Below are 60,948 nucleotides of genomic sequence, written 5' to 3' on the forward strand. Positions count from 1 at the left end.
TGCTGTAAGCAAATTGGATCCCGCTTTTCCATACATGACAACAATGTCTACACTTCAAAAAAAGTATTTCATTGGCTGTAAAGCGCTTTGGGATGTCCTGCAGTCGTGAAAGGTGCCATATAAATGCAAGATATTTCTTCCTTTACTTGGATGGGGTGTCTAAGACTCATCATTATTTTTTTTTTATTTGTTCATGGGATGTGGGCGTCGCTGGCGAGGCCGGCATTTATTGCCCATCCCTAATTGCCCTTGAGAAGGTGGTGGTGAGCCGCCTTCTTGAACCGCTGCAGTCCGTGTGGTGAAGGTTCTCCCACAGTGCTGTTAGGAAGGGAGTTCCAGGATTTTGACCCAGCGACAATGAAGGAACGGCGATATATTTCCAAGTCGGGATGGTGTGTGACTTGGAGGGGAACATGCAGGTGGTGTTGTTCCCATGTGCCTGCTGCTCTTGTCCTTCTAGGTGGTAGAGGTTGCGGGTTTGGGAGGTGCTGTCGAAGAAGTCTTGGCGAGTTGCTGCAGTGCATCCTGTGGATGGTACACACTGCAGCCACTGTGCGCCGGTGGTGAAGGGAGTGAATGTTTAGGGTGGTGGATGGGGTGCCAATCAAGCGGCTGCTTTGTCCTGGATGGTGTCGAGCTTCTTGAGTGTTGTTGGAGCTGCACTCATCCAGGCAAGTGGAGAGTATTCCATCACACTCCTGACTTGTGCCTTGTAGATCGTGGAAAGGCTTTGGGGAGTCAGGAGGTGAGTCACTCGCCGCAGAATACCCAGCCTCTGACCTGCTCTTGTAGCCACAGTATTTATATGGCTGGTCCAGTTAAGTTTCTGGTCAATGGTGACTCCCAGGATGTTGATGCTGGGGCATTCGGCGATGGTAATGCCGTTGAATGTCAAGGGGAGGTGGTTAGACTCTCTCTTGTTGGAGATGGTCATTGCCTGGCACTTGTCTGGCACGAATGTTACTTGCCACTTATCAGCCCAAGCCTGGATGTTGTCCAGGTCTTGCTGCATGCGGGCTCGGACTGCTTCATTATTTGAGGGGTTGCGAATGGAACTGAACACTGTGCAATCATCAGTGAACTTCCTCATTTCTGACCTTATGATGGAGGGAAGGTCATTGATGAAGCAGCTGAAGATGGTTGGGCCTCGGACACTGCCCTGAGGAACTCCTGCAGCAGTGTCCTGGGGCTGAGATGATTGGCCTCCAACAACCACCACCATCTTCCTTTGTGCTAGGTATGACTCCAGCCACTGGAGAGTTTTCCCCCTAATTCCCATTGACTTCAATTTTACTAGGGCTCCTTGGTGCCACACTCGGTCAAGTGCTGCCTTGATGTCAAGGGCAGTCACTCTCACCTCACCTCTGAAATTCAGCTCTTTTGTCCATGTTTGGACCAAGGCTGTAATGAGGTCTGGAGCCGAGTGGTCCTGGCGGAACCCAAACTGAGCATCGGTGAGCAGGTTATTGGTGAGTAAGTGCCGCTTGATAGCACTGTCGATGACACCTTCCATCACTTTGCTGATGATTGAGAGTAGACTGACGGGGCGGTAATTGGCCGGATTGGATTTGTCCTGCTTTTTGTGGACAGGACATACCTGGGCAATTTTCCACATTGTCGGGCAGATGCCAGTGTTGTAGCTGTACTGGAACAGCTTGGCTAGAGGCGCAGCTAGTTCTGGAGCACAAGTCTTCAGCACTGCAGCCGGGATGTTGTCGGGGTCCATAGCCTTTGCTGTATCCAGTGCACTCAGCCGTTTCTTGATGTCACGTGGAGTGAATCGAATTGGCTGAAGACTGGCTTCTGTGATGTTGGCGATATTGGGAGGAGGCCGAGATGGATCATCCACTCGGCACTTCTGGCTGAAGATGGTTGCAAACGCTTCAGCCTTGTCTTCTGCACTCACGTGCTGGACTCCGCCATCATTGAGGATGGGGATGTTTGCAGAGCCTCCTCCTCCCGTTAGTTGTTTAATTGTCCACCACCATTCACGTGGTGGACAACACCAGTCAATGCCAATTATCCAATGCCTTCAGGAGGGGAGAAAAATTAGGGGAAAATAATGCACTTATATGAATCCAAAACATACTGGAATGAAGCAGGGAGAGGAGAGAGTTAAGTGGAGAGAGCAGCTAAGGACCACAGTCGTCACTCATCCTTCTCCTAAATAACATTTATTGCTCAACATTTTTACGTGTTTAATATCATACTTTCCATTGGCTTCAGCAACAGCAGAAACTCGTTGCCCTCTCCAACTTTCCATAATTAGTGTTCCTTCTCCCCAACACAGAGCAGCGAGGGACTGGTTGTAAATTTCTCCAGAGTATTTTGATAGTTTAAACATGCGAACCATCTGGAGTGCTCAGGAATCTTGACACACAACAGAGGGCAGCGTGGGACACACCCAGGTGGAGAAGCGAAAGCTTTCAAGGGTGGGCCGGGGGACGGGGGTCGGGGCGGTGGGGGAGGTTAATAAAAACAATCGCACAGGGGGTCCTCCCAGTGTTCGCAGCAAGTTTATCCAGCAGCGAAGCTGAGCCGCACAGAACAGGGACGGTCCCGGGTTTGATCTCTTCCCCCTAGGCAGGGCTGAGTGAGCTGATACTGAAGCAACTAGGGCTGCTACAATTGCTCCTGGACACAGGCAGTGTTCTGATTTCTACGCAGTCCCCTGCTGGAAGTATCCGTGGTGTGATGATCCATGTGGTTGAATAGCTCGTTGAAGCTCGGTGTCAAGGCCGCACGTGAACAATGGCCATTTATAGGAGGGCATCTGTCGAACTGTGTCCCAGTAAGGAGTGAATGCCTTGAGGGGGGGGGGCGGTAGGGAGGGAGGGAGGGAGGGACAAAAGAAAAATTGAAACATAAATTATGGATTGAACGTAAGTTTTAGGATGAAAAAAAATACTCTTGGCTGGATTGTTTTAAGATTCTGTGGCTTTGTTTAATGGGGCCCTGTCTTCATTTGAAAACAAAGCTGATTATCATCGCTTTGTGTTTCCAGAGAGAGAGAGAGAGAGGATCATTTTCATCAACTGATGCTGTCATGCACTTCGAACGGATCCATGCCATCACCCAGCTTGCTTGCAAACAAAACAAAAAAGGTTTGCTGAAGTATTTTGCCCCCCCTAACAATGATACCCCTTTAACTGTTAAAGGAGCACTGCGGTGCTTCTGCATTTCATTGAAAATTGTAATGCTCTCGAGTTTCTGAAAGATTGTCCAAAGGAAATACACACTCCCTCCTACAGTACTAGATTTGTAGAATATTGTTCTAGACGAGAGCTTTAAATATAAATTAGCTGCTTTGTGTGATGAATGGAGAGAGCTTTTGCTTTGATATAGCACTATGTTATGTCTCTCAGAAACATCGCCAAACAATTCACATATAATGAATTATTTTAAAGTGCGGTGACTGTGTTGACATGTCAGCTTGGCTCAGTGGGTAGCACTCTCACCTCTGATGTCAGAAAGTTGTGGGTTCACGTCACCCACTCCAGAGACTCGAGCATATAATCTAGTCTGACACTCCCAGTACAGTACTGAGGGAGCGCTGCACATTCGGTAAGATGCAGTCTCTCAGATGCGATATTAAACCAAGGGCCTGTCTGCCCTCTCAGGTGGATGTATCTTGAAGAAGAGCAGGGGAGTTCTCCCTAGTATCCTAGGCCAATGTTTATCCCTCAACCAACATCATTAAAAAACAGATTATCTGGTCTGGTATCCCTTTGCTGTTTGTGGGATCTTGCTGTGCGTAAATTGGCTGCCGTATTTCATACATTACAACAGTGACTACACTTCAAAAAAGTACTTCATTGGCTGTAAAGCGTGTTGGGATGTCCTTTTTTATTATTCGTTCATGGGATGTGGGCGTCGCTGGCGAGGCCGGCATTTATTGCCCATCCCTAATTGCCCTCGAGAAGGTGGTGGTGAGCCGCCTTCTTGAATCGCTGCAGTCCGTGTGGTGAAGATTCTCCCACAGTGCTGTTAGGAAGGGAGTTCCAGGATTTTGACCCAGCGACGATGAAGGAACGGCGATATATTTCCAAGTCGGGATGGTGTGTGACTTGGAGGGGAACGTGCAGGTGGTGTTGTTCCCATGTGCCTGCTGCCCTTGTCCTTCTAGGTGGTAGAGGTCGTGGGTTTGGGAGGTGCTGTCGAAGAAGCCTTGGCGAGTTGCTGCAGTGCATCCTGTGGATGGTACACACTGCAGCCACAGTGCGCCGGTGGTGAAGGGAGTGAATGTTTAGGGTGGTGGATGGGGTGCCAATCAAGCGGTTGTGAAAGGCTCTATATAAATGCAGGTTCTTTCTTTTTTAAATGCGGCAGTCATTATGGATAGACACATGTTGCATATTTTCAAGTTGTAGAGGTCCTGTACTCCCCTGAACGCCCGAGCAATACAGCAGGAAAGCAATTACTTTTTATTGGGTGGACCTGCAATAATTTGGAAGCAAATACCTGGAACTGGTTTTTCCAATTAGTCACGGTTTACGTGGGTCTGCCTGAAACCTTCTTTCTGATTCACATCATTACTCACAACACAAACACGATGACTGATCACTTACTGAGCGAAATCACAGAGTGAACGCCTCGCCTTCACGTACATACCAACCATTCAGGCATCACCTGGGCAGCCAGCATTTTGGAGTCTGTGGGGTAGAAATTACTCTTGGACTGTAGAGCAATACGGGCGCTCGCGGATCGAATCGGCAGCTCCCGGTCACGTCCCGCCCGATTTCCTTTCCAATGGCGCGTTTTGGACCACTGCCCGAGATAAATTTCTACCCCAGTGTCCGCTCGTCCTCGCTTGGGGGTGAAAGTCAGTGCAGCTCCTGGCCCCACCCCCTCATGCCAGTCCTGGCCACACCCCCCCCCCCCCCCCCATCACCCCTGGCTCCCCCCTCGCCGGGAGTCCTGGCCCCGTTTCCCCTCGCCGCCAGTCCTGGCTCATCCCCCCACCTTCGCCGAGAGTCCTTCCCCCACCCGCCCTCTCGCCGCCAGTCCTGGCCCCGCCCTCTCGCCGCCAGTCCTGGCCCCGCCCTCTCGCCGCCAGTCCTGGCCCCGCCCTCTCGCCACCAGTCCTGGCCCCGCCCTCTCGCCGCCAGTCCTGGCCCCGCCCTCTCGCCGCCAGTCCTGGCCCCGCCCTCTCGCCGCCAGTCCTGGCTCCTGCATGTCATGGGCGCGTATTGTCCAATATAAATCGCTGACTAGCCACTCGTGCGGCTACGGAGAGACCATTTGAGCTACTTGGACGTTTCCTACATTACAACAATGGCTACACTTCAAAAGTACTCCATTGGCTGTAAAGTACTTTTGACATCCTGAAAGATGCTGTAAAAATGCTCGTCATTCTTTCTAAAGCCGATTCCAGAATATCAATCCGGCCTAACACCGATACAGGAAGGCTTCCTGTGGATTTAGACATTGAGACAGGAGGGGACATTAAAACCCCGGAGTCTATATTGAGAAGGGTCTCAGGATTGGTCCTTTGTCTCAGAGGATCTAATGAGGAAGATTAGACTAATTTGGGACATTCACCCATGAAAGGAGATGGCAGAGGGGACTCCCCAAAGGTAGCAAATGGTGCAGAGAACATAAAGCTGCAGCGCTGCGTCCAGATGAACAGTAATATTAGGCCAACAAAATTAAACTGGGGAAAGGCAAATTTAAGATTAGGAAGTTCTTCACACAAAGAATGATTTGCGTTTGGGATGGACTTCTGGGTAGGGCAGTGGAGGCAAAATCCTTGGAGTCATTTAAAAGAAAGTTGGATATTATGCTGGGAGAAGGGATAGGGGGAAGCATGGGATTTTCCAGATGAATGAGTTAAGATGGGTTGAATAGCCTTCCTCATTCTGTTCGAAGCATGTGCTATCTGCTTGCTATTCGTAGCAAAATTGGAAACTTGATCCCACTATTCACATTCATGATTTCACTACAAATAGCAAAGTGGGGGAATCTCCCTCACCCACAAGTTATTCAGCCCTCGCACATCGTACTCAACACCGCTGTTTGGCAACACAGAGTACAGTTTTTGTTATCGCTGAACGATTATTTAAGTCCTTATTTGAATCCGCTTCTGATGTCCCATCAGGGAGGGAATGGGCCTCAGTGAGGTCGAGGAGGTTGCTCATGTCTGAGGGGTGAACGGCCATCAGGTTAACAAAAAAAATAAATAAAATTTTATAGTTTTTGTAATGAATACAAAATCGGTACCTGTGTGCAATAGTGGAAGACGACAACAACAACAACTTGCATTTATATAGCCACTTTAACATAGTAAAATGTCCCAAAGTGCTTTGCAGGTGTGTTAACAAACTAGATTTGACATTGAGCCACATAAGGAGATATTAGGACACGTGACCAAAAGCTTGGTCAAAGAAGTAGGTTTTAAGGAGCGTCTTAAAGGAGGAGAGAGAGGTGGAGAGGCGGAGAGGTTTAGGGAGGGAATTCCTGAGCTTAGGGCCGAGGCAGCTGAAGGCACGGCCGCCAATGGTGAAGTGATTAAAATCGGGGATGCACGAGAGGCCAGAATTGGAGGGGTGCAGAGATCTCGGAGGGTTGTGGGGCTGAAGGAGGTTACAGAAATGGGGAGGGGCGAGGCCACGGAGGGATTTGAACACAAGGATGAGAATTTTAAAATCGAGGCATTGCCGGACCGGGAGCCAATGTAGGTCAGCGAGCACAGGGGTGATGGACGAATGGGAGTTGGTGCGAGTTAGGATACAGGGCAGCAGAGTTTTGGATGAGCTGAAGTTTATGGAGGGTGGAAGATGGGAGGCCGGTCAGGAGAACATTGGAATAGTCAAGTCTGGAGGTAACAAAGGCATGGATGAGACGTTGAAACAAACGAATGGGACAAGGAAGAAGGGTGAAATATGCCATTAATCTCCATATATATATATATATTTTAAAAATTGTCCCCAGCAATTAATCTTGTTGCTTCTGAAGGTTTAAAAATAATAAAACCAAACAAATAAAGTTTATGTGGATGGTGTAACAGCATCAAACTTTAGCTGAAACAGTGCATGGATATACATTGTGTAGCTTTAAGTTCATCAACACACGTTAGTCCTGAACTACAGGAGGCCCAGCATAGTACAAAGGTTTAATTGTCATTATCCGCTATCTCACACAATCAGGTCACAACACTTGAGGCACAGAATAATTTTTCCAAATGGTCTGCCAACTGTGTGAGGCCATTCCCATGGCGCTCTGCAGTCAGGATACGGAAAGCCCTTTGGGCAATGGGAGTCATTTGTGTGGTTGTTGGCAAAGTTAACAGAAAACTGTCAAAAAAACAGTCCGCGTCCCCGTACAGCCCTTGGGCTGCTGGTTATAACAAACCAGCAGATCTAAACACAGATTGCTGGGTGTGGTTTTTGCTTTCAGTGCCGATCTTTCTTTCTGGAGTTAAGAAAAAAAAAACACACCATTTCTGCGGAGGCTGCAAATCTAAAATAAAAACAGAAGATGCGAGGAGTACGAAGCCGAATGGGGGAGGGGCAGGAATATCAGCCATCGCCCGCACTGAGCCGCGGTGGGGGGGGGGTAGGGGGCTTTGCACGGGTCACAAAGGGTCAGAATTTTTATCGTGGGCCCAGGAGGAGCAGCCCTGCTTCTCCTGGAACCACATATAGAAAACATTTTTTAAATAGGCCTTGGAGAGGGTGCAGAGGAGATTTACCAGAATGGCGGCCCGGGATGAGGGACTTCAGTTACGTGGAGACACTGGAGAAGCTGGGATTGTTCTCCTTACAGCAGAGAAGGTTAAGGGGAGATTTAATGGCGGTTTTCAAAATCATGAGGGTTTTTTTGATAGACTGGAAATGGAGGAGGGTCGGTAACCAGAAGACACAGATTCAAGGTAATTGGCAAAAAAGCCAGAGGGGAGAAATTCTGTTCCGCAGTGAGATGTGATGATCTGGAACGCGCTGCCTGAAAGGGCGGTGGAAGCAGATGCAATAGTAACTTTCAAAAAGGAATTGGATAAATACTTGCAAAGGAAAATTTTGCAGGACTGTGGGGAAAGAACAGGAGACTAATTGGATAGCTCTTTCAAAGAGGCATGATGGGCTGAATGGCCTCCTTTTGTATTGCAAGATTCGATGATTCCATGTCCTCGGCTGTTTTTTTGGTGGCTTCCAGCGGTCCCTTTAAGGACTCCTGGTTAAGCCGCTCAATGCCTGGTTCATATTGCAATCGGGGTTCTACAACTGGCATCGGACCCCGATTTGAATATTGAAGCAGCCCCTCCCCCCACCGGTTTCAGATAACCGGGCATTGGGTGTCAATGGGATGGCAGAGGTCCCTCCCATCACCCGATTTCAACGGTCGGTCGACCATTTTATCAGGCGAGAAACAGGTGGGCGGCAGTTGAAAAATCGCTCCGTCCCACACGTCCCTTACGATCAGGAGTACGCCGTCATTGCCCAATGTCTAGTCTGATGACAGAGTGACCCGAGGCTGTCACAACAATGATACTCCTTGTAATGTGAACTGGACCCTGTTATCTCGCACGTGCCCCCATGTGCGTTTCCCCTGCCACCCAGACGGCAGATTGAGGCAAAGCCAATTGGAAAGTGACAAGCCGATTTATTTTACATATGGGTGAATGAACGGGGTAATTCTCCGGAATGCGCTGCCTGAAAGGGCGGTGGAAGCAGATTCAATAATAACTTTCAAAAGGGAATTGGATAAATACTTGAAGGGGAAAAATTTGCAGGGCTATGGGGAAAGAGGAGGGGAGTGAGTCTAATTAGATAGCTCTTTCAAAGAGCCAGCACAGGCTCTCTTCTCTTCTCTTCTCTTCTCTTCTCTTCTCTTCTCTTCTCTCATAGCCCTGCAAACTTTTCCCTTTCCAAGTATTTATCCAATTCCCTTTTGAAAGTTATTATTGAATCTGCTTCCACCGCCCTTTCAGGCAGTGCGTTCCAGATCATCACAACTCGCTGCTATTATGTCTACTAGTGGGCTAAGTATACTTTTCAAACCACGAGTTCCTCTAAAACTGGTCTACACTAAGCTTAAGTAACGAGTTCTCATTCTGTGCGTCTAACTTCCATTCTAGATCTCTGCAGACCAAGACTTTCTTAGATGGATAGGAAGTCGAAGACTTGGAATTTGACCTCCCTGTTCCCACCCCCCCACCCCGCTCTCTGTGTCCAGGGATTGACTCCCTCAATCCCTTCAGGTGGAACATACAACTAATAATCACGTGCTATTTATTATGCATCAAACTGCTACCAGCGGCTCAAGAAGGCCCACCACCATCACTGTTTCAGGGCAACAAGGGATGGACAATAAATACCGGCCTTGCCAGCGACGCCCACACCCCGAGAATGCATTAATAAAAATATCTAGGGCAGTTTCCTCAGTGTGTAGAAACACAGTAGAGCAGGAGATCTGAGCCCCTGAGAATCTAAGATGCCAGGCATCAGTTACCAATTCAGGTTCACTCCCTCCTACTGCCAACATTGGAACAGGAGGAGGCCATTCAGCCCCTCGAGCCTGTGCTGCCATTCAATTAGATCATGGCTGATCTCTATCTTAACTCCATCTTGGTTCCATAACCCTTAATACCCTCACCCAACAAAAATCTATCAATCTCAATTTTGAAATTTTCAATTGACTCATGACTAAGGTGGAGTCAGGGGACTGGTAGCAGAATGGATAGTAAGCTGGCTATAAAAACAGAAGACAGAGAGTAGGGGCTAAGGATGGCTACTCAGACTGGCAAAAGTTGGGAAGTGGTGTTCCACAGGGATCGGTGCTGGGACCACTGTTGTTCACAACTTACATTAATGATTTGGACTCGGGAATCGGAAGTACAATTTCAAAATTTGCAGACGACACCAAATGGGGATTATAGTTAATACTGAGGATGACTGCAGCAAAATACAAGAAAACATTAATAAACTTGCAGAATGGACGTGTAAAATGGCAAATTAATTCTAATATAAATAAGTGTGAGGTGGTACATTTTGGTAGGGGGAATATGGAAGCCACATACTCCTCGGAAAATAAGAATCCAAACGGGATAGAGGAGCAAAAGGAATCTAGGGATACAGGTACACAAATCATTAAAAGTAGTAACACAAGTTAACAAAGTGCAAACAAAGCACTGGGGTTAATTTCTATAGGAATAGAATTGAAAATCAGGGAAGTTATGTTACACCTGGATAGAACCAAGGTTAGACCACATTTAGAGTTCAGTGTACAGATCTGGTCTCCATTTTATTAAAAGGATATGGAGGCACTGGAGAAGGTGCAAACAAGATTTACTAGGATGATACCAGAACTGAGAGGTTATACCTATCAGGAAAGATTGAACAGGCTGGGGCTCTTTTCTCCAGAAAAGAGAAGGCTGAGGGGTGACCTGATAGAGGCCTTTAAAATTATGAAGGGGTTTGATAGGGTAGACGGAGAGAAGATGGGCGCTAAATTGGGACATGTATAAAACACTGGTTAGGCCACAGCTGGAGTACTGTGTGCAGTTCTGGTCGCCACACTACAGGAAGGATGTGATCGCTTTGGAGAGGGTGCAGAGGAGATTCACCAGGATGTTACCAGGGCTGGAGCGCTTCAGCTATGAAGAGAGACTGGGAAGATTGGGTTTGTTTTCCTTGGAGCAGAGGAGGCTGAGGGGGGACATGATTGAGGTGTACAAAATTATGAGGGGCACAGATAGGATGGATACTAAGGAGCTTTTTTCCTTCGTTGAGGGTTCTATAACAAGGGGACATAGATTCAAGGTAAAAGGCGGGAGGTTTAGAGGGGATTTGAGAAAGAACTTTTTCACCCAGAGGGTGGTTGGAGTCTGGAACTCACTGCCTGAAAGGGTTGTGGAGGCAGGAACCCTCACAACATTCAAGAAGCATTTAGATGAGCACTTGAAATGCCATAGCATACAAGGCTACGGACCAAATGCTGGAATATGGGATTAGAGTAGACAGGGCTGATGGCCGGCGCGGACACGATGGGCCGAAGGGCCTCTATCCGTGCTGTATGACTCTATGACTCTATGTAGCGCCCGTTGTTTGGGCGCAACACGGCCTCTGACATCCAAGATGGCGTCTTGGATGCACACGCACGTTTCCAGCGTGACGTGTGCATCCAAGACGCCATCTGTTGTTTGTGCAGTTGTTTGTGCTGTAATGGAAGCTGTGACATCAGTCATCAGACGCTGCATCCTGGTGGGTTCCACAGGTGCGCTGATGGAGGTGACCACCCGTTCCATGTTGGAAAGGATGGGCTCCAAGCTCTGTACCACGCTAACCGTTTGCCCCCGCCGCTAACCGTTTGCCCCCGCCGCTGCAGCGAAGGCCCGCCCAACGATCCAAAGCACTGACTCCTCTATCTGGGGGGGGGGTGGGGTGAGGACGTGTCAGCTTCCCCGCCCACCCTCAGGTCCCTCCTGCTGCCGGCTGTTCGGTGCCACCTTCTCCTGCAAGACAGAGGACAGCGTGTCAGTGAGTATCCTGCAAGGTGTGTGGGTGATGTGCCTGTCATGGTCGAATAGCTGCCAGTTTGTGTGACGCGTGAATGGTGGTTGTGTGGCCTGCTAGTGTGGTACTATGTGCGGGTGAGATGCAGCATGCTGAGTGGAGCGTTGTGTGTGGATGGGCAGTGTTTGTTGGTGGGTGGGTGACGGAGTGTGATGCGTGGAGCAGTTGATTGGATGTGCCACTTGACACTTGCATTCACTCACCTTGTCCACTTGTCAAATCATTGAACTTCTTTTGGCACTGCACCCACATACGTGGTGCCATGCTCCTGGCGTTCACTTCCTGCGCCACAGCCTGCCAATGTCTGCGGCTCTGCAGTCTGGAGGGCCTCCAGCCACCCTGCAGGTACATGTTGGCCCTCCTTTCATTCACCTCTTCCACCAGGGCCTCCAGTGCATCATCGGAGAAGCGTGGAGCCCTCTCTCGTGTCGGTCCTGCCGTCCGCGTGGCCATCTTTCCCTTCTCCTAGTAAGCCGTGTGCCTGCACCTTTAAGGAGGTGCAGGCTGTTGATGACGTGCGCTGTGCACGCCCCATTTCCAACTTACTCATTCTTCGTGCAGCCTCTCAGCAGCGCGGGTAGCGCTGGCTGCACGGAGATATCATTGTTAATAGCAGGCAGCACGAAGTTCACATGCTGCCTGTGTAGGGGCCATCGGACGCGGGGTACTAGCGCATCATGCTACCCCCGCCCAAAAATGGGCCTTATGGAATTTTTCCCCTGATATTTCCACTTGTTGGGGAGACCAGAACTCGGGGGCCATAAATAGAAGATAGACAGACAGTCACCAATAAATCCAATAGGGAATTCAGGAGAAACTTCTTTACCCAGAGAGTGGTGAGAACGTGGAACTTGCTACCACACGGAGTAGTTGAGGCGAATAGCATAGATTCATTTAAGGGGAAGCCAGATAAACACATGAGGGAGAAAGGAATAGAAGGATATGCTGATAGGGGTTAGATGAAATAGGGAGGGAGGAGGCTCGTGTGGAGCATAAACACCAGCACGGACCAGTTGGGCCGAATGGCCTGTTTCTGTGCTGTAAATTCTATGTAAACAAAATAGGGGCTCGATGTTCAGATTCCGCTGTGTGTACTGCTGAAGTCACAGTGATAAACGTGCTGATGTAGACAGCTTGTCTCATCCGACTATATTAGTGGGGCCCCTAACCTGGAGAGTGACTGGAAAATATCTGATCTGGAAAATATCAAAAAATGGTAACACCAACTTCAATCAAGAAGCTGTAACTTGGGGGAAGCTGTAGGAATTACAAAGCAGCGTTAAACACCAAGTCCATTCCCAAAACTAGCACTCTCGGCGTGGTGTAGAAAGATAGCAGTTTTATACAGCACAGTAGGAAGCCACTCGGCCCATCATGGCTGTGCCAGCTTTTTGCTGGAGCAATCCAAAAAACGAATCCTTCTGCCTGCCCTATTGTCTCCCCATCGCCCTGTATCGTCCCCCGCCCCCCTACTTCAAATACGTAACAATTTTTCCCTTGAGTGATGCAATGGTCTCTGCCTCAATTACTCCCGCTGGCAAAGCATTCCACGCTCCCATAACCCAGTAAAGAAATATCTTAGAACCATAGAAAAGAATACAGCACAGAAGGGGGCCATTCGGCCCATTGTTGTCCGCGCCGGCTCGAAGAACAACCAGGTGCCCGTTCTAGTCCCACCTTCCAGCGCCCGGTCCGCAGCCCTGCGGCTTACAGCACTTTAGGTGCAGGTCCAGGTACTTTTTAAAAAAAAGAGTTGAGGGTCCCTGCCCCTACCACTTCCAACCTCTCTCCTCACTCCCGGTGACAATTTGAAATTGATGATTCCTCATCACCGACTCGCAAACCAGAGGAGTCTTTCCCTACTCACTCCATCAAGACCCTTCACAATTAAAAAAAAAACACTTGTTAAATTTCCTCTCAGCGTTCTCAGTTCGAGTAGAACTGGTCCCAGTATCTCAAGTCTGAGCATTAATTGAATGCAAACCGTTCTGTCTACCTGTCGGCTCCGGGATTGATATGAAGATCCCCGATGTCTACATGGGTTCCATGTGTGACTCTTTGTACTCAAGGGAACCCTGCAGGCCACTGAAAGCTTTGCGTTCTGTTCAGCCAATGCCTCCTTTCCACAGGAGAATTGGCGCTGTTGCTCCCTGCATCACTTGTCCGATACAGATGTGCGCTGCAGGCTGTTAGATGTGACAGGTGTTTCCTGGCATGCCTTGGAAGGATAGGCGATCACCTCATGCAAGAGGTAGTTACAATACAACATTAATCAGGGCCAGAGTAGTCTCCGTCTGCCCCCTGAGGTGGACGTAAAAGATCCCATGGTCACTATTTTGAAGAGCAGGGGAGTTCTCCCTGGTGTCCTGGGCCAATATTTATCCCTCAACCAATATCACTAAAACAGATTATCTGATCATTATCACATTACTGTTTGTGGGATCTTGCTGTGCGCAAATTAGCTGCCGCGTTTCCGGCATTACAACAGTGATTACACTTCAAAAAGTACTTCATTGGCTGTAACGCACTTTGGGTCATCCTGAGGTCATGAAAGGCGCTATATAAATGCAAGTTTTTCTTTTTTCCTGGACTAGTTTCGATTGCCTAAGGGGGTCAGAGAGGAATTTTCCAGATTTGTTTTCCTCTAAATTGGCCTGGTTTTTATCTGGTCCTTTGCCTCTCCCAGGAGATCACATGGCTTCCGGGAGGGGTCATGTGCTAATATAATGATGGACAAGGCATCGCGATTGTGTGGGACAGGCTGGATGGGCCAAAGGGTCTTTTCCTGACTGTCATTGTTCGTATGATAACATGGCAGCTTCATGCTGTGGTGACCTTCACTCCTACAGGTAATGGCGTCCCTGATCCAGATGTTGCGTGCAGGTCATCGGGCAGCAAATGGTAGAACTGTGTGGAAACCCATGTTGTGAAGTGGATACAGAGACGTCTCCTCTGACATGTTGAGGTTCGGGTCTCAGGGCAGTGATGAGGTGGAAAAAATAACTTGGTGGGGGGGTAGTTAACCCCGAGAACTCTGCGCTCCTCCAATTCTAGCCTCTTGCTCATCCCCGATTTTCTTCGCTCCACCATTGGCGGCCGTGCCTTAAGCTGCCTAGACCCTAATTGGAACTCCTTCCCTAATCCTCTCTCTCCTCCTTTAAGATGCTCCTTAAAACCTACCTCTTTGACCAAACTTTTGATCACCTGTCCTAATATCTCCTTAAGAGGCTCAGTATCAAATTTTGTTTGATGATGGCTCCTGTGAGGTGCCTTGGGACATTTTTACAATGTTAAAGGCGCTGTAGAACTGCAAGTTGTTGTTAAATATTTTAATAAGGCCTTCCGTGCTTTATTGTGGCACGGTCTCCTTTTTTAAGGTCCAAATTGCGTCTCATTTAATGCTTGAAAATGAAACTTAACTGGACCAGCCACATAAATACGGTGGCGACAAGAGCAGGTCAGAGGCTGGGGTATTCTGCGGCGAGTGACTCACCTCCTGACTCCCCAAAGCCTCTCCGCCATCTACAAGGCACAAGTCAGGAGTGTGATGGAATACTCTCCACTTGCCTGGATGAGTGCAGCTCCAACAACACTCAAGAAGCTCGACGCCATCCAGGACAAAGCAGCCCGCTCGATCGGCACCCCATCCACCACCCTAAACATTCACTCCCTCCATCGCTGGAGTACTGCGGCTGCAGTGTGTACTTAAAAAGTTCAAACGCAGAAAAAAAAATGCAACGTTGAGATGGGCCGCTGCCCTCGGGAGAAAGGAGCATTGAAGTAATCGGAAATGAAAATGAGGAGAGACGTACAACGGGCGGCTGAATCTGTATTGCCCGTTTTACACCGTCACCCAAAGTCAAAATTACCCCCACGAGGTGCTTTTGGGATTTAAAGTTGCCGTTGATACTTTCTTTCATCCGCAGGTCCAGTTGGAGGAATTAATGGAACACTGTACCTCCATCAGCTGCAGAGACCCAGTTGTGTGGGTGGGTGAACTCCCACCAGAGTGGGCGGCTTCACTTTTGGCTGGCTGGCAACCGATGGCGAGCGCAGCCACGAGGCCGCTAGATCGTTACTCTCCTGCAAAATGTCTGGTCTCTCACTGCTGCCCCAGACTGAGATCAATTAACCCAAGGACATATGTTTGCCATAAGTGCAGAACAGCTTAAACAAATAACTCATACTTACTTACCTTGGCAATCACCCAACACTTTTTATTTTAATTGTCCCAATGACACCTATTCTAGGCATTTATACACAATTCCCAGCAGATTGGCCAACCAAAATGACAGGTCAACAAATTGAGATGGCCAACAACAATAAGACCCCCAAATACGTAACAGGACCTTCCTGGGCTGCATGGTTCAGTACCACAACCAGTGGTACAATCTTTATGCCGGGCACACACACCGGGCAACTGGTAGCCCTCCACTACCTGCTGAGACCCCCCTAATGCATCCCTGGCACTCCCGGGTCACGATGAGAGACGCACAAGGAAATTGTTTATGGGGTAAGGTCAGGCTTCTTTAAGTGTAGAAGTGCTTGTAACCCTGTAGAATGCTGGTACCAGTGCTGTGGGCTGCATAATCGGCCCAACGCTGACATTTCTGCTGTGTATGTGTGTGTCTGTGCTTGTGTGTATGTGTTACAACACAGGAACAGGCCATTCGGCCCAACTGGTCTATGCTCCACACGAGCCTCCTCCCTCCCTACTTTACCCAACCCTATCAGTATAACCTTCTATTCCTTTCTCCCTCCTGTGTTTGTGTGTGTGAGTGTGTGTGTGTGAGTGTGAGTGTGTGTTTGTGTGAGTGTGTGTTTGTGTGAGTGTGTGTGTGTGTGTTTGTGTGAGTGTGTGTGTGTGAGTGAGTGTGTGTGTGAACTTGTCCTGCCAGGATCAGTGATTCTTTGGTCAGCTCCCCTGGTGGTACCGGGATAGATTTCCAACTTGCCGGACAGGCGATGAGCCGGTGTTGCCGACCTGTCGACCGCCCACTATAGAAACCGCCCGGTTTTCGTTCCCGTTGATTGCGATGGGGATTGAAAATCCGGCAATTTCTAGAACAAATCGGTTGATCCGGGCGGCAAGTTGAAAATCTACTCCCCGTCGTCACTCTGCACTACCCTCGAGACAATAAATAGACAGGTTAATTATAATTAATTGCAAAGCATGGCAGACCCTTTTTTTCTAAACTTTTGAGAATTTTCTGCCGGTTAAGGCGAGGGATTTCGCTGTCGGTCAATGGAGCGTTTTTTCTATTTCGAGGACACGGTGTGAGCATCAAGCACTCCCCCATCGAGGCGGAGACAGGTTCAGAGTAAGGCGGAGGGTGGGGGGGTAGTTCGAACTCGCCGGATGAGAAACTCGCGGCATCGCGTGGAACACCAGTTTTACACCAACATTGCTCTCCATTGACCTCGATGGAGTACGAACCCAGCATTGCACCCAACCCCATCAGCTTCCCGACAGGCGGGTTAGATTAAAAATGACCCCCTAAACCTCCCTCTACTCTGCCCCGGTAATGTGCTTACACCCAAGCTGAGAAGCAGGCCCAGGTCCCCCTGCCCCACCTTCACAAAGTGACATTTTTCCATTTCCCACACCAGCCAACTCACTCTGAGCGAGATTGCCCCGATTGCAGGGAGGGGCATTTTGTGTTTTGGGACTATACCCACTAAGAACCCAATTCATACTGTCCAATCCTATTGCACATAGGATCCTTGATGTGGAGATGCCGGTGATGGACTGGGGTGGACAAATGTAAGAAATCTCACAACACCAGGTTATAGTCCAACAGTTTTATTTGAAACAATCGCCAGACAGGAGGGTTCCCTCCCAGCCGGGGAACACTTCAGCAGTCAAGGACATTCAGCCACCGATCTTCGGGTAAGCGTACTCCAAGGCGGCCTTCGAGACACACGACAACGCAAAATCGTCGAGCAGAAATTGATAGCCAAGTTCCGCACCCATGAGGACGGCCTCAACCGGGATCTTGGGTTCATGTCACGCTACACGTAACCCCACCAGCAGGGAAAAAAAAGTTATCTGTTTTTAATACAACTGGACATTCTCTCTCTCTCTCTCTCTCTGCCTTTCAGGTCTCTTTCTCTCTTTGTCTGTGTAATCTGACCCATTGTGTATTCAGTATACTGGGACGTACTGTTTTCCGTGGCTAACCTGTCTGAACACCAACGACACCTTTGATTGGTGTGATCGTGTCCCAGCCTAATATAAGATATGCGATTTGAGAACCTTTCACTCACTCACCTGACGAAGGAGATAATTTCCGAAAGCTTGTGATTTTAAAATAAAACTGTTGGACTATAACCTGGTGTTGTAAGATTCCTTACATAGGATCCTGGTAACTAGCAGGCAAAGGAAATGTTTACCTTCTCAGTTTGGGTTAGGTTTGAAAGATGGAAAGACTTACATTTATATAGCGCCTTTCACGACCCTGGGACGTCCCAAAGTGCTTTATAGCCAATGAAGTACTTTTGATATGTAGTCACTGTCGTAATGTAGGAAACGCGGCAGCCAATTTGCGCACAGCAAGATCCCACAAACAGCAATGTGATATGACCAGATAACCTGCTGTTTTTTTTTGTGATGTTGGTTGAGGGATAAATATCGGCCAGGACGCTGGGGAGAACTCCCCCTGCTGTTCTTCAAAATAGTATCACGGGATCTTTTACATCCACCCGAGAGGGCAGACGGGGCCTCGGTTTAACATCTCATCTGAAGGACGGCACCTCTGACAGTGCAGCACTCCCTCAGTACTGCATTGGGAGGGTCACCCTGCATTATGGGCTCAACTCCCTGGAGTGGGACTACCACTGAGCCGTGGCTGGCTTGGTTCCAAAGGTGAAAGGCTGGTGTCTAACACCGAGGACCTCAGGTTTGTGCAGCGGTGAGGGTGGGATGTTGGGAAAAGCACAGCTTGTAACGATTTGGTCAACTGAACAAGTCCACAGGTGACTTTGATCCAGTTGGCCAGGGGTTAATGATACCTTCCTCCTCGGTGGGGGGGGGGGATACGGAAATCTTTCTCCAGTGGCTTTTTAAAATTATCAACTGGCTTGTAAATTTCAGATGGGAAGCAGATGTGGTTTGAAGATATAGATAGTATCCTTAGATCTCATCGACCGAGCAGCCTTTTCCATTTGCTGTGTTTAACCCTTCGAGTGTCCCCTTTTGAAATATGCATTTATTAAAGTTGTGCCTCATTGTCACATATCCTTTCTTCATTTTATTCCCCTTCAGTTTTCCACCTCCCTCTCCTGAGGGCTGAGACTTGGACTGAGATATGGCAAGCCCACTGCCCAACTCTTCCCCGGGTCTTCTCCGTACAGGATACTTTCAGCCATCTGCAAGGACAGCATCTCCTTGCCAGATCCCGGTACCTGCCTCCAGCCCAGAACAGGTTTCCTACCACCTGGCTGTGTATCCAAGGCCTTAAAAAAAGCTAAGAGATTAAAAAAAAAAGATTAATTCACAGGCAAAGGGACACATAATAACAATCTCTAGAAAAAGAGAAGGCCCAGGGGTAACCTGATAGAGGTCGTTAAGATTATGAAAGGGTTTGATCGGGTAGATGTAGAGAAGATGTTTCCATTGGTGTGGGGGGAGACCAAAACTAAGGGTCATAAAATTAAGATAGTCACTAATAAATCCAATAAGGAATTCAGGAGAAACTTCTTTAACCAGAGAGTGTTGAGAATGTGGAACTCGCTACCACAAGGAATAGTTGAGGCGACTAGTGTAGATGCATTTAAGGGGAAGCTAGACAAGCACATGAGGGACAAAGGAATAGAAAGTAATGCTGATAGGGTTAGATGAAGAGGGGTGGGAGGAGGCTTATGTGGAGCATAAACACCAGCATAAACCAGTTGGGCCGAATGGCCTGTTTCTGTGCTGTAAATTCTATGTAATTCTATGTCACAATCGAGGCGATCATTTTCTGATTTTCACAGAAAATGCACAAAAACCTTGGACTACTTTTCAATATAAATGGAGATTGACTTTCTTTCGTCGCCATAAGTCAATGGCTTTTCTTGCGTGTTACATGACATATCATCGTAAAACAGCATATCCTCTGATACCCGTGAGCAATGCCAAGGGAGATCAACAAACCTTTAAAAATCCATCTCACTTTCTATCTCCTCTCTATAATTTTTGGCCTGAAATCACTCAGCACGATTTACAATAAACTGATCAACCCCCTTTGTTAAGACAGCGGACAGAGGAATGCAATAATGGGTTCATTACCAGCGTCACTAAACTCAATTGCAACCCATTTGACTCTCTCTTTTGTCTCTCTCTCTCTCCTCTCTGTTTCTTTTTTCCATCTCATAATCTGCTCCATAATTTACAACGTCCAAAAACAAAAGTAACGGATTGGGTTGCAAAATGTTTGGCGAGCGATATTAAAGTTTAAATTGGAGACTAAGGGGTATCGCAGGTATAATGAGACAGATGGTGTGGCAGAGATAAAACCCAGCCTAGACAAACAGAGGTTGGATCAAATAAAACTGCTTCATTAGGCTGACAGATTCTGTAAATATCTAATGAGTTGATTTGTAGATGATCCCATCTGTATACTTCATCAAGCTGCATGTTACACAAGAGGCTTGATTGGGGAGGCTCTGTTGTGAACAAAGAAACATAGAAACATAGAAAATAGGAGCAAGAGTAGGCCATTCAGCCCTTCGGGCCTGCTCCGCCATTCAAAATGATCATGGCTGATCGTCTAACTCAGTACCCTGTTCCCGCTTTTTCCCCATTTTCCTTGATCCCTTTAGCATTAAGAAATATATCTATCTCCTTCTTGAATACATCTAATTTTTTTGTTTATTCGTTCATGGGATGTGGGCGTCGCTGGCGAGGCCGGCATTTATTGCCCATCCCTAATTGCCCCCTTGAGAAGGTGGTGGTGAGCCGCCTTCTTGAACCGCTGCAGTCCGTGTGGTGACGGTTCTCCCACAGTGCTGTTAGGACTTGGTCTCCACAGCCTTCTGTGGTAGAGAATTCCACAGGTTCACCACCCTCCGAGTGAAGAAATTTCTCCTCATCTCGGTTCTAAATGGCATGCCCCGTATCCTGAGACTGTGAATAGATTTTGTTAATGCGTTTGATTCGAGATAAACTCTCCATAATATATCATCCAGGCCATGTCTAGGGCTGTGACTATGAGGGTGGCAATGTAAGCATAGCCAGTTTTATTTCATAAAAGTACAACTGATCTCAACATGGTGTCCATCACAGTTTCTACCTGAGGTTAAAACTTTTTTATGCAGTGAGTTGTTAAGATCTGGAATGCGCTGCCTGAAAGGGCGGTGGAAGCAGATTCAATCATGGCTTTCAAAAAGGAATTGGATAAGTACTTGAAGGGAAAAAATTTGCAGGGCCACGGGGAAGGAGTGGGGGAATGGGACTAACTGGATTGCTCTTACAAAGAGCCGGCACGGGCTCGATGGGCCAAATGGCCTCCTCCTGTGCTGTAACCATTCTATGATTCTATGAGATGAATGTCTACTGAAGATTGAAAACCTTAGCGACTTCAATAATTAATCCCTAACAGTTATGACACAGATACTAAAACGGACTTCTAATTTTATAAAATTAGAGTTTTGTCCTCCAGTTTTCACTTTGAAAACTCTAGAAATTGGACAGTCTGGTCCAAAGTTAGGCAATGATTCTCCGAGGAATCAAAGACCAACTCATCAGCAATTATACAGGGCTCTGGTGAGACCACACCTGGAGTACTGTGTACAGTTTTGGTCTCCTTACCTAAGGAAGGATACACTTGCCTTAGAGAGGGTGCAACAAAGATTCACTAGATTGATTCCTGGGATGAGGAGAGTTTGAGTAAAATGGGCCTAAATTCTCTGGAGTTTAGATGAATGAGAGATGATTTCATTGAAACGTATAAAATTCTTAGAGGGCTCGACAGGGTAGATGCTGAGAGGCTGTTTCCCCTGGCTGGAGAGTCTAGAACTAGGGGTCATAGTCTCAAGATAAGGGGTCGGCCATTTAGGACCGAGATGAGAAAAACTTTCTTCACTCGGAGAGTTGTGAATCTTTGCAATTCTCTACCCCAGAGGGCTGTGGATGCTCAGTCATTAAGTATATTCAAGACTGAGATCAATAGATTTTTGGACATCAGGGGAGTCAAGGGATATGGGGATAGGGCAAGAAAGTGGAGCTGAGGTAGAAGATCAGCCCATAATCTTATTGAACGGAGGAGCAGGCTTGAGGGGTTATATGGCCTACTCCTGCTCTTGTCCTTATGTTTTTTTTATTCGTTCATGGGATGTGGGTGTCGCTGGCAAGGCCAGCATTTATTGCCCATCCCTAATTGCCGTTGAGAAGGTGGTGGTGCAGTCCGTGTGGTGAAGGTTCTCCTCAGTGCTGTTAGGAAGGGAGTTCCAGGATTTTGACCCAGAGACGATGAAGGAACGGCGATATATTTCCAAGTCGGGATGGTGTGTGACTTGGAGGGGAACGTGCAGGTGGTGTTGTTCCCATGTGCCTGCTGCCCTTGTCCTTCTAGGTGATAGAGGTCGTGGGTTTGGGAGGTGCTGTCGAAGAAGCTTTGGTGAGTTGCTGCAGTGCATCCTGTAGATGGTACACACTGCAGCCACGGTGCGCCGGTGGTGAAGGGAGTGAATGTTTAGGGTGGTGGATGGGGTGTCATTCAAGCGGGCTGCTTTGTCCTGGATGGTGTCGAGCTTTTTGAGTGTTGTTGGAGCTGCACTCATCCAGGCAAGTGGAGAGTATTCCATCACACTCCTAACTTGTGCCTTGTAGATGGTAGAAAGGCTTTGGGGAGTCAGGAGGTGAGTCACTCGCTGCAGAACACCCAGCCTCTGATCTGCTCTCGTAGCCACAATATTTATGTTCTTATGTAATGAGCCTGTCATCTTGTTATCCTGCCAAATCATAAAATTTTGCAACATGAGAGCAGAGATAGGATTATTTACTCACTAATTAAGCCGCCCCAGTAACTACAGCAACAGCAACTTGTACTTACACAGCACATTTAAAGTAATAAAGCATCCCAAGGCACCTCACAGAGGTAAAAATAAACGAGAAATGGAGGGAAAAGGGATATGGGTGGTGACCAAAGTCCATGGGGATTCTCCAGCGGGAGATTGGTGGAACCCTTGGAGAGAGGCACAGTTCCAAAGTTCCTATCGATTTTCAACCAGTCACAGCAGAAGATCGAGAGAACCCAATGGAAATTCAGTGATCTTTGTCTGTAAATTGCACCTCAACGCCATCCTGGAGAGCAATTACTGTTATGTAGGCAAACACAGCAGCAAGTTTGTACAAACTACAATGAGATGAATGACCACGGGTTTTAGGTTGAGAGCTGAATGTTGGCCAGGACACTGGGAGGTCTCCTTTGTATTTATGTAGCTCCCTTTCACAACCCAACGATGCCCCAAAGCACTTTACAAACCAATTCAGTACTTTAGAAGTGTAGTCACTGTGGGAAACGCAGCAGCTAATTTGCACACAGCAGGGTCCCACAAACGGAAATGAGATAAATGACCTGGTCATCTTTATTAGGTTTTGGATGAGGTTTAAATGTTGGCCAGGATACCTGTTCTTCTTCGGATAGTGCTGTCGGATCTTTTATGTCCACCTGAGAGGACAGACCTGAGGGTGAGAGTGGTGTTCCATTTTATTTGCACAGCGTGGGACTTGGCTAGACAGATGCTTGGGACCCTCCTGACCACTTCAAAGGGTAAACGTTCACCTCAGGTAGAAAGAACTTGCATTTATATAGTGTCTTTCACAACCTCAGGATGTCCCAAAACGCTTTACAACCAATGACGTAATTTAGAAGTGCAGTCACTGTTGTAATGTAGAAAATGCGGCAGCCAATGTGCGCACAGCAAGATCCCACAGACAGCAATGAAATAAATGACCAGATAATCTGTTTTTAGTGATGTTGGTTGAGAGAAAAATATTGGCCAGGACACCGTGGGGGACAGCCCTGCTCTTCTTCGTGGGATCCTTTACGTTCACCTGAGAGGGCAGACGGGGCCTTGGTTTAACTTCTCATCCGAGAGACGGCGCCTCCAACAGTGCAGCACTCCCTCAGTATTACATGTGTTAGTGGCTTTGTAAGAGGAGGGGGAAAGTTGAAAATAAATGTCATTCACATCTCTCCTACCTGGGAAAGACCTAAAATGTGACATACTCCTGGAGAGTGGCCATTTTGGATCTGAACTTTAGAAAAGAGGCACTAAACAGATGTCAACTGCAGGCCAAACAGCGACTGGTTTGTTGGTGGTAGTATGGACTGAGGCCTTTCGAAGTTCCGAACAGTCGGCTGCTGTGAATTCAGTACCAGCCGGGACAAAAGGAGCCTCCACTGGACATTCTGAGCTGAAACTAAATCTTCAAATCTTCTGTTAGGCGTCTAGGATTGAAAGGGACACTCTCAACGACATTTCTAATAAGAAAAACAATTATCTCGGGGGCAAAAAATATTTGACATGTGCAATTATAGGATTACCATGTCTTCTAAATTTTTTGAAAATGTATAATTATAAATCACTTGGAAAAAAGAACCCTATACAGCCCTAATGGACCCATGAAATCAATGGTTTTTAATTGAAGACAGGTCTATCGTTACCTTTCTGGTCTGGTAGCAGCTGGGAGGCCTAGCAATTGTCTCTGTAACTGGCCGATTCTGCGTGCAGCTTTGCAAAAATGCTGGCCCGTGGTATCCCAGCATTAAATCATTACGTTTTCCCCTTCACGGGGGACGGGGAACAAATTCTAGAGGGGTAGAAGGGTAATGTTTGAGTTGTAATGTGATACAAGCATGTGACTGAAATGAGAGGGTTCAGATCATAAGGTACAGAGGAGGAAGGCCATTCTGCCCATCTTAACTTATCCATCCACACTGACCCTAACAGTCCCCACATTGCTGCATCTAATTGTTTCTTAAATGATTCCAGGGTTTCGCCTCCTTCAGTCTAACTGGAGATCCTTCCCACATGTTGATCACTCTTTGCATGAAGAAGAACTTTCTGGTATCAGTCAACTTGCGTTTATATAGCGCCTTTAACAGAGTGAAACGTCCCAAGGCGCTTCACAGGAGCGATTATCAAACAAAATTTGACACCGAGCCACTTAAGGAGATATTAGGACTGGTGACCAAAAGTTTGGTCAAAGAGGTAGGTTTTAAGGAACGTCTTAAAGGAGGAGAGAGAGGCGGAGAGGTTTAGGGAGGGAATTCCAGAGCTCAGAGCCTAGGCAGCTGAAGCCACGGCTGCCAATGGTGGAGCGATTAAAATCGGGGCTGCGCAAGAGGCCAGTCCTAAAATTACCCCATGCTAATATGAACCTGTCCACTGGTGTGGCATCAAACCTGGAACCTTCATACGGCTGGTTTGGCTCAATACTACGCTGGGCAGTGCACCTACCCCCTGGAGATATGTTAACCTTATAATCGGCAAGGTTAATGATGGTAGGATCTCAAAGTTGTATTGTCAAGGCACCAATTAAGGTGCGCCAGGCCTTTAAGATTAAAGTCCGATGCTGTCTTTCTAGGGGAAAGTAGTGACAGTGTGTGGTGTCACTAGAACCTGGTCACGTTAATCACAGCCGGATATTTTTAGTAACATGGCCCTCATGATCCCTTCAGACTCTCCTCATGTATTCAGTGTTCTTGTACCTTAAAATAAACGCAGATAACATTTATAACACCTTTAAGACAACCACATTGGCATTGACAATGCTTGGCTTTATTTGGTCAGTCTTTTTGAAACAGAGTTTACTTAACGACCGTCCATTTGAAGCCCTGTTGTCCAACAGCAACATTCCATTAAATGATGTGTTTTTTTTAAAAGTGAGAGTTATTTTTCCACTTGCCGCTCTGTTTCAGGATCAGAAGGCATCGGTTACTGAGCTTATTAATGTCTTCAATGAATTTGAATCTGCATCAAAACAAACCTCATAATTCTTCCTCATGCCCCGGCTCGGTCCAGTATTGGACTTGGCGAATAGTTGCAGCCCTCGAGAATCCTGTTGCTGGGTAGACTTCAATGGGTGCCGGTGGGGGGGTCATGTGTAGGCCCTCCCAACCCCCATTCCATCAATTCCAGTTTTGGGTATCCTGTTATGGTCAACGAACCCCACCTTACCCACTTTGGCCTTTGACTTTTCAGTTCACTTAGCTGAAGATCATAGAATCATAGAAAGGTTACAGCAAGGAAGGAGGCCATTCGGCCTGTCGAGTCCGTGCCGGCTCTATGCAAGAGCAATCCAGCTGGTCCCACTACCCCCGCCCAATGCCCGTAGCCCTGCAAATTTTTTTCCCTTCAAGTGCTTATCCAGTTTCCCTTTTGAAGGCCATGATTGAATCTGCCTTCACCACCCCCTCGGGCAGTGCATTCCAGATCCTAACCACTCGCTGTGTAAAAAAGTTTTCCCTCATGTCACCTTTGGTTCTTTTGCCAATCACCTTAAATCTATGTCCTCTGGTTCTTGACCTTTCTGCCAATGGGAACAGTTTCTCTCTATCTACTCTGTCTAGACCCATCATGATTTTGAATACCTCTATCAAATCTCCTCGCAACCATCTCTGTTCCAAGGAGAACAACCCCAGCTTCTCCAGTCTATCCACGTAACTAAAGCCCCTCATCCCTGGAATCATTTTACATTTTATAAAAAGAAAAGACTTGCATTTATATAGCGCCTTTCACGATCTCGGGACATCCCAAAGCGCTTTACAGCCAATGAAGTACTTTTGAAGTGTAGTCACTGTTGTAAAGTAGGGAAACGCGGCAGCCAATTTGTGCACAGCAAGATCCCACAAACAGCAATGAGATAATGACCAGATAATTTGTTTTGGTGATGTTGGTTGAGGGATAAATATCGGCCAGGACACCAGGGAGGACTCACCTGTTCTTCTTCGAAATAGTGGCCATGGGATCTTTTACATCCACCCGAGAAGGCAGACGGGGCCTCGGTTTAACGTCTCATCTGAAAGACGGCACCTCCGACAGTGCAGCAATGGCCATTTCCTTGGAGGAGATAGGATCCATAACATAACGTAGTTCAAGGCAAATCAAACACACACACACATTTGTTTTGTATGAAAACTGCTATAACTTGCTGTTGCTGACAATAGATCCTTGTTAGCAGTATAATCAAGGTTTCATGCCAGCATGTTTTATGTTTTTGTACATGTAACAAAAAACATCCCTTGTCATAGTGGGGAGCGAGTTGCTCGGCAGGCATGGTGAGCCTCTTATTGGAGATTGCTTAACTTGGATTTCAGTGGGTGGGCAAGTGAATTGTCATGGTGAGACATCCCAGGACAAATACTCAGATTTATACACTTATCATGGCTAGCACTATTTGCCATGCAAGTACAGTGCTACATTTTCCATGGTTTTTCTGAGCAAAATCAAAGCATTGGTCCCACCAAATCACTTGCTCTAACAATGAGATGCCAGGATGAACACCCCTAGCTTGCCAGTATAATGGGGCAGCTTTTGGAACCCGGTGTGTGTACTCAGCTCTTATCCAGTGTGTGTACTCAGCACTTATCCAATGTGTGTACTCAGCTCTTATCCAGTGTGTATACTCAGCTCTTACCTAGTGTGTGTACTCAGCTCTTACCCAGTGTGTTCTCAGCTCTTACCTAGTGTGTGTACTCAGCTCTTACCCAGTGTGTATACTCAGCTCTTACCTAGTGTGTGTACTCAGCTCTTACCCAGTGTGTTCTCAGCTCTTACCTAGTGTGTGTACTCAGCTCTTACCTAGTGTGTGTACTCAGCTCTTACCCAGTGTGTTCTCAGCTCTTACCTAGTGTGTGTACTCAGCTTTTTGCTTCTGTATATAAATTAATCAATAGGTAAATCTGACAAAGTACTTTTAGCCTGTATGCACTGGTCAGGTGGCGTTATGTTCAACCCATGGTTGGGAGGGGGGGAGGTGGTGGTGGGGGTGGGGTGGGGGGTGTAATGGGAGGACATGGTGGGCATCTCACATTCTCCAGTAAGTGATGTACCACAATTAGGGATCAGTCTAAACCCGGGCACATCAGCCCAAACATGGCAGTGAATAAAGATGCATGTTTTGGTTCATGAGGGACTCAGTCTGCTTATGGAAACTGGAGTTTAAGGTGAACATGAAAGCAAGTGTTGTGATAAAGCGTGGACTGTAACCACATGGTGCGACTGAAAAACAAACCAAGTTACAATATATTTAATTTAAAAAAAAAACGTTTTTATTGAAAAAGTTAAATCTACCATATACGAAATGCTATATTACAGAAGTAGGTTCAAAATTCAGGGATTTCGACCTGCAAAAGTCATCGTATAAAGCAGATAGAAAATGCTGTACATCATACTGTCATACTGTGACCAGAGGATGTCTCTACACAATCAAGGTCAGTGTAAACCCATCAGTTAGCATCAGAATACATACAGTATATTCTATAGTCATGCTTCCATTACAAGAAAAAAAACCCATCAAGTACCAGGGGATCTAGATTAAAAATTAGAAATTCGCGCATAAGAAGGGAAATCAGTTTTCACCAAAGAGTAATATAGTGATCTCTGCATATAGTGACACCACAAGTTCCGGGCAGAATGGAGATGATTGGGTAATTTTTTTTTATTCGTTCATGGGATGTGGGCGTCGCTGACAAGGCCAGCATTTAATTCCACGGTCAATCACGCCTGGAGACCGCACTGCTGTAAGAGTGACTGGGCTTGATTTTACGCACAATATTTTGTATTATGTAACTATCCACCACTCACTGCATTTTGCTGGAGTGATAATCCTGCTTTTCTCGGGAGACGTTGCTGTAGTTTCGGTCATGAGTTCTGTTTGCCGTAGTTCATAGAAACTCTGCTAAAATAGATTCTGTTTTCTGAGTAAATAGACAGTTTGCTCTGGTGCGCTGTTAAATAGACTCTGTTTGCTGAGTAAATAGACTTTGTTTGCTTTAAAATAGACTGTTTGCTGTGAGTCCTGCTGTAAGTCCTGCCCCACCTCCAACTCATTGGCTGACACAGTGGTGTCAATAGACACTATGTATAGTTATGGAATAAGGTACCAGGGATTGCCATTGAAATAGCCATTATAAATGGATTTAAAAGATAATTAAATGTGTTACAGGAGAATAAAGAGATGGAAGGATATGAAGACAAGGTGAGTAAGTGGGGCTGTTCCATTAAAAGCCTAGTTAAGCCTAGTGGGCATGTTCCGAGAATTTTTAAATATTCTTTTCTGATGAATTGCTCTGTCATTCACCAGGAATCCAGAAAAATCTGGCAATGCCCGACATCCCCGCTCGATATCCTGCCGGATCCCAGGTCATTCAGCGCTAAACCGTAATATCAAAAGAAGTGGCTGCCAATAAAAGATGTGTAATTTTTAAAAGGTTCTCATTTTATAAACAACAGTAAGTGTCCAATCATTGGGGAATTACTCTAGTCTTTCAGTTCAGCTGCAGTTTATGTAATCACCTAAAACACCATAATTGGATTACAGCCACATAATTTGCTCCTTTAAGACGCTCCTTAAAACCTAACTCTTTGACCAAGCTTTTGGTCACCTGTCCTAATATCTCCTTTTGTGGCTTATCATCAAATTTTGTTTGATTACACTCCTGTGAAGCGCCTTGGGATGTTTTTCTACATTAAAGGCGCTATATAAATGCAAGTTGTTGTTGTCTGTTGTTGTAATGATGGAAGGACTTCTGGGTCATGCTCAAAGCCCAGGACTGAACTGCGAGATTGATTTGTGCTGAAAAGAGGTAATAGTTGGAGGGATGGAGATCCTGTACCAGCTTGTCATCCAGTTTCCAGGAAGATTGGGGAAGTGTCTCTGTCAACATCTCTGTTTAAAAACCCTCAATGAAGCCTTGGATTAAGGAGTTGATGTTGAGTGAGTCTGGTAATGCAGTACTGGACTCAGACATCTACAGCAGGTCGATACATCACAAGCTGTCTTAAGGGAAAGAGCTTGCAATTAAATAGTGCCTTTCACGACCTCAGGACGTCCCAAAGCGCTTTACAACCAGTGAAAGTACTTTTGAAGTGCAGTCACTGTTGCAATATAGGAAACGCGGCAACCAATTTGCGCACAGCAAGATCCCACAAGCCGCAATGAGATAACGACCAGATAATCTGTTTTCAGTCCGACTTGGGGGTGAGAGTGGGCTCTCCCACAAAAAGCAGTAGATGCTAGCTCAATTCATAATTTTAAATCTGAGATCTACAGATTTTTGCTAGCCAAGGGATATGGAGCCAAAGCAGGTAGATGAAGTTAGGATACAGATGGATACCTTGAACGGCGGAACAGGCTCGAGGGGCTGAATGGCCAATTCCTGTTCCTACCTTCCCACTACTGAGCCAAGACTGACACCAATCCCAGGAAGATTTTTCTGTAATCTCTGTAATTGCTCAGGTATTACTGCGAACAATGTAGATTGAGGACGAGAAACTGAGCCAAATACAAGGAGTAAAAACTCATAAAATGGTGACGGCTTGGCATTGTTTTCAGGTAAGTCTGAGGCGAGGCCACGGAGAGATTTGAAAACAAGGATGAGAATTTTTAAATCGAGGCGTTGCTGGACCGGGAGCCAATGTAGGTCAGCGAGCACAGGGGGTGATGGGTGAACGGGACTTGGTGCGAGTTAGGATACGGGGCAGCAGAGTCTAGTGCAAGCAGCTGATGGATGAATTACAACTGCAACTCACTCATCGGTTACCTGAAAGAATTGTGCTGGAACATCTGAGCTACTGTGAAATTAAGTCCATGCATTTTAACGTCGCTCACAGATAAAGCGCTCAAACAATGAAAGGTTGATCTGATCACTGCCACTCAACGAAGCCCGGGATGAGGTGTGAACTTTTCTAGTTCAAAGTTTGAAAAAAGTTGAAAAACAGGTTAAGCGGCTGCTGAAAATTTTGGGAGCCCAGCAGAAAATCGAATGGATGCTTATTGTCACTTCCTGCGTTTAAAATGTTGAGATTTGCGAAAGAAAAATTGTGAATTTGCGATAGGATTTCCATCACAGTGACAATCAGAGCAATGGGAAGTGTCAGGCAAACCAGCTGATGGGACATTTTGAAGGAAATGATTGAAACCAAATCAATAGAATCATACAGCACAGAAGGAGGCCGTTCGGCCCATCGTGCCTGTGCCGGCTCTTTGAAAGAGCTATCCAATTAGTCCCACTTCCCCTGCTCTTTCCCCGTAGCCCTGCAATTTTTTTCCCCCTTCAAGTATTTATTCAATTCCCTTTTGGAAGTTATTACTGAATCTGTTTTCACCGCCCTTTCAGACAGTGCGTTCCAGATCATAACAATTCGCTGCGTGATATTGGGAAACCTTGCTGTGGAGCTGAGGCCTGTACTGCAGGCCGCTACCCAAATTTGCAAACGGTGCGAGAGAAGCCAAGGTGGGGTCAAGCGGTCATAGTTACATGACGCCAAGTTAAGGTTTTAAAAACCAGTAGCTGGGAGGAAGTAGGGAAGACTGAAGAAGTACACGTGTATAACATTCTGGGAGACTCCTAGTTTTCAACAGTACTCAGCCCTGTTTACATTTGAAAAAGGATCCTGATTGTCTCTTTTAATGACTTTACTGTCAGTTATATTGTCCATATGGCATCAGTGCACAGAATTTTTCTGAACACAGTACTGTGATATTTACATAGGTTTTGCCAATAAATATTTAAAAGAGCAAGATCTTTGTCAAAAATGTGAATTCTACCTTTATTTGGGAAGGGAGAAGAGCCAGACACTATTTTTGTCCCACTGACCATCCCTGCAAGCAGCACAAAGACTTGGTCCAATGCAGCGTAGATCATTGTCAGCCGTGGCTCAGTAGTAAGACTCTCATCGCTGAGTCAAAGGTTCTAGTCCCACTCCAGTGCAGAATCAAGGCTGACACTTCAGTGCAGTACTGAGGGAGCGCTGCACTGTCGGAGGTGCCGTCTTTCGGATGAGACGTTAAACTGAGGTCGTGTTTGCCCTCTCAGGTGGACGTAAAAGATCCCATGGCACTATTTCGAAGAAGAGCAGGGGAGTTCTCCCCAGTATCTTGGCTAATATTTATCCCGCAACCAACATCACTAGAGACAGATTATCTGGTCATTATCGCATTGCTGTTTGTGGGATCTTGCTGTGCGGAAATTGACTGCTGTGTCTCCTACATTCCAACACTGACTACACTTCAAAAATGCTTCATTGGCTGTAAAGCGCTTTGGGACGTTCTGAGGTCATGAAAGGTGCTATATAAATGCAAGTTTTCTTTCTTTCTATTGCACTGCTCATTTGCAAACAAACGGAACAATATTGCCAAATACGTTTTCATGAAGACCATGTCCCTTTAATGGTACAATTATTTGATAAAGGTCTTGTTTCTAGAGGTGGGGCAAAGCTTTAGAAACAGGGTCTGACTCTCTCTTCCCTGCAGTCATACTAACATCCAATACTTGTTACAAACAGATGCTAACAATTAAAAAAAAAACATCTTCGGACGAGATGTTAAAGCGAGGTCCCGTCTGCCCTCTTAGGTGTGTGTAAGATCCAATGGCACTAATTGAAGAAGAGCGGGGGATTTCTCCCTGGTCTCCTGACCTCCACTAACATCACTAAAAACAGATGATTAGGTCCTTATCACATTGTGCTGTTTGTGGGATCTTGCTGTGCGCAAATTGGCTGCCGCGTTTCCTACATTACAACAGTGACTACACTTCAAAAAGTACTTCAATGGCTGTGAAATGCTTTAGGATGTCCTTTGGTCATGAAACGTGCTATACAAATGCGAGTTCTTTCTAATACAATTGCTCCAGTTAAGGACGGAAAGTCTCAAAGGGGATTGAAAAAGCTAAAATGTTTTTGATTCTCCTCTCCCCCAGCTCAATGTTTGGAATACGTAATAACCCATAATCATCACCAACCTTTGGTTTTCAGCTGGAGTGTTTTACATTCAACTTGTGGTTGCTTGACTGTGCAGTGGTACGGTTTGAAATAATGAACATGTTTCCTGCTCAGCACTTTTGTGGCCGTCAATATAAAAAAGGCGCCATCTTGTTTGATGGACAGTGGGCAGCCATGAATGCAGTTGAGTATCGTTTTCACCGTAACCGTGTCCTTGGGATGGAATGATGTGTTTTGACCCAAACTGAGACATCCTTCCACCCTGTTTGGACAACACTGGAAAGCAAAACAGGTGTTGCTAAACACTTTTTTTGTGGTACAGTTGTAGGTACAAGTTATGTAACGTCAAAAAGGCATCCTGCAGGGTTTATTAGTTTCCCATTAAAGGGGCAGTACACCTTAATCAGCATTGGCAGGTGCGCTATCACAGTAATAATAATCGAGCAATAAAATTCAATTGACAGATCTGTGCAGCTGAGACCTCTCCCTGATCCTGGTCTGCTCCTGCTCCATCTCCAGCTCTGGTAACTGTATGTGCACCACAGCTAGTTTCTCTTTGCCAATCGATGGAGAGGAACTCCTTGGTAAAGCTTTGAAGTTTGAAGGTATCTTTCAACCTTAAGAAACAAGGCTTCAACCTTTCAATCTCCCTTATTTCGGATAGTGCTTGTCGTTAATAAAAAGGAACCAAGGGCATTGGCTTGTGGGTGGGCCTGGGCAGCCCTCATCTAATGGTTGTTCTCCATGTGCCATTCTAGACACTGAGTTTTTGCAGTCCAGCCAAGCCCAGTGCTGTCCTCATCTGACATCCACACATGTGCACTTTCCAGTTGGAGTTACTGTATAATGATCGGGTGTGGGGACTTTGATTTGTTTTCCTCTCTCCCTTCCTGACTTCAAGGGTTAAGTTACGAGGAGAGATTACACAAATTGGGGTTGTATTCTCTAGAGTTTCGAAGGTTAAGGGGTGATCTGATCGAAGTTTATAAGATATTAAGGGGAACAGATAGGGTGGATAGAGAGAAACTATTTCCGCTGGTTGGGGATTTTAGGAGTAGGGGTCACAGTCTGAAAATTAGAGCCAGACCTTTCAGGAGCGAGATTAGAAAACATTTCTACACACAAAGGGTGGTAGAAGTTTGGAACTCTCTTCTGCAAACGGCAATTGATACTAGCTCAATTGCTAAATTTCAATCTGAGATAGATAGCTTTTTGGCAACCAAAGGTATTAAGGGATATGGGCCAAAGGCAGGTATATGGAGTTAGATCACAAATCAGCCATGATCTTATCAAATGGCGGAGCAGGCACGAGGGGCTGAATGGCCTACTCCTGTTCCTATGTTCCTATAACTCAGAGATGTTCAGGCCAATTGCGTTGCCTCCTACTGCAGCCTCAATTGAGATCAACTTATTGGGCTCCTAACAGGTGCCAAACTTGGGACCTACTTAGTCTGTACAGCGCAGTTCCACACTACAAAACAACTTGCATTTATATAGCGCCTTTAATAGAGCAAAACGTCCCAAGGTGCTTCACAGGAGCGATTATCAAACAAAATTTGACACCGAGCCATGTGATGAGATATCAGGACAGGTGACCAAAAGCTTGGTCAAAGAGGTAGGTTTTAAGGAGCATCTTAAAGGAGGAGAGAGAGGCGGAGAGGTTTGGGGAGGGAATTCCAGAGCTTAGTGCCTAGGCAGTGCACTTAACTATTGAAGTATTTCGGCAGCTAACAAATAATTCTATATCTGCCTCGAAGTCAGCAAAATGCAGAGCAACGTACAGATTTGGGAATCCCAAGAACAAGATGGACAAGACCTGAATTTCTACACCAGAACCAAAAAAAACCCCTCAATCACCTGATCAAGAGGATTTAGCTCATGTTGTGCCATGAAGTAAATCCTCCTAATCAGCAGCATGAGGGTATTTTATCTACCCCCCCAACCATTGGGAACGGTGCAGTTGAGCAGGGGGGGAGGGGGGTGTACGATGGCGGGAGGGTTTGCGTTGCATTCCCAGAGCGTTCCTGCCTGAATTGAGGCATGGGAATACCGCCTGTCCCAGAGGAGCGCGGTCCTAAATTCAATGGCGAAGTCACGTCCTTGTGCTCCTCCTGGCCCCACAAGGATATCTTGGGACAACCCTTGCCCTGGGACTCCCCTCCTTCCCGATCGTGGACTTTCCTGACCCCCCCTTATTCCTCATTACCTTGCCGGGGACCGTTTCTGGGGGTCCCCGGCGATGACCTAACCCGGAACCCCTGACCCCCATGAGTTGCGACTCCCACCTGCGGGTGGTGACGACATTCCCATTTGGCGTCGGACGGGTCAGTATTGGAGAATGTTAATGAGTCCCGGGAGTTAAAATCTACTGGGCCTTACGCTCTGGGCCGGATGGACCGCCGCTCGCTTCGGCCTCCGTATCCCCGATTTCCCGCCCTGAGTTAAAATCAGGCCTTAATTAGAGTCTGTAGGAAGCTATTGATGCAAAATCGTTCTTTAGTCAATAACCTGCCTCAAATTCAGCTTCAACAACTGAATTATAGAATCGTCTTTGACCGAGCTTTTGGTTACCCCTGCTAATATCTGCTTCTTTGTCTCAGAGTCAATTTTTTGTTATTGTTTACCGTGAAACGCCTTGGGACATTTTTCCATATTAAAGGCGCTATACAAATGCAAGTTGTTGTTGTAGTCAATTAAATGTTCAAGTCTTTGGAACGTTCCATGATAAAACCTCGAAATGGCTTTTATATAAGTTGAGGTGACCCGTTTAGAAGACAATTGCAGGAGGGAGATTGGCAAGCAATGAAATCCGGGCCGAACACATTAGATGTTCTGGGCAGAGAAGTGCGGGCTGTGGGGGTTTGGGGGACTATGAGGTTGGAGGCCGTGGCGGGGGTGGGTGGAAGATCTCCCGAGGAGATGAGATCAGTGACGGTCGGGAAACGACAGCTTGATGTTCGGCGGTGGGGGTCATGGTGCGGGGGGGAAGGAGAGGTCTGTTCGCCAAACCACAGCAGTGCCTCCCTTGTCAGCAGGTTTAATGACCAATGTCAGGGTTGGACCTGAGAGAACGGAGTGCTGCAAGATCAGAGGGAGGTAGATTAGAGGGAGTGCGGGAAGTAGAGGGACTGGCAGTTCCGAAAAGATCGAAAGAGGGTAAGAAGCCAGATGTTCTGAGAAGGTCTTTATTCGGGACAATTTCTGCTCTTCTCCCATCCAATGCGGTCTATTTCACTACTTACTTTCAAGCTTCCACAAATTTGAGACGCACCGAAATAGTTAGGGTTTTGCTTTCAATGATAATCAGAGTATCTCATCTTAGTGCTTTGTTCCTTTAGCTGGAATGGACTCAGTAAACCCTAACCTCCAATTCTACCTTATACAACACATGGTTTCTTCACCCAACTTCCAGTCTTCTTCAAGCAGGGAGGTAGGTTAGTATTGGCCATGGACTTCATTGCTCTAGAGAGCGGCAAATCGATTTTGACCATTAGGTTATGGCTTCTCTTTCCATCGCTGCCCCTCCCCCCGGGTGGAATAGTTTAGTTCCCAGTGAAGCAGCATCTGATGGATTGGCTGAAAATGATCTGATCAATCGCAGCCACCAAGGGGCATTCTGGTGGTCCCAACACTCCATTCAGCTTCCGAGTCTGATGCTGGTCCTACATGTGGTAAACCAACAGACTTGAGGTTTGTTTACAGCATGACAAGACTTTTCTTCCAGTATAGGACGGCTCCCTCTGAGAGTTGGAAACAATTACTGTGCTTACACCCATGAGATAAGTAGAAATAATATTTCTATTATTTAAATGTAATCTACCATTAATCTAAACTTAAAAAAAAGACCTAAAAGAATAAGGCTCTAATTCTATACAGTGTTATCTAAACTAGATATTCTGAGACAAACTTTATTATGGATCTTATAACATCCACAACCACCCACCCCCCACCCCTTCCCAAAAAAAAACACTTCAAAGGCCTGACCCCTGTAAACATTGCAGATATAAAGTTACACCAACTTGAGTTTTAGTCTTTGGTATCAAATTCAAAGGCACTCATCGAACCAACTGGTAGGTAGCTCTGGGTTTGAGTTCTGTTCAGAACTCAGACTTGTAATGCTTGTACTAAGCAGTAACGGGCTTAATCAGGAGGTGATCAAGACAATCTACTAAAGGAAATAACAAGGAAGTATCCTCAAAGAAAGAGCGTGTCTGAAAAACGAAAGAGAGTGAAAGCCTTGTTTGTCCAAGCGCTCGTCGGCAGAATTCTGTCCACAGATTAAAATATACCGTTATTGCTTCGTTCATGTATCACATACGTGATGCTGGTCAATTCCTCCCTTTTTTTTAATACGGAGGCGGTTAATAAGATGTTGCAGAAACCCATCCTGTTGGACATGACTCAAAGGTTCATCCGTCTTTAGCAAGTCAGGTTTTCTCCATCGGGGTTAAGCAGCCACCTGGTGATATGGTCGCGGCCACTGATAAGAGATACCAGATTAGGAATATAAATGAACAGAACTTGGTCCTGCCTTAAACAACCAGTCGTGATTACTGTCCCCCCCAAGGTGACTGGTTTGCTCGGACTTCTGTTATATTTACAACACTGAAAGGTCATGACAGGATTTTGACCTGACTTTTAAGGCCATCTTCTTGTTGTTTTTCGCCACGAACTTGTCCAGAAACCGGCGGGCTTTCTTTGTGATGCTCTCCCTCCGCTTGTGGCTGGCCATCCTCCTCTCGTTGGCTTCCTTGCTGTCCTTACGCAGCCGTATCTGCCGCACGATGCCTTCGAAAAGTTCCTTCACGTTGTGATGAAGGGCGGCGGAGGTCTCAATGAACTTGCAGTCGAACACCACAGCGCACGCTCGTCCCTCTGCAACAGAAAATAGAAACTTGGGATCAGAGGAGATGGCATTTGGTTTTTTTTTTGGTTTTTTTTCAAAGCCGTGTGGTGTTGAGTGAAATATTCAATGTCACCCGTTTTTTGTATCCCTGTCAGTGCGTGGAATGGGTTTTGTAAGTGAGATACACCACCCGGAAATGTGACGTTATCCGCTGTGTCCTGCATCAGTCGTGTCTCCTGTTGGCTGGAGGTATTGCTGGTAATTGAATGAAGTATTCAAAAAGGAGATGGATAGATTCCTGACTCAGTGGGGTGGGGGGGTGAGGTGAGGGGGCTTAGGGGGATATAGTGTCTACCAAGGTAGGAGAAATGTGGAAATGAGTCTATCTGAATGAGGGCTTCAATGATATAACAGATGCTTTATAGCCTTTTACTTTTGAAGCATAGTCACTGTTGTAATGTAGGAAACGCGGCAGCCAATTTGCGCACAGCAAGATCCCACAAACAGCAATGAGATAAATGACCAGGTAATCTGTTTCTTCAGTGATGTTGGTTGAGGGATAAATATTGGCCAGGACACCGGAGAGAACTCCCCTGCTCTTCTTTGAAATAGTGGCCGTGGGATCTTTTACATCCAGACGGGGCCTCGGTTTAACGTCTCATCAGAATGCTGGCACCTCCATCAGTGCAGCACTCCCTCAGTACTGCACTGGGAGTGTCGGCCTGGATTTTGAGCTCAAGTCTGTGGAGTGTGAATTGAACCCACAACTTTCTAACTTCAGAGGTGAGAGTGATACCCACTGAGTCAAGGCATCTGGAATAAGAAGGAGTAGAACTAAATGCGAGAATGCATGATGTCCTACCCTCTCCTCCCTCTATCCCACCCTTCACTCCCACAGATTTGAAAATGCTAATCATCGGCTTTATTGTGTCAATGCCTCTGAATTTTCCTGACATTCTCTGATGGATTTTGAATTGCAGACGACGTATATAAAAAGAATCGCAAATGCTGCGTGAAACCAGTCAGATAATGAACGGCCTCTCCTTCATATTGGTCTGCATAATCTTAAATCCCAAGCTTAGTTCTGACATTAATGGGAATAAGTTTTCTTTGTTCAGTAATCCTTGTTTTGTAAGACTTCCAGCTCTTTGAGGGAAAGTTGAGCTTCGAATCTTTTGTTTAAATTCCTAGTTTATGATGTCAATAGATGAGCAGTCGCACTGTTTTCAGCCAAGAGCTTGAGGCCGCCCAGATAGAATCAGACTATTTTTATCTATCTGGGTTGAGGAAGCATCCAAGTTACTTACGAATGGAAAAATTCAGCACTCTGAGCAAGAGAGGTTTGAGGAGAGGCACCGAGTTTCTGCCTGATCATATCCGTGCAGATATGTGCTCTTGTGTAGTGTAAAAAAAAGTCCAAAGTTGAAGGTTAATATGCAGATAACTGGTCTGTCAAAAAATGTTTTGCTTGGACCAGGAGCTCCAAGATAAACTAAAGAGGGACACAATATGTTTCAAATCCTTGTAGAACGGCCCATTTAATCATAGATACAGCAATTCAATCTGATCTCAATGTAGAAGATATTAAAACATGCCTCTGGGTGAAAGTGGATTGAGTATATTTAGTGGTTTAATTGGGATGTATTTCATGTTTGGATCATAGAGAGGGTGTGAGTAGGAAATGGCTGGCCAACAGGGCTGCTACACAAGGGGATGGAGATTGGGTCCATTCAATCTGTTTTTTCAATTCATTCTCGGGATGTGGGCGTTGCTAGCAAGGCCGGGATTTATTGCCCGTCCCTAGTTGCTGTGAGAAGGTGACGGTCGGCGTTCCTTCAATTGAGTGGTTTGCTAGACCACTTCAGAGGGTAGCTAAGAGTCAACCACATTGGTGTGGGACTGGAGTCACATATCGGCCCAGACCGGGTAAGGACGGCAGGTTTCCTTCCCTAAAGGACATTAGTGAACCAGTTGGGTTTTTACGACAATCCGACAGCTTCACGGTCACTTTTACTGGCACCAGCTTTTTATTTCCAGATTTTTAAAAACTGAATTCAAAGTCTGAAGCTGCCATGGTGGGATTTGAACTCGCATTTGTTGGATCATTAGTCCAGGTCTCATGAATTGTTGGTCCAGTAACATAACCACTACACTACCGTACCATAAAATCTATACAATAGAAGTGATTGGTGAAGGGGTTGGTTCCATGGGAGTCCTGTACAATGGGAGTGAGTGGGAAGGGATGTGGTCAATTGAAACTCTGCAATGGAGTAAATGGGAAGCAAGTTGCCTTAATGGAATTCCATACAGCAGGAGTGAGTCGGAAGGAGCTCGGTCTATTGGATGCTATACAATGGGAGTTTTTTTTTTATTCGTTCACGGGATGTGGGCGTCGCTGGCAAGGCCGGCATTTATTGCCCATCCCTAATTGCCCTCGAGAAGGTGGTGGTGAGCCGCCTTCTTGAACCGCTGCAGTCCGTGTGGTGACGGTTCTCCCACAATGCTGTTAGGAAGGGAGTTCCAGGATTTTGACCCAGCGACAATGAAGGAACGGCGATATATTTCCAAGTCGGGATGGTGTGTGACTTGGAGGGGAACGTGCAGGTGGTGTTGTTCCCATGCGCCTGCTGCCCTTGTCCTAGGTGGTAGAGGTCGCGGGTTTGGGAGGTGCTGTTGAAGAAGCCTTGGCGAGTTGCTGCAGTGCATCCTGTGGATGGTGCACACTGCAGCCACAGTGCGCCAGTGGTGAAGGGAGTGAATGTTTAGGGTGGTGGATGGGGTGCCAATCAAGCGGGCTGCTTTATCTTGGATGGTGTCGAGCTTCTTGAGTGTTGTTGGAGCTGCACTCATCCAGGCAAGTGGAGAGTATTCCATCACACTCCTGACTTGTGCCTTGTAGATCGTGGAAAGGCTTTGGGGAGTCAGGAGGTGAGTCACTCGCCGCAGAATACCCAGCCTCTGACCTGCTCTTGTAGCCACAGTATTTATATGGCTGGTCCAGTTAAGTTTCTGGTCAATGGTGACCCCCAGGATGTTGATGGTGGGGGATTCGGCGATGGTAATGCCGTTGAATGTCAAGGGGAGGTGGTTAGACTCTCTCTTGTTGGAGATGGTCATTGCCTGGCACTTGTCTGGCGCGAATGTTACTTGCCACTTATGAGCCCAAGCCTGGATGTTGTCCAGTGGGAGTGAGTCGGAAAGGATCGGATCAATTGGAACGTTATACAATTAGAATAAATGGGAAGTGGCTATACAGTCGGAAACAGCATAGTTTAATCAGGTTACGCTCAGATCATGAATGTATCTAGAGTTGATTGGATTCCGCAAAGGGTTGAGTTGAGGTGAGACGGGGCAGTGTGCACCTGTCCAGTACTGGTGACCACTCTGTCTCTGAACACACACTCACCTTCTACCGAGACCTCTCTACACCGAACCAAGTCGCTCTTGTTCCCCACTAAGATGATTGGGATGTTTTCCGCCTGTCTCATCCTCCGCAGCTGAATGCGGAGCTCTGACGCGCTTTCAAAACTGGCATGGTCGGTGATGGAGTAGACGATGATGTAGGCGTTGCCCACCTGCATACAATAATCCTGAACCCACGGCTCGTCACCCTGGAGAGAGAAAGGATCAGGCGGTAAACCCACGCCCGCCAATTTGCGAAGGCAATTTATCCAATTCCCTTTTGGAAGTTACCACTGAATCTGCTTCCCCCGCCCTTTCAAGCAGCGCGTTCCAGATCATAACAACTCGGTGCGTTAAAGAAATTTCTTCTCATCTCCCCCCCAACCCAGTTCTTTTGCCAATTATCTTAAATCTGTGTGTCCTCTGATTACCGACCCTCCTGCCAGTGGAAACGCTTTCTCCTTATTTACCCTATCAAAGCCCCCGGGCTGCATCTGCGAGGCAGGGACCTTATTACATTGCTACAGGCGTGGAAATCCGCCCTTGTGATTCAAATGGCCCCATCCCCAGGATTTGGGATTCACCTCCAGCAGTATTAAAGTGACACAGAATTTGCAACCAAGTAAGCCCCTTCTACAAATAGCACTCGATTTCCGTATGTGTGCAGTTCATGTTTGATACCTCGTTCAGCCTCAGCTTGTTACTGACCGAGCCCTGTCCTCCACAGTGACTAAAGCAGAAATACCAGCCTCTAAAAGTATTGTGGTTCTGGGTTGCTTTGAGAATGGGTGTTCCCGGAACAGCTTCTCCTTGCAGAAAGTGAGAACGTAAGAACGGAAGAAGACAAGGAATAGGAACAGGAGTAGGTCATACGCCCCCTCGAGCCTGCTCCGCCATTCAATCAGATCATGGCTGATCTTCAACCTCAACTCCACTTTCCCGCCCTATCCTCATGTTCCTTCATTCCCTTAGTGAGCTGCGGTCAACCTTTTTTTTAAATGCCTCCGAGCCCTCGAAACATCCCTGAGATTCAACGTGCTTTTGGGTTCGATTCCATTTGCCTGTTGATTTTTTTTTTTGGCTCGGCCATTAAGGTGCTGACGTGTGAATTCCCCCCGTCTGCCCCGTCAAAGCGAGCGGCGGAACAGATAGGTTAGCGGGAGAGAGTCGTGCAGCGCTGGTAACCGAAGCGGGAAGCGGGCAGGGGGATTGGGACCAGCACCGAAGACTTTGGCCGGAGGCTCGCTGCAAAATTGGGTCTCAGGCCCCTCATTTCCATAAAGCAGGAGAGCTGAGGACGCCAACAGCCGGTGGAGATTGGACATGAGAGACCGTGTCCAGAATTCGGTGTGCTCACCACCACCCCCCCCCCCCCACCCCCTCCCGGATACTAATTTTTTGCCCAATTTATCGGATGCGATGGGGACCAATTTCCACGCCTTAGTGCCCGCATTAAAATAGTACAAACAGGAACCTTTGTGAACACATTAATGGGAGGGCTAATAATAGCACACGGTGGGAAATGGCTCATCTGAGTTCATGACCTCAGTTGGGACAGCTACAGAAAGTGCAAGGGGAGGGGGAGGACATGCTTGTCAGATAAATGGAAGGGAAAACAAGAGAGTAACTCAATTTGCCCGATCCTGTTGAGCACCAACTGTCCAGCTGCTTCAGAATGGCATTGATAAAGGGCTTTGAATGGCAGTTGCCCGCCTGCCCTCTGAGTCAGAGAATGATGTTTGGGGGAAGCTAAAGATGTGAGAAAAGAACTTAACTATGGAATGAGAAAATTTCTCGGTGGTTTTAAGCACAAGCCAGGAGTGTGATGGAATACTCTCCAATTGCCTGGATGAGTGCAGCTCCAACAACACTCAAGAAGCTCGACACCATCCAGGTCAAAGCAGCCCGCTTGATTGGCATCCCCATCCACCACCTTAAACATTCACTCCCTCCATCATTGGTGCACCGTGGCTGCAGTGTGTACCATCCACAGGATGTACTGCAGCAACTCGCCAAGGCTTCTTCGACAGCACCTCCCAAACCCTCGACCTCCACCACCTAGAACAGGCGCAAGGCAATGCCACCACCTCCAAGTCACACACCATCCTGACTTGGAAATATATCGCCGTTCCTTCATCGTCGCTGGGTCAAAATCCTGGAACTCCCTTCCTAACAGCACTGTGGGAGAACCTTCACCACACGGACTGCAGCGGTTCAAGAAGGAGGCTCACCACCACCTTCTCAAGGGGCAACTATAGACGGGCAATAAATGCCGGCCTTGCCACCGATGCCCACATCCCGAGAATGAATTAGAAAAAGCAAATGGTAGTACCTCAGTTCCCCATGTATCCATTACTATTAAGGTTGTGTCTTCTCCATCAACGGTTAGAGTTCGTTCATACGTGTCCTCTGAAACAAATGAGCAACACACAATAATCAAGACTAAATCTGGCATGAGGAACATCGAGGAAAACAAACGTGATTCGTCCCCGTGGATGCAAGAAGCAATGAGTTGTGAGGTCTTGCAGTCACTTCGTTGCCCACTTCCGGAGCTGTTCAACCGCTCAGCCTCACAGCTTCAAAAGATCCTCACATTTTCACATGTCCTCTGGCACCCCCCTCCCCGCCCCTCCCCCCTAGTCACACGACCACATGATCTCGGAGGTCAGACTGTCGAGGGGGACGTATGGCTGGCGGAGTCATTTACTCACCAGGTCAGGGGGAGGAGGTGAACGTGTGTCGCGCTCCCTCCCTTCCCCTGTTGATTTCATACACCCCCGAGTCGTCGGTTACCGAGCGGCACGTACTGGGACCAGGCAACTTGGCATTTTTTGGCCAAGAAATGGCACTTGTTAGTCTAAAAGAGACTGCTGCTGTCCAACGAGTTGGGAGAAAACCAGTAAGAAGAGCGCACGAGGAACGTGAATGTCTACACGTCTCATTGCAACCTTCGGCTCTCTTGGGACTATCCCTGATATCAAATGGTTGACAAAATGCTCCAATGTCTGGGCTGAGCCAGTGAGCTGTGGCTCAGTGAGTCGCACTCTCATCTCAGAGTCAGGAGGCTGTGTGTTCATAGCCCCACTCCAGAGACTTGAGCACATGTCCCAGGCTGACACTCCCAGTGCCAGTACTGAGGGAGTGCTGCACTGTCGGAGGTGCCGTCTTTCAGATGAGGCGTTAAACCGAGGCCCCGTCTGCCTTTTCTGGTGTGGTTCTGAGCTTGCTGTGCACAAATTGGCTGCCATGTTTCCATTGGCTGTGAAGTGCCTTGGGATATCCTGAGGTTGTGAAAGTTGCTATATAAATGCAAGTTCTTTTTTTCGATTACTCTATTGCATAGTCCTTACAAATGTAATTCAGTTGCTATCTGTAACAAGGCTTAATTTCCTTGGGAAAGTTTTTCAAACAGATTAAACAGATTAGTGATGGGGGTGATGATAGAGCGGACAGCACATAAATAGGGTGAAATCGCGGTGCGGGATTAGCAATGAGAAAGCGATAATGTGTTTATATTCTATGTTCGCTGTGAACCCCCTTATTTTAAATTGGTGGACAGAGGAATTCTATGTGCAGACATCACACAGCATCACCCAAAAGATAGATCAGAGTATTATCTAAATGGCAAGAAGCAAGGAATTGTGGAAGAACAGAGAGATTTAGGGGTCCATGTGCAGAAATCGCTAAAAACTAGTGGACAGGTACAGAAAATAATGAAAAGGCTAATGGAATGTCAGCCTTGATCTCAAGGGGGTTGGAATTCAATGGAGATGAAGTTATGCTACAGTTGTATAAAGCTCTGGTTAGACACCATTCAGAGCTCAGTTTTGGGCACCGCACCTCAGGAAGGAGATATTGGCCTTGGAGGGGGTGAGGCACAGATTTAACAGAATGATACCGGGGCGAAAAGAGTTAAATTTTGAGGAAGGTTGCATAGACTAGGCTTGTATTCATTCGAGTTGAGAAGGTTAAGGAGTGATCTAATTGAGATGTTTAAGATGATACGATAGGGTAGATAGAGAGAAACCATTTCCTCTGGTGGGACAGTCCAGAACAAGGGGGCATAACCTTAAAATTAGAGCTAGGTCATTCAGAGGTGATGTCAGGAAGCACTTCTTCACACAAAGGGGAGTGGAAATCTGGAACTCTCTCCCCCAAAAAAGCTGTTGAGGCTGGGGGTCAATTGAAAATTTCAAAACTGAGATTGATAGACTTTTGTTAGGCGAGGGTATTAAGGGTTACGGAACCAAGGTGGGTAGATGGAGTTAAGATACAGATCAGCCATGATCTAACTGAATGGTGGAACAGGCTTGAGGGGCTGAATGGCCTCCTCCTGTTCCTATGTTCCTAAAAACCATTGAGAATAGCTGTTGCAATGTATCCAATCACGATTAGTGCTTCAGAGCCCCATTCATTGATGTGACTTTCTGGGGGGGGGGATGGAATGCTGGGATTCTGTCCCCTGACCAATGGCTCACTTGCTGCAGTAACGGTAACAAGGCCGTCCTCTCCCTGAGGTGCAGAAATCTACAACACGAGTGCGGGCCCTAAAACCCATCCAAGCTGCAGCCAAGGCAAATCATTGCACATTGTTATTGCTGCCACTCCCAGTAGCACTGCAGACACGTCAAGCACGGCTAGTAATGCGTCACACGGAGAAAGGGAGGGGCCTATTGCCTGGCCGCAGTCTGATTTTGCTGTCACCTCCAACTTTGTCACTGGCAGGTACGAAGGGGCGCAAGAATGGCAGAGGGTGGCTTGCCTCTGGTTTGTCAATCGCTTCCTCCTCCAGCCCGACAACCCTCCCGAGATCGTAAGGGGGTCACGTTGCTGCGTCTCGCGCCTATTTTAGGAAACGCAGGAAATTTCAGGGCTGACTCACAACACCAGAACTGTGCCCCACCACCCCGCCCCCCGCCCCTCCCACCTCTCCTTAAGTGGCTCGGCGACTAATGTTGACTGATAATCGCTGCTGTGAAGCGCCTTGGGAGATTTTACTATAACGTAGGTGCTATATAAATGCAAGTTGTTGTTGTTGTATGAGGAAGCAACAGCTCTTAAGGGCAGTACTAACCCTCCCCCCCCTCCCCCTCCGTCCCTCCCTCCCTCCCCCCCCCCCCCTCACTGCCATGGCCAAGGAATTTGGTTGGCATCTGAATCTCAACCAGCTGTGGATCGCAGGCCGCAAATCAGATGTTGCTTTAGCACAAACTCTTGATGGCATTGATCCAATTGTCCATCGCACGGCCAAGTTCTGACGCAGCAGTGGGAGAGGCTGCTGCTAAATTGTCAGTGAACCGGGGGTGGGGGCGGGGGGGGGCGGGGGTTTTGATTTCAGCTAATGACTCGGCCTCGCATGCCTTGGGCTATGAGTTAATGCTTAACATGGTTGGCGTTTGGGATAACCTGGGTGTATCTTTAGCACTTTTAAAAATATTTCTGTGCTCAACGGTGGGCCCAGTGCTGGTGCTGGGAAAGGAATACTTTTTCTATTTTTGGCACCCGGTTCACCCTAGCTCAGGTCAGATATAGCATTCTGAGATACAGGCTAGAGCTCCCTGCATTCTGCTCCGACAATCACCTCTGAAGAGCTGCCCCTCCCAGTATAATGCGTCCACTTTCCACACCAGCCATCCTTGTGGTCTCTCTCAAAGGACTTGCAAATTAAGGACGATTTCGCATCGTGGATTCACCTCTACTGATAACAACAACAGCCTGCATTTATATAGTGCCTTTTCCCTCGTAAAACGTCGCTCAAGGCGCGTCACAGGAGCGACAGTCAAAGCAAAATTTGACACTGAGCACCATGAGGAGATGTTTTGGACAGATGAGCAAAAGCTTGGTTAAAGATAGGTTTTAAGGTGCGTCTTAAAAGAGGAGAGGCGGAGAGGTTTAGGGAGGGAATTCCAGAGCGTAGGGCGGGATTGAGATTAGCCAAACTTGTTTCACACGGGACACTAATGGCTCGCTGGAGTCAAACCCTGGGTCGTACTGATTCCTGTTCCTGCCGCACCTCCAAAGTCCCTTCTGTGGTTTTTAACCTTCTGATCCAACCTGCAAGGCAGGATAGTCACCAGAAGTTTGACCCGTCTTGTTCGATTGGAATGACTTTCTCTCTTTGGCCTAACAATTTCTGCGCAAAGGAGCAATCAGTCGTGGGTTTTCAAATCTATTAAGCGAAAGGCGAACATGTCTGATATCTGCAGAGAGTTGTTTTCATTTGCCAGCTGCGATTTATCAGGAATCAAGCATTTATTTTCCAAAGAGCTGAATTATTTGTGCTCAAAACATTGTCAGGATTCTAAATTTCCCTGTGGACTGTACAGTGGTAGCGCTCGTTAATAAGGAATGCATCCTCTGTAAAAAGTTAAGCTTATGCACTCAAACATTTTCCATAACTACAGCCTGAAATTAGGCTGGAAAAGAGACCCAGTGGTTATTAGTTGCCTTGTTGCTCCCAGTTTCAGTGTTCCTAGAGTCTTGAGTTCAAAGCAAATCCTGACCTTTTGTACTGTGAACAGTAACAGCAGGTCTCATAAAGTATGCAGTCGCTCAGATCTCTCTCTCTCGCTACTTTATTCCTCCCTGCCTTTTTCCTCAATTTAAAAAAAATCTTTCGCTCCCCCCCTCCCTTCGCCCCACCATTGGGGGTCGGGCCTTCAGCCTCTTGGGCCCCACGCTCTGGAATTCTCTCCCTTAAACCCCTTGGCCTCTCCGCCTCCCTCTCCTCCTCTAAGCTGTTGCTCACTCCTCCCAATATCTCCTTCCTTGGCTCGGTGTCCATTTTCTGATTATGCCTCTGTGAATCGCTTTGGGACTTTTTCTTTTCTACGTTAAAGGCGATATAAATGTCATTCGTTGTTGTTGTTGTCCTTTGTATGGCTCCCTGTCTCTTAACCGATTTGTTTTGGGGCTTTTTTTTGTGCACAGACGCTTATGTAGCTATTTTTTTCCACTCCGCTCTCCTTCCCTTCCCCTCTCCTGTAAAAGGGCCGGGGGACGTGGTCACTCGGGCGCTGGACGCCCTCCACTACCTCGCCCGAGTTGGCATTCTTCATCTGTGAGCCTAGCCATTGAGTGTTGTGGGCTATCTGACCATGGGGGGAATCACAGCTGCACCTGATCCTGTCCTTACCAAGGACATCTCCAAGTGTATCTATATTTATTTGTTTATACTCATACATACACACACTTGGAGATTGGTAACGACAGCATCAGGTGTGGCTGTGACTCCCCCCATGGTTGGATAGCCCACAACACTCAATGGCTAGGCTCACAGATGAAGAGTGGCAATTTGGCCGAGGGAGTGGGTATATATATATTCCAGTTATTCATATCTTCAAGAATGTTGAAGGTTGAATTGTTCAGCACATTTCAATCCTCCACCCTGAGCAGCCATCAGCTGTATCAGCACATTGTATTTATAGAAACTATATAAATATCCATCTTGTTTCTACGTCTCTCTATTTTTGTCCGTCTAGCTGCTTCCCCCATTGCCTCACTGGTTTTCACTGTGCACTACTTAAAGTGAAATTGCAAATGGTTTTTACATTACATAGAATTACATAGAATTTACAGCACAGAAACAGGCCATTCGGCCCAACTGGTCAATACTCCACACGAGCCTCCTCCTCCCGACTTCATCTAACCCTATCAGCACATCCTTCTATTCCTTTCTCCCTCATGTGTTTATCGAGCTTCCCCTTAAATGCATCTATGCTATTCACCTCAACTACTCCTTGTGGGAGCGAGTTCCACATTCTAACCACTCTCTGAGTAAAGAAGTTTCTCCTGAATTCCTTATTGGATTTATTGGTGACTATCTTATATTTATAACCCCTAGTTCTGGTCTCCCCCGCAAGTGGGAACATCTTCTCTACGTTTACCCTATCAAACACTTCCATAATTTTAAAGACCTCTATTAGGCTACTCTTTTCTAGAGAAAAGAGCCCCAGTCTGTTCAGTCTTTCCTGGTAGTTAGTGGGGTGTCAATTGGAGTTGGGTGAAGTCGGGTCAGGGTTGCCAGGAGCAGTTTCATTGGGTCGGGGCTGGCAGTGGGAGCTGGGTTGAGTTAGGGCTGATAGAGGTGTCAACGATGTCTGAATAAACATCCGTATTTGTGTGGTAATGACTTAGATGAAGGGACCGAGTGTAATGAATCCAAGTTTGTTGACGATGCAAAGCTAGGTGGGAAAGAAAGCTGTGAGGAGGACACAAAGAGTCTGCAAACGGATATAGACAGGTTAAGTGAGTGGGCAAGAAGGTGGCAGATGGAGTATAATGTGGGGAAATGTGAGGTTATTCACTTTGGTAGGAAGAATGGAAAAACAGAGTATTTTTTAAATGGCGAGAAACTATTTAAATGTTGGTGTTCAGAGGGATTTGGGTGTCCTCATACACGAAACACAGGAAGTTAACATGCAGGTACAGCAAGCAATTAGGAAGGCAAATGGTACATTGTCCTTTATTGCAAGGGGCTTGGAGTACAAGAGTAAAGAAGTCTTGCTGCAATTGTACAGGGCTTCGGTGAGACCACACCTGGAGTACTGTGTGCAGTTTTGGTCTCCTTACCTAAGGAAGGATATACTTGCCTTAGAGGCAGTGCAATGTAGGTTCACTAGATTGATTCCTGGGATGAGAGGGTTGTCCTATGAGGAGAGATTGAGTAGGTTGGGCCTATACTCTCTGGAGTTTAGAAGAATGAGAGGTGATCTCATTGAAATATATAAGATTCTTAGGGGACTTGACAGGGTAGATGCTGAGAGGTTGTTTCCCCTGGCTGGAGAATCTAGAACTAGAGGGCATAGTCTCAGGATAAGGGGTCAGATATTTAGGACTGAGATGAGGAGAAATTTCTTCACTCAGAGGGTCGTGAATCTTTGGAATTCTCTACCCCAGAGGGCTGATGGATGCTGGGTCATTGAGTATGTTCAAGACTGAGATAGATAGATTTTTGGACTCTAGGGGAATCAAGGGATGTGGGGATCAGGCGGGAAAGTGCAGTTGAGGTAGAAGATCAGCCATGATCTTAATGAATGGCGGAGTAGGCTCGAGGGGCCGAATGGCCTACTCCTGCTCTTATTTCTCATGTTCTTATGGTTATAACTAACTGCTTTTATTTCCAGACCCCTCTAGAATCTTCCCATCAAAGAATAACAAAAAAACACAAGGGAGACCTTGGAGTATAATTGCTAAAATGTAAATGATAGAATGAAGGAGCTCAGGAGAACAGAAAGAGAGATTATAACAGAGGACAGAAAGGGGGTGTAAAAGATGGAATCCATTTTGATTCTATTTTGCAAGGCTAGGGGGATAGGGTGGGGGAGTGGGACTAGCTGGTTTACTCTTGCAGAGAGCTGGCACGGACTCGATGGGCTGAATGGTCTCCTTTCGTGCTGTAATTATTTTATGATTCTATGTGCTTACTCCAACCAGGGGGCCATCTAATGCTCAGTTAACAATATGCAAGTACCATACACATCAGAATCAAGTCTCAGTTGCCAGCAGGCATCAGTTTGGTGCGGGCTGACACTGGGAGTTAGGTCAGGTTGGAGCTAGCAGCAGGAGCAAGCTACCTACAAAGACTGCTACGTTCTGGCCGGTAAAATGGGCGTTTTGGAAAGTTGTCATTGGGTTACTTTGACTAAGCTCTGTGCATTTTACCACTGATCCAGTCATATGTCTATGTAACTGCTGAAGGATTGTTTGAAGAGTATCGTTAATAGGAACACTGCGACTGACTAGCTTTCTTTCATTCTCGATTTCGAATACGTGTTGGATGAGGCTAAAGTAAAATTGAGGGCATTTTCCATTCTTGATTGGTGACCGTTAGACGCAACCAAAAATAGAGGAATTAGTTCTTTGAGCAGAAGATAGAAATAGGTACCTCTTAATTATTTTTCCTTCGCTAACCTTCACTAGTGCGTATTCTATTTAGCTGTTCATTGCCTCTCATTCTCTTTTTGCTTTGCCACCTTTTCCTTCATCAACCTGTTCTCTCTTTCTTGGTTGCTTTTTTAATTCTTTTACGCCCCCGTTCTGTCCTCTGTTACAACCTCTCTTTCTGCTCTCCTGAGCTCTCTTGTTGATGCTCCTTCAATCTATCACTTAATGTTATCTTCAGTTCTGGGCGCCGCAGGAAGGATATATTGGCCTTGGAGAGGGTGCAGCGCTGATTCACCGGAATGATACCGGGGCTAAGAGGATTAAATTATGAGGACCGGTTGCATAAACTTGGCTTGTCTTCCCTTGAGTTTAGAAGGTTGAGGGGTGCCCTATTTGAGTTGTTTAAAATGATAAAAGGATTTGATAGGGTGAATGCCAGAGAAACTATTTCCTCTGGTGGGGGAAATCCAGAACAAGAGGGCATAACCTTAAAATTAGAGCTAGACCATTCGGGAGTGAAATCACAAAGTGTAGTTGATAGATTTTTGTTGGGTGAGGGTATCAAGGGATATGGATCAAAAACAGGTAAATGGAGTTGAGGTACAGATCAGCCATGATCTAACTGAATGACGGAGCAGGTTCAAGGGGCTGAATGGCCTACTCCTGTTCCTATGTTCCTATGTACGTTCAAGGGGCTGAATGGCCTACTCCTGTTCCTATACTCCACTCGAGGGGCTGAACGGCCTACTCATGTTCCTATGTACCCTTGTGGGGCTGAATGGCTAATCCTGTTCCTGTGTACACTCGATGGGCTGAATGGCCTATTCCTGTTCCTATGTACACTCGATGGGCTGAATGGCCTATTCCTGTTCCTATGTACACTCGATGGGCTGAATGGCCTATTCCTGTTCTATGCTCCCCTCGAGGGGCTGAATGGCCTATTCCTGTTCTATGCTCCCCTTGAGGGGCTGAATGGCCTACTCCTGTTCCTATGCTCCCCTCGAGGGGCTGAATGGCCTACTCCTGTTCCTACGCCCCCTCGAGGGGCTGAATGGCCTACTCCTGTTCCTATTCTCCCCTCGAGGGGCTGAACGGCCTACTCCTGTTCCGATACTCCCCTCGAGGGGCTGAATGGCCTACTCCTGTTCCTATGCTCCCCTCGAGGGGCTGAACGGCCTACTATTGTTCCTACGCTCCCATTCTTACCTCCCGCATGCTCGCCGTGAGCATCCTGGATCCCCGCAAAGATGTTGGCCAGGCTGGACTTCCCCACTCCGGAATCCCCGAGCAGCAACACCCGGAAGAGTCCACAGCCGGAGTCACTGGAGACGTCGGAGTCTGCGGAGTCCGAGGACCAGCTGCCGCGCTCCCTCTCCTCGGGCTGGTAGGAAACGGAGTGGCCAAAGTTGGGCCTCTGCAGCTGGGCAGGGTGGGCCGCCAGCTCCCGCTCCGTGGTGAGGCCGCGGACAGGGTGGGCTCGAGCTGGGTGCGGGTGCTGATGAGCGGAGGGCACTGGCGAGCTGGCGCGTCTTTGCAGTGTGGCGTGGCCATCGCCTCGCTGGGTGTTCAGAGTCATCTTAGCCGAGGCTGGAAAAGAAAGATCACTAGCATTAGTGCTGAAGGGTCTCCTCACACAGAGGTGCTACTGAACCCCGCCATTAAAACTAGTTATTTTCCCCACTAACTGTTGCAATTTTACCTGTTACATCGCTTCTCTCATCAATATCCCCACAAACTCTCCTGAAGGGACTGACATAGGAATTGCTGGACGATGAAAGACCAAGGTCCGTCTAGTCCGCCTTCTACCATCCTGGTAGTCGCATGATACAGTGATAATGGAGTTGTTCACTAATCGTTCTCGATCAATTAGTCTACAACAGACCCAGACATGAGGCGAGGAAAACCCCCAGTGTTGGAGAGCTTTGGGGACCATCAGTCCAAGGTCACCCGTTCCTCCCGAGCAAGTTACACTCACCACACATCATGTCTCAAATTACTCATATACCGTATCCCAAAAATGTTTATTTTCTGAGACACTGGTACAATTCCGTTCCATTCCAGTCGGCTCAACTGAGATAGGAAATTCATCGTGGTGGGAATGATACACAGTTTGTCCTGTTATAGATGGTCCATAATAGGATGGTCAGTCCCATTGTACAACACTCAAGTGTCAGCAGGCCAGTTGACCACAGAGAAAGAAAGAAGAAAGTAGGATTTGCATTTATATATCGCCTTTCATAACCTCAGGACGTCCTGAAATGCTTTACTGCCAATGAAGTACTTTTTGAAGTGTAGTCACTGTTGTAATGTAGGAAATGCAGCAGCCAATTTGCGCACAGCAAGGTCCCACAAACAGCAATGTGATAATGACCAGATAATCTGTTTTTTAGTGATGTTGGTTGAGGGATAAATATTGTCCAGGACACCGGGGAGAACTCCCCTGCTCTTCTTCGAATAGTGCCGTGGAATCATTTACATCCACCTGAGAGGGCTGACGGGGCCTCGGTTTAATGTCTCATCTGAAAGGCGGCACCTCCGACAGTGCAGCACTCCCTCAGTACTGCACCGGGAATGTCAGCCTAGATATTGTGCTCAAGTCTCTGGATCGGGACTTTGAACCCACGACCTCCTAACTCAGAAACGACAGTGGTACCACTAAGTATAAGAAAGGCCTTTCGGCCCAGAAAGCCCGATCGCTTAATGTTTTCACATTAAAGCAGTGCAACTCGCTGTAAGATTCCTGGTTCTCCAATTGTTGGCTGCGCTGCTAAGCATAAATGGCCCGACCTGCAGAGAACGTACAGGGTTGTAGACCCACAGAACTGCGGGTTGATGGATCTACCATTGGATTAAGTGTCTCTCTGAACATAGGATGCTGGTCTAGTGTGGCTGCCCTCCTCTACAATCTGGATTTATAGTAGGCCATTAGAGACTGACACCTGACAACAAGGCTAAGCCGGGGAGAGCAGTGTGCACAGGGCGCTCTCCCGAGACGGGCACAATGAAAGGAAGTATAAAAGTGCTTTAAGTAGCATTTCCTGCAGCACGTACTCCACCCAACACATTCAGTCCTGCGGACAAAGCTGGTATTTTCCCCTGACTGCCAAAGGTAACCTGATAAAGACATTTATCCAACTTTGTAACCAAGTTATTTAACTTTACCCAAGTTGCATTCTGTGGTCCCAACAGCACAAGGTCTGTCATTCTCCACACAAAATCTGTCCATCGTTGTCTATCTTTACTGCCTCCAATTGCATTCCTGATATTTATCCAGCTATTTTTAAAGGAGGTGAACAGCATTGCACAAATTGCTTTTTGCTGAAAGGCTAACCTAGTAAAAATGTCCCAAGGCGCTTCACTGGAGCGGTTATCAGACATAATTTGACACCGAGCCACATAAAGAGATATTAGGACAGGTGAACAACAGCTTGGTCAAAAAGGTGGGTTTTAAGGAGCCTCTTAAAGGAGAAGAGGTAGAGAGGTTTAGGGAGGGAATTCCAGAACCTAGGGCCCAAGCAGCTGAAGGCACGGCCGCCAATGGTGGAGCGGTGAAAATCGGGGATGCCAAGAGGCCAAGAATTGGAGGAGCGCAGAGATCTCGGAGGGTTGTAGGGCTGGAGGAGGTTACAGAGACAGGGAGGGGGCGAGACCGTGGAGGGATTTGAACACAAGGATGAGAATTTTAAAATCGAGGCATTGCCGGACCGGGAGCCAATGTAGGTCAGCGAGCACAGGGGTGATGGGTGAACGGGTGATTACACACATCATCTACTCTCTAGGAAAGAAATAACCGTTTCTCATTTATATCCTAGCTTGAGGCTTATTTATTCTGTCCAATATCCTATAGTTCTGTCCTCACAGTCCAAGTTAAATAGTCTGGTTGAACCTAAATTATCAATTCCTGTCATCACTTTAAAAACCTGAACCCTGTCCCCCTTTAATCGTTTCTTCGATGGTAAACGCTGCTCCTAGAGACTCTCTTCATAGTCCTAAAATCCTTCTGGGTTCTTTTTCTCCCAACTTTCTTGCCTACATTGCAACAGTGACTACACTTCAAAAGTAATTAATTGGCTGAAAAGCACTTTGGGACGTCCTGAGGTCGTGAAAGGCTTTATTTCTTTCATCAATTTGTTTTTAAAGCCAAGGGCACTCAAAAATACACAACAGTGTTCTAAATATGGACTCACCAATGAGTTAAACATGGTTAAAATCACCAGTTTTTGATTTATTATCTAATGCTTTTGTGACACTTTTTATTACTTGATTAGTTTTATTGATAACAGCTTCACATTGACTGAATGGTTAACGATCACACTCAGATCTCCTTTCTCTCCCACCTTTGCCAATGGGCAGTCATTTGTTACGTTCCTGTGTTCCACGTTTCCTGTTCAGTGTGGATTGCTTTACATTCATCCATATTAAAACACATCTGGCATTCTTTAAACTACCTACTTAATTTGTCCAGTTCTGTTTTGAATGCTGATAAATTTCTTTGAATTGGGATCTCCAGCAAATGTTACTAGAGGCACCATTTTAAATATTGCCTATAAATAGTCAATGACAGGGTGTGCGGGGCAGAACAGGTCTCATTAGGACTTACAGTCACGACACCCACCTGTCCCCATCCCAAGAGAGAGGGTTTTTTCCTATTGCTTCCAATCCAGTTAGCAATTTTGCTAAAATTTCCCACATGTTACCAAAATTGCCACTATTTCCACAAGGCTTTAAACTTTAAAAGTCTCACATGTGGAACTTTACTGAATGCCTTCTGAAAATCTGAATAAATCACATTCACTGGAAATCCCTCATCCAGTCACTCCGTCAACGAACTGCAGCCGATGCATTAGATATGACCTATTTCTCCAAAATCAATGCTGACTGCCCCTTATAACCTCTCTGCTGTTTAAAGGGATATCGATGACGTTCCATTTAAACCAAAAGATAAAAGACGAGCTTCCCTTATTTTCATTCCAGTTTTCGCATCGCTGAACTATTAAATGAAATGAAATAAAAATGCCACATAACCCTGTGCGACAAGATTTCAATAATTAATTTCCCTGCTAACAAGATGATCGGGTGATATTACCAAATGTTTTCGCTCAGAACTGACTTGCTCAAATGTCATTTCCACTGATGCATGTAACTGAACCATGGTGACTTCATCCAGCTCCACATAGAGTTAAAAAAACAAATGAGCAGTAATGGTCTGACCATCACCGAAATACCTGCAACAGTTTGCGAGAATTTGCCAGTTGCCCTGATAAAATGCTGTTATGTTATCACAGCGATCGTTATTCTTCTGCAAAAACATTATGAAAACAATATTAAACGATTCACTTTTGAAGCCAGTCTAGTTTATTGCATTTCTATCAAGGTTTGCTCCGCCTGCGCCAAAATCGTTAAGGAATCTGCAAAGCACTTGTTTAAAACATTGCTACGCATTGCACAGAGACAGAATCTTCACCTCACTCCCACATCCCCCCACACCACCTCTCAACCGTCCTGATGTTAAACAGCTGCACTGAGAGAGGCAGCAAAAACTTTCAAGGTGGAAACAATTAGTCGATCCGTCAGTGCAATAGAAACAAAAAAACGTTCTGTCTGTGGTGGATCACACTCCAGTCCAAATTCCAATCTTCCCACACATTATCGTATCCAGAGCATCTTTAATGTTTTTGCGTACTTAAAGATTCACTTTTACTACCGAAGGGATTTGCAGAATGGGAAAATGCTGAAAGCGGAATTTTAAGGGGTGTAAAGTTTAGACATCGTACTCACTGCTCAGCTGCCAGAGTTAAAGCTGTTTGTTTTCAGTCAGAGTTTCTCAGTGTTTTGACTTTTACTCCACGGTCGACGTTTCCCCCGCTACTGGTGGCGTTTCCTCCGCTGGGCATCTCACGCTGTCCCTGCTTCCTCATACTTGTGTCTGAGGGAAACACGAGCCAGCCTGGTGCTCTTTATACGCCCATATGCTGCCCACGACGTCAGGATTCACTGAACGTCATTTCCTAGGAACTGCAAGCACGTGTGTTTGTTGTAAGCCGTCTATCCCTCTCTGAAGAGGCCAGTGCCTCCTCTCTCCTTTGTTTTAAAAGGAGCTCGATTGCCCCAATTCAATACGATCAAACATTGCACCCGCTGAAATTCAAGGAGTTACTTTCACAGGGCCCCAAGAGCTGTGGAAGGAACGCCAGTTTGGAAAGCTACAGTGTAAAGTCTCTCAGGGTGAGGGATGTAGGGTGGAGCCACAATGAACAGGGAGGAGTAAGTGGATGAAGGCTGAGCTTGTGCAGCAGCAGAACACGATCCAGCAGAGCCACCTGAACATTCGCATTTGGTTTTCATTATTTGCACCGTTCTTGCAGCACGGTTTTTCCTTTTTAATTTCTTCCATCGCCACCAGGGAAGGGAGAACAGCCCCGCAAGGCTTGAAACTCATTGCCAAGGCATCACACGCTGGGGAGACAGTTAGGGGGTGATTTTAAACCCCAAAGGTGGGTGGGTTGGGGGGGGGGGGGGCGGGTGGGAGTTGAAAATAGTTGTTTCTTTGGGCCGCAACCGCAAAATTTTCGGACTTTGCGTTCCCAGCGGGAAGCCTGTGCTTTTACGCGCCGACCTTAAACCCGGAAATAAAGCCGGGTTGCGGACATGACCCAAAAAACCAACTATTTTCAACTCCCACCCGCCCCCAACCCACCCGTCCTTAGGGTTTAAAATCACACCTTAATGTTTTCACAGAGACTGAACGTGTCAGCTGTGGCTCAGTGGGTGGCACACTTACCTCTGAGTCAGAGGGTTGTGGGTTCAGAGACCCCACTCCAGAGACTTGAGCATGTAATCTAGGCTGACACTCCCAGTGGCAGTACTGAAAGGAGTGCTGCACTGTTGGAGGTGCTGTCTTTCAGCAAAATCCATGGCATTATTTCAAAGAAGAGCAGGAGCATTCACCCTGGTGACCTGGCCATTATATATCCCTCAACCAATGTCACTAAAACAGATAATCTGGTCCTTATTTAATTGTTGTCTGTGGGACCTTGCTGTGTACAAATTGGCTGCTACATCACAAGAGTGATTACACTTCAAAAGTGTTTTGGGATGTCCTGAGGTTGTGAAAGGTGCTGCATAAATGCAAGTTTGTTCTTTCTTTCAATGGTGTCAGATGCTCTGCCTCAAATGCAGAGACAAACTTTGCCAAACACTTTTCTATGAAGATCTCCTTGATTCTCTGATCAAACTAAACAAATAATGTTTGAGTAAGTTTTTAATCATTCTATTTTAAACAGCAATCATCTTAACTGTTTACCAATGAATAAATATGGACTTTTCCCATTGAGTAAATTATCCGTGTGTTTCACTTTGCCTTTTAGAAAAGTGATACCTTATTGTATCGTTCCCTTTAAACTTAACTTTTTTTTACTTGCTCTTGTGATGTGAGAGATGTTGACAAGGTCACATTTATTGGCCATCCCCTAGTTGCCCTGAGAAGGTGGTGGTGAGCCTGCTCTTTGAACCCGCTGCAGTCTGTGTGGCGATGCTGCTCCAAGATGCCGTTAGGTAGGGAATTCCAGGATATTGACTCAGTGACGATGAAGGAAGGAGCAACATATGTCCGAGTCGGGATGGTGTGTGGCTCGGAGTGGAATTTGGAGGTGATGGTGTTCCCATGATAATGCTTTTTTTTCTAATATCTTTTAACAGACGCATCATGGATTTATTTAAGTCCCGTTTACATCAGCTTAAATCTTTCGTTATAGCAGGGATAAAAGCCCAGAGACGACAGCATACAATACTGGTGTATTTTCCGCCCCCCCCCACATTTTAACGGAGGCAGTAATCCATTTAAAATGAAGTAGCAAATGCCACACACATTTGTTCCTCAGCTTTGCACGCAGTCGTTTCCAGGTCCGAGGAGAAAAACTACGAAAGCTGGAAATCAGAAACAAAAACAAAGAAGTGTTGTTCGCAGCAGTTTGGCGAAAGAAAGGCTGCCATTTCGGGTGGAGACCCTTCATCAATACTGAGCACGGGTCCTGACTGAAACATTAACCTGTCGTTTCTCTTTCAGATGTTGACCAACCTGCTGTGCACGTCCACAATTTTTATTTTAAACGTTTCCTTGTAACTACCTGAGATATCGATCTTTAAATGTGTCGACTCTTTATTACTGTTTATATTCTGCTCCGGCTGTTGTAAAAAGAATGAACTTGCATTTATATAGCGCCTTTTACAACCTCAGGACGTCCCAAAGCGCTTTACAGCCAATTAAGTACTTTTGAAGTGTAGTCACTGTTGTAATGTAGGAAACGCAGCGCCAATTTACGCACAGCAAGATCCCACAAACAGCAAAGAGATAATCTGTTTTTCAGTGATGTTGGTTAAGGGATACCAGGGAGAACTCCCCTGCCCTTCTTCAAAACAGCAGCCATGGGATCTTTTAGGTCCACCCGAGAGGGCAGACGGGGCCTCGGTTTAACATCTCATCTGAAGGACAGCACCTCCGACAGTGCAGCACTCCCTCAGTACTGCACTGGGAGTGCCAGCCTAGATTATGTGCTCAAGTGTGTAGAGTGGGACTTGAACCCATGACCTTCTGACTCAGAGGCAAGAGAGTGCGGCCCTCTGAACCGCAGCCGACACCTAAGAATTACTAATATAATTGAGTTCTAGCTCTGAATTTTACATGGGTTGCTCTTGCTTGAAGTGTGCGCTGCGCTCCCCTTCCTGCCACCATTGGTTGGTAGAGTCTTTGGCCCGCTCGGCCCTCCTCTTTGTGTCGGCACCTCTCTCTCCAGCTTTAAACACTTCCTGGAAATCCACCTCCTCAACTTAGTTTCCAGTCACCCCTCCTAATCTCTCCCTTACTTCCTTCTCCTTACACCTAGCCATGAAAGGCCCTCATTACAACAGTGACTACGCTTCAAAGGTACCTCATTGGCTGTGAAAGCGCTTTGGGACGTCCTGAGGTCGTGAAAGGTGCTATATAAATGCAAGTTCGTTCTTTTCTCTCCCTTTCCTTTGAGACGTTATTTTTTTATATGTGTTAAAAGTGCGATTATAAATACAAGTTGTTGTTGTTGTTGTTACTGCCATCGTTGCATCTGCAGAGAAGATCCAGACGTTTAAATTAAAATACACTCGGGCAATTTTGACCTAACCCGGCCGGCGGGATCGGGCGCAACCCTGGTTTAACCACCTCCGCCCACCTCCCCGCCCGATTTTACTCTCCACTGAAGTCAACGTAGCGCGATATCGGGCGGGGTGTAAAACCGGTGATCCACCCGATCCCGTGGGGGGGGGTCTCCCGCCCGTCAAGTTAGATTAAAGTTGCCCTCGGCAGAAAACACGGCAGGAATTAGTTGACTTGAATGAAGTTGATCGGGCTTTGACCCGAAATGGGACAACCCGGGGACGTGGCAGGGCCGTCAAGGTCGGATTAACATTGAGATGCAACGGAGGGATTCAATTGCAGGGTTGCAGCTGGACGCCACTGGCAGAGTCAAGGCCCGTAACGGTAGACCGTGATGCACAGCCAAGGAATCCCAAGTTAAATTCTGGGCCGTGTGGCTTCGAGTTGCCGCCCAGGATCGAGCTGGGCTTAAACACTCGACCGACTTCCGCTCCCTCAAGCTGATTGGCGGAAGGATTCGAGGGGACGTGAGGAAAAACTTTTTTACCCGGAGGGTGGTGGGTGTATGGAATTCGCTGCCCGAATTGGTGGTAGAGGCAGGGACCCTCAACTCTTTTTTAAAAAGTACCTGGACCTGCACCTAAAGTGCTGTAAGCTGCAGGGCTACGGACCGGGCGCTGGAAGGTGGGATTAGAATGGGCACCTGGTTGTTCTTCGAGCCGGCGTGGACAACGATGGGCCGAATGGCCTCCTTCTGTGCTGAATCTTTTCTATGGTTCTATGCGAATGTTACCAAATGGCATCAAATAGGCAGTTTTATATCTCACCGGCGTTTCAAACCGCTTGGTACCAAGCCTCATGGAAGGAATCTCGTGGGATTGCATTGCAGGCTCACGAGACTACAGGAAAAAGAGGCAGTATAACTGCAGTCCAAGATATACAGACAGAAGAAGGTTTGCTGGTGAATTTCATTCTCGTAAGTTACAAGAATCCAATTGAAATGACTTGAGGGTAGGTGATGCCCTCTGCTGGGCTTTTGTGCCAGTGCCCTTGTAATGTGCTGCACTTATATTTACATTTCCATATTTAATATTAAACATCTCCGGCAAGAGCCAAAGTTAAATCTCGGGGAGAGTCAAAATCGCTCCTAAGTTAGAAATTCTCGGCAAATCTCAAAAATCCTGCCCATTCGAAGACAACAACTTGCATTTATATAGCGCCTTTAACATAGTAAAACGTCCCGAGGC

At 46.8% G+C, this 60,948-nt stretch overlaps 1 protein-coding gene across 1 annotated transcript; it reads right to left on the bottom strand.

Annotated features, from left to right (window-relative positions):
- Positions 1-36,391: 36,391 nt before the first annotated feature.
- Positions 36,392-56,706, bottom strand: rem1 (RAS (RAD and GEM)-like GTP-binding 1). Its single transcript, XM_068000243.1, has 5 exons — positions 56,353-56,706; positions 51,781-52,161; positions 43,022-43,098; positions 40,694-40,898; positions 36,392-37,316 (listed from the first exon to the last, which is right to left on the bottom strand). Exons 2-5 carry the CDS (start codon positions 52,148-52,150, stop codon positions 37,039-37,041), a joined length of 930 nt encoding a protein of 309 aa, XP_067856344.1. The 5' UTR covers positions 52,151-52,161; positions 56,353-56,706; the 3' UTR covers positions 36,392-37,038.
- Positions 56,707-60,948: the final 4,242 nt, after the last annotated feature.

Source organism: Heptranchias perlo, chromosome 19 (assembly GCF_035084215.1).
Source record: "Heptranchias perlo isolate sHepPer1 chromosome 19, sHepPer1.hap1, whole genome shotgun sequence".
Classification (NCBI taxonomy): Eukaryota; Metazoa; Chordata; class Chondrichthyes; order Hexanchiformes; family Hexanchidae; genus Heptranchias; species Heptranchias perlo.

Bases quoted from the DNA above. Each gene is read 5' to 3' on its own strand.
- rem1 (XM_068000243.1), bottom strand. From the start codon at position 52,150: ATGACTCTGAACACCCAGCGAGGCGATGGCCACGCCACACTGCAAAGA. The intron at 43,099-51,780 runs GTAAGAATGGGA...CATTTGTTTCAG, and splicing joins TCACGGCGAGCATGCGGGAG to AGGACACGTATGAACGAACT. The intron at 40,899-43,021 runs GTACTACCATTT...TTCTCTCTCCAG, and splicing joins TGGATACATGGGGAACTGAG to GGTGACGAGCCGTGGGTTCA.